Source organism: Mobula birostris, chromosome 2 (genome assembly GCF_030028105.1).
Source record: "Mobula birostris isolate sMobBir1 chromosome 2, sMobBir1.hap1, whole genome shotgun sequence".
Taxonomy (NCBI): Eukaryota; Metazoa; Chordata; class Chondrichthyes; order Myliobatiformes; family Myliobatidae; genus Mobula; species Mobula birostris.
Genome location: NC_092371.1, coordinates 215,678,781 through 215,750,869, shown reverse-complemented (window position 1 = coordinate 215,750,869; position 72,089 = coordinate 215,678,781).

Sequence of the window (72,089 nt, the reverse complement as noted above, 5' to 3'; positions counted from 1 at the left end):
CAGAGTACAAAGTAAATGGCAGCATACTTGGTAGTGTGGAGGAGCAGAGGGATCTGGGGGAACATGTCCACACATCCCTGAAAGTTGCCTCACAGGTAGATGGGGTAGTTAAGAAAGCTTATGGGGTGTTAGCTTTCATAAGTCGAGGGATAAAGTTTAAGAGTTGCGAGGTAATGATGCAGCTCTATACAACTCTGGTTAGACCACACTTGGAGAACTGTGTCCAGTTCTGGTCGCCTCACTATAGGAAGGATGTGGAAGCATTGGAAAGGGTACAGAGGAGATTTACCAGGATGCTGCCTGGTTTAGAGAGTATGCATTATGATCAGAGATTAAGGGAGCTAGGGCTTTACTCTTTGGAGAGAAGGAGGATGAGAGGAGACATGATAGAGGTGTACAAGATATTAAGAGGAATAGATAGAGTGGACAGCAGTTCCTCTTCCCCAGGGCACCACTACTGAGTACAAGAGGACATGGCTTTAAGGTAATGGGTGGGAAGTTCAAGGGGGATATTAGAGGAAGGTTTTTCACTCAGAGAGTGGTTGGTGCGTGGAATGCACTGCCTGAGTCAATGGTGGAGGCAGATACACTAGTGAAGTTTAAGAGACTACTAGACAGGTATATGAAGGAATTTAAGGTGGGGGATTATATGGGAGGCAGGGTTTGAAGGTTGGCACAACATTGTGGGCCGAAGGGCCTGTACTGTGCTGTACTATTCTATGTTCTATGTTCTATCATTTTCATGCGTATTATTGAAGTCACTAAAGTTCGAACAGTGCAAGGAATTTACATTCATTCAATGCTCAGATGAGCGAGGACTAACATAAATACGAAGAAATCTTAAACTAAATGCAATGCACATCTTTCTTATGAGTACTGAACTTTATAAGGCACCTACTTGACAGTCATTGGTCCCTTAATGCCAGAAATCATGAATAAATATCAAATACGGGAAAGTGACTTCATCACACTTTAAGCATCAATGTCTGAATTTCACCCCCATTACTGAAGTATGAAAACTTTGACATTCTAATATTTTATAATCATAAGCATGGAGCAAGAGCCACAATTGCAATTTTACATGGAATAATAAGGCTCGGCTTAGGGACCAAAGAAATGTTCATTAGGCTCAAAGATTTAGATAACATTTATACAGCATTCTCCCTGTGCATAGATAGGCACATTCAGAAATAACAGGAATGCTTAAGATAGATTTCAGGCATAACCTACTGAAGTTAAAATTAAGATATCTTCCCTCGTACTTAGATTCAACACCCACTCCTGAATATTTAGACTTCCTAATTTTTTTCTCCATTAAATTCATAATATAATTTTATTGGAGAACTCTCATTTCTCACTGTTGTTGCTATGACATTTCAATGGGCATTTCCTCTCTTGGAAGAAAGTGCAACATGATGGCATCCTGGATGTGCGAGAAATATAAAGCACTTTGGCATGAGGTTACAAGTGAATACTGTTGCAGGGTATATTGGATCAGATACTTACAGTATTAACTCATTTGTTTATATCCTTCCTTGGCTTTTACATGCTAAAGATAAATTTAAAAAAACACAAAAACATAGAAACACATTCACAGACACAGGGTCTGCAAAATTACTTTTATGGAGCAATCTAAATTGAATTGCCAGTTTGTAATGAATTATTTGTTGTTGTGCCAGTTTGTGGAAATGAAGGCCATTGTCCTATGTAAACAGACGCCCAAGCTGCACAGACCAGAAAATAGCAACTGCATGTCGCATATAATGCTCCTTTTCATGGCTACGTGCCCTTTGTGCATTGAGTGTCTGACCCCACAGAAATGCCCTTCTCACCACCATCAGCAAGACACTATAATGAAAGGACAGTTAATTTACCTTTTAATTGAGAGAGAGCTAATGGTACAGTAATTCCTTGAAGGTGAATCGCTAAATTCCATCATTAAGAATACAGCGTGCAACCTAGTCCTAGTCTAGGACAATTTTTTTGCCCTGGAAGAGAGGAAATCTGGACATCAACACTTTTTACGGGGCACCTAATTTACTGAGTTAAAAATTAAAGGCATCTGTTAGTATTGCGAGACCATGGATCTGCGTCTGGAAAGTCTTTGCTTTCCTGGGCAAGGTTGTATGGAAGACCAGCAGATGCCCATGCTGCAAGTCTCCCCTCTCCACGACACCAATGTTGTCCAAGGGAAGGGCATTAGGACCCATACAGCTTGGCACGAGGGTCGTCGCAGAGAAATGTGTGATTAAGTGCCTTGCTCAAGGACACAACACGTTCCCTCGGCTGGGGCTCGAACTGACGACCTTCAGGTTGCTAGTCCAGTGCCTTAACCACTTGGCCACATGCCCACACTGAGTTATTGAACAATATCATGCACAACCAGAGAAAATACACTCGACAAGTTGCAGAAAAAAATTATATTTAGGCATTGAATGGCATCAAGAGTAGATAGCTTTGTCATTTTCATCACAGAAACTACTTTGCTCTATTGGGAAATGCGGATTGGAATCTAATCCAACAAAATCACAAGGCTTTTGGAAGAATTCTGAGGGCCATTCAGTGCCTGTAGGGTTGAAATGCAGATGTAGTCCCAATGTAAGGTCTCAACCTGGAACTTCAACTATCCCTTCACCTTTGCAGATGCTGCCTGACCCATTAAGCTCCTTCAGCTGGTCTTTTGCTCCAGATTCCACCATTTGCAGTCAGTTATGTCATGATCATCAGTGACATCTGGGTATGTAACAAGAAATGGCAATTGAAAAAGATAAATTTTGTGTTCATTTATTTCTTTGTCACATAAATTTCATGAGAGTAAATTTTATTCCATATCTCTCTTTTAGGTAAGTGATTTGTGAATTTGGGAGGGCAAATTTCCATTACCTAAATAGTTGTAACATAGAGATTGCCTACTTTATTGTCCCTAATACCTTCACAGTTTCTTTTTCGGATTTTCACATTGGTAAAACCTGTTAAACGTTTAGTATTTGGCCAATATATGTGTTAAATATTTAGAATTTTTCACTTTTAATTATGAAAGCATTTTAAAAATGAACAGCTTTAGCAGAAATCAAAGCCACACACGTGTTCAGAAAAACAACAGGAATTCTGCAGATGCTGGAAATTCAAGCAACACACATCAAAGTTGCTGGTGAACGCAGCAGGCCAGAGAGCATCTCTAGGAAGAGGTACAGTCGACGTTTCAGGCCGAGACCCTTCATCACGACTAACTGAAGGGAGAGTGAGTAAGGGATTTGAAAGTTGGAGGGGGAGGGGGAGATCCAAAATGATAGGAGAAGACAGGAGGGGGAGGGATAGAGCCAAGAGCTGGACAGGTGATAGGCAAAAGGGGATACGAGAGGATCGTGGGACAGGAGGTCCGGGAAGAAAGGCAAGGGGGGGGGGACCCAGAGGATGGGCAAGAGGTATACTCAGAGGGACAGAGGGAGAAAAAGGAGAGTGAGAGAAAGAATGTGTGCATAAAAATAAGTAACAGATGGGGTACGAGGGGGAGGTGGGGCATTAGCGGAAGTTAGAGAAGTCGATGTTCATGCCATCAGGTTGGAGGCTACCCAGACGGAATATAAGGTGTTGTTCCTCCAACCTGAGTGTGGCTTCATCTTTACAGTAGAGGAGGCCGTGGATAAACATGTCAGAATGGGAATGGAATGTGGAATTAAAATGTGTGACCACTGGGAGATCCTGCTTTCTCTGGCGGACAGAGCGTAGATGTTCAGCAAAGCGGTCTCCCAGTCTGCGTCGGGTCTCGCCAATATATAAAAGGCCACATCGGGAGCACCGGACGCAGTATATCACCCCAGTCGACTCACAGGTGAAGTGTTGCCTCACCTGGAAGGACTGTTTGGGGCCCTGAATGGTGGTAAGGGAGGAAGTGTAAGGGCATGTGTAGCACTTGTTCCGCTTACACGGATAAGTGCCAGGAGGGAGATCAGTGGGGAGGGATGGAAGGGACGAATGGACAAGGGAGTTGTGTAGGGAGCGAACCCTGCGGAATGCGGGGGGGGGGAGGGAAAGATGTGCTTAGTGGTGGGATCCCGTTGGAGGTGGCGGAAGTTACGGAGAATAATATGTTGGACCCGGAGGCTGGTGGGGTGGTAGGTGAGGACCAGGGGAACCCTATTCCTAGTGGGGTGGCGGGAGGATGGAATGAGAGCAGATGTACGTGAAATGGGGGAGATGCGTTTAAGAGCAGAGTTGATAGTGAAGGAAGGGAAGCCCCTTTCTTTAAAAAAGGAAGACATCTCCCTCGTTCTAGAATGAAAAGCCTCATCCTGAGAGCAGATGCGGCGGAGACGGAGGAATTGCGAGAAGGGGATGGTGTTTTTGCAAGAGACAGGGTGAGAAGAGGAATAGTCCAGATAGCTGTGAGAGTCAGTAGGCTTATAGTAGACATCAGTGGATAAGCTGTCTCCAGAGACAGAGACAGAAAGATCTAGAAAGGGGAGGGAGGTGTCGGAAATGGACCAGGTAAACTTGAGGGCAGGGTGAAAGTTGGAGGCAAAGTTAATAAAGTCAATGAGTTCTGCATGCGTGCAGGAAGCAGCGCCAATGCAGTCGTCGATGTAGCGAAGGAAAAGTGGGGGACAGATACCAGAATAGGCACGGAACATAGATTGTTCCACAAAGCCAACAAAAAGGCAGGCATAGCTAGGACCCATACGGGTGCCCATAGCTACACCTTTAGTTTGGAGGAAGTGGGAGGAGCCAAAGGAGAAATTATTAAGAGTAAGGACTAATTCCGCTAGACGGAGCAGAGTGGTGGTAGAGGGGAACTGATTAGATCTGGAATCCAAAAAGAAGCGTAGAGCTTTGAGACCTTCCTGATGGGGGATGGGAGTATATAAGGACTGGACATCCATGGTGAAAATAAAGCGGTGGGGGCCAGGGAACTTAAAATCATCGAAAAGTTTAAGGGCGTGAGAAGTGTCACGAACATAGGTCAGAAGGGATTGAACAAAGGGTGATAAAACAGTGTTGAGGTATGCAGAAATGAGTTCGGTGGGGCAGGAGCAAGCTGAGACAATAGGTCGGCCAGGACAGGCAGGTTTGTGGATCTTGGGTAGGAGGTAGAAACGGGAAGTGCGTGGTGTGGGAACTATAGGGTTGGTAGCAGTGGATGGGAGATCCCCTGAGCGGATAAAGTCGGTGATGGTGTGGGAGACAATGGCCTGGTGCTCCTTAGTGGGGTCACGATCAAGGGGTAAATAAGAGGAGGTATCCGCGAGTTGTCGCTGTGCCTCGGCAAGGTAGAGGTCAGTACGCCAGACTACAACAGCACCCCCCTTATCGGCAGGTTTAATAACAAGTTTAGGATTAGTGTGGAGGGAGTGGAGAGCAGAGCGTTCCGAAGGAGTGAGGTTGGAATGGGGACAAGGTGCGGTGAAGTCGAGACGGTTGATGTCCTGTCGGCAGTTAGCGATAAAGAGATCCAGAGCAGGCAGAAGACCAGAGTGGGGTGTCCATGAAGAAGAGGAGGGTTGAAGACGGGAGAAGGGGTCATCGGTGGGGGTGAAGGAGTCCTTGCCGAAGAAGTAGGCTCAGAGACGGAGACGGCGGAAGAAAAGTTCCGCATCGTCGCGAACACGGAACTTGCTGAGGTGTGGGCGAAGGGCGACAAAGGTGAGGCCCTTACAGAGAACAGTTTTCCATGAAGAAGAGGAAATGTCTCCCTTGTGAGGAATCTATACCTACATGCCATGTTGCAGACTAAGGAGTTACTCATTCTAGACTGAGATGAGGAGGAATTCTTTCATTAGTAGTGCGATCAATCTTTAAAATGAGACCTATGCAGCCTGAATTCTTGAATATATTCATGGTCATAATACTGTATATTTTTGCTTTTAAAGAGAATCAGGCAAGAAAAAAGTCAGCTATGATTTTTCTAAAAGGTTGGGGATGACTTAAGGGGACACATGAGCTAATTCTGTTCCTATTTCTTATGTTCTTAAGGCTGACAAACGTTTTCATAGTAGTTGTAGTTGGAATTTACCCAGGCCTGTCCACATCACTTGATTATATCACACCATTTTCTTCATGTATGCACAAAGTAAGTGTGGGACAACTGGGTATCTCAACCATGAATGACAACCAAAAACTGTACTCAGCAAAATCTGTGCCTGTATTTCAGCACAGGACAATTTTAAGCAATAAACTTGTGGGCTGGCGCCATTTCAAAGGTATTTTGCTCACGAATGCAAACACTTGTAAATCAAACCGTAATCCATCTGCCAACTTTCCATGAAGTTAGTCTGAAATGTATTGCAAAATCTTCCTGGAAAAATGTTGTTCACATCACAGGTTATTGTTTGTAGACTATCTGCTCACCATGATTAAGGAAGGGGAAACAGGCATACATGCCAAATCTTTTTTAAAAACTGGTTGATTTTCACTGCTCCACAGTCTGCTCCTTCTGGCTCTTGGTCAGGCTTTTCAGGTTCCTTTGCCTCCTCATTGATGGTAGCAATGAGAAGAGGGCATGTCTTGTATAGTGAGGGTCCTTCATCATGGATGCTGCCTTCTTGAGGTCATGCCTATTGAAGACGTACTCGATATTTGGGAGGCTAGTTCCCATGATGGAGCTGGCTGAGCTTACAATCATCTGCAGCTTCTTCTGGTCCTGTGCATTGGCGCCTCCATAATAGATAGTGATACAACTTGTCCTCGTAAAGTGCATCACCTCACACCTGTCTGCATTAAATTCCATCTGCCATCTTTCAGCCCATTTTTACAGCTGGTCCAGATACCACTGCAAGTTTTGTAAGCTCTTTCTCGCTGTCCACTATGCCCCAAGTCGTGGTGTCATCTGGAAATACGTTGATCAAGTTTACCACATTAACATCCAGGTCACTGGTACAGATAACAAACAGCAATGGACCTAGCACCATTCCCTGTGACATTTCATTTTTCACAGGTCCCCAGTCAGAGAGGCAACCAAAAACTACCAATGTCTAATCTAATTTACTACCTCATCTTGAACAGCAAGCAAATGAACCTTCTTGCCCAGCCTCCCATGCAGGACCTTGTCAAAGGGCTTACTAAAATCCTTGTAGATAATATCCACCGCTTTACCTTCATCAACTTTCTTGCTATCTTCCTCAAAAAACTCTAAGATTTGTTAGAGTTTACCACATACAAAGCCACCAGTTCCTGTCTATCCAAATACCTATATATCCAGCTCCTTAGTGTAACGCCTGTGTAGCACCAGACTTATCGTGTGTGACTAGTCGTCACACTCTTGAGAAAATCAAATTACACTAGGTGTTGATAGGCCATCGAAAGGTTCTAGGTATCGGAAGGAGGCAGTGAATAGAAACCAAACACTTCTGGAAATAAGGTTTTATTTATAAGAAAAGAACAATATGTACAAAAAATTTATATGAGCAAGAAAAATTCAAAACTCAAACGTTCTGTTTGGGTTCCAAATCTTCAATATCAAACCACAACAAATTCCTTTTTAATTAGAATCAGTGAGATTCCTTTACTATTCTAATCTAACTAACAACGAGATCTAGGTGTTCTTGTACATCAGTCACTGAAAGCAAGCATGCAAGTACAGCAGGCAGTGAAGAAAGCTAATAGCATGCTGGCCTTCATAACAAGGGGGATTGAGTATAAGAGCAAAGAGGTCCTTCTGCAGCTTTACAGGGCCCTGGTGAGACCACACCTGGAGTACTATGTGCAGTTTTGGTCTCCAAATCTGAGGAAGGACATTCTTGCTATTGAGGGAGTGCAGCATAGGTTTACAAGGTTAATTCCCGGGATGGAGGGACTGTCATATGTCGAAAGATTGGAGCGACTGGGCTTGTATACTCTGGAATTTAGAAGGCTGAGAGGGGATCTTATTGAAACGTATAAGATTATTAAGGGATTGGACACGCTGGAGGCAGGAAGCATGTTCCCGCTGATGGGTGAGTCCAGAACCAGAGACCACAGTTTAAGAGTAAGGGGTAGGCCATTTAGAACGGAGTTGAGGAAAAACTTTTCCACCCAGAGAGTGGTGGATATATGGAATGCTCTGCCCCAGAAGGCTGTGGAGGCCAAGTCTCTGGATGCTTTCAAGAAAGAGATGGATAGAGCTCTTAAAGATAGTGGAATCAAAGGTTATGGGGATAAGGCAGGAACTGGATACTGATTGTGGCGGTGCTGGCTCGAAGGGCCGAATGGCCTACTTCTGCACCTATTGTCTATATATCTATACAGCTTAACTACTTTCATGACAATTCTCTAACATCACAACTTTTAAACAAAGTAAATCTCATTCAGTAACTTATAAAAGTCTTTGCAAAAATACTCAGTTCTTGCAGAGAATCAAATTCGGATTCTTTGAATAAAAGTAAATTTATACATCCAACCATATTAAATCCTCTGCGTCATTACACATTTCATTCTCACGCTAGTTCTTCACCTTGGGTGGCTCACCATCTTGTTTCTTGGTTCATTGGAATGAAATAGTTGATCATCCACAGGAAGTCAATTCACAAACTATACAAAAACTTGACCAAATCCCTTGGTATGATTTTGCAGAACTAATTCCCGACTACACGCTAGGGACTTTGGACACTGGTCTCTGCTGATATTGTCTCGTTAAAGCTGCTGCATGTTATAGCTGTAGCTTATATATCTTTTATCGTTATTGTCTCTCCTCCAGGGGTTTCACCCTGAGGTTTTCAAGTTAGTAGGGTAACGATACTCACTACTAATTCCACTCTTAGCAGTTCATGTCTTCAGCTTCTAATTGTTGCTGCGTTTCTCTCCTTGTCCGTCCTGAGTCCAGCCTGCCCCACCCTTCCATAGTTTTTTTTCAAATTCACCTTTTTTAAAATTGGTAAACCTTGTTTTCATCCCTCCGCAGGTAGATCTTTCTCGCATTACATCTTTGGGTTTAATTCACCTGGGTGACATTAGAATACCTTACAATAACTTTCCCACTACTGATATCAGGCCCACTAGCCTACAACCTCCTGGTTTATTTTTAGAGTCTTTCTTAAACAGCAGAGAATCATTAGCTATCCTCCAATCCTCTGGCACCTCACCTGTAGCTAAGGATATTTTAAATATCTCTCCTAGGGCCCCTGCAATTTCTGCATTTGACTCCCACGTGGTCTGAGAGAATACCTTGTCAGGCCCTGGCGATTTATCCACCCTAATTTTCCTCAAGACAGCAAACAGCTCTTCTTCTGTAATCTGTATATGGTGCACAACATCATTGCTGTCCGTCTCCCAAGTAAATATAGATGCAGTAAGTCAATTTAAGATCTCCGCCATCTCTTTCAGCTCCATGCATAGATTACCATTCTGATCTTCCAGAGGACCGGTTTTGTCCTTTACTCTCTTTTTGCTCTGAATATATCTGTTCAAGTTCCAGGGATTCTCCTCCTGCTTGATTGTTGGGACAACCTCAAACCTTCTTTTAGTCCCTCTGATTTCCTCTCTAGGTGTTCACTTGCATTTCTTATACTCCTCAAGTACCTCATTTGTTCCTTCCTGCCTATACCTTTGTCTGCACAATCTCTCAATCTCTCAAAACCCAAAGCTCCCCAAACCTGCTATCCTTTCCTTTCCTTCTGAAAGGGACATACAAACTCTGTACTCTCCAGATTTCACTTTTGAGGGCCTTCCACTTAACAGGTATTGGTACTGGCATGGACCACAATCTTCAGCTGCTCACCCTCCCGCTTAAGAATGCTATGGACTTGATCCAAGATGTCCCTGTGCCTGGCACCCAGAAGGCAACGTACCATCCTGAAATTTTGTTCTTGTCCCCACAACCTCCTTAACCAATAACCCCCCTATCACTACAGCTCTATTCTTCTACCCCCACCCCTTCACTTCTGAGCCACAAGCCAGACTTAGTGCCAGGGAAATGACCACTGTGGCTTTCCGCTGGGAGGTCATTCCCCCCAGTAGCATCCAAAGCATTATATCTGATATTGAGGGGAGCAGCCACAGGGGTACTCTGCACCGGCTGCCTATCCCCTTTCCCCTCCTGATGGTCGCTCTTGGGTGTAAATACACCACTCTATCGCCTGTTGATCAATCCTTCAGCCTCCCAAATGATCTGGAGTTCATCCAGCTCCAGCTCCAATTCCTTAACATAGTCTGTAAGAAGTTGCAGCTGCATGCGCCTCGCCGATATAGTCAACAGGGACAATGGAGGTCTCCCTGCCTTCCTACATCCCACAGGAGGAGCATTCCACCACAATGCCTGGCATCCCCATTGCTCTATCTGTGCAATAACTAAGAAATTAAATGTAATCTTCTCACCAAAGGCTCTATGAGCCAAAGCCTGAACTCCCCATTCTAACATTGCCCCAGTCACACAATGGCCGCTCCACTTAAACCTAACTTTTTTTTTATTGAACCTTGCCAAGTGCCTAATGATGCACAATCCAAAGTTTCCAAGAGAAATGTGGTGCCCAGAATGTCCTGACTACCCCCACTTGCTTCTTTAGAAGTCTCCAGGGAAATGATGGCGCATGGAATCCTTAATCCTTGAAATCTGCTTAGCTACATTCTGTCACAGCCAGGCAGCTCCAAAGCAGGCCATCTCGCTCGCTGAGTCTACACCGTCAATCAACCAACTTCTGTCCATTACATTGCCGGCACTCAGGGCAGCAACGAAGGTCCTCCATCTCTGGTGGTGATCAGGGCTTTCCTCATCATGTCAGTAGCTCGGTTTTCTCTGCGGGCAGTCATGCAAGTCCTGGGTGGAAACTCAGTAATACCATCATGCGCAGATGCAGAAGGATTCTTCATTGCTGTTTCTGTAACAGTTTTGTTTTTCCAGTCAGCCCTGAGCTGAACCCTTGAACCTGGAGGACAGATGGACCACTCTTAGTCTAGCCTCTACTCTTTGACCTATTTGCCAATAGACAATGGACAATGGACATCCACTGGTTGTCCAGTCCCTATATACTTCCATCACCCACCAGGAAGGTCTCAAAGCTCTACGCTTCTTTTTGAATTCCAGACCTAATCAGTTCCCCTCTACCACCACTCTGCTCCATCTAGCGGAATTAGTCCTTACTCTTAATAATTTCTCCTTTGGCTCCTCCCACTTCCTCCAAACTAAAGGTGTAGCTATGGGCACCCGTATGGGTCCCAGCTATGCCTGCCTTTTTGTTGGCTTTGTGGAACAATCTATGTCCCGTGCCTATTCTGGTATCTGTTCCCCACTTTTCCTTCGCTACATCGACGACTGCATTGGCGCTGCTTCCTGCACGCATGCTGAACTCGTTGAGTTTATTAACTTTGCCTCCAACTTTTATCCTGCCCTCAAGTTTACCTGGTCCATTTCCGACACCTCCCTCCCCTTTCTAGATCTTTCTGTCTCTGTCTCTGGAGACAGCTTATCTACTGATGTCTACTATAAGCCTACTGACTCCCACAGCTATCTGGACTATTCCTCTTCTCACCCTGTCTCTTGACAAAATGCCATCCGCTTCTCGCAATTCCTCCGTCTCTGCCGCATCTGCTCTCAGGATGAGGCTTTTCATTCCAGGACGAGGGAGATGTCTTCCTTCTTTAAAGAAAGGGGCTTCCCTTCCTCCATCATCAACTCTGCTCTCAAATGCATCTCCCCCATTTCACGCACATCTGCTGTCATTCCATCCTCCCGCCACCCCACTAGGAATAGGGTTCCCCTGGTCCTCACCTACTACCCCACCAGCCTCCGGGTCCAACATATTATTCTCCGTAACTTCCACCACCTCCAGCGGGATCCCACCACTAAGCACATCCTTCCCTCCCCCACCCCCACTGCTTTCCGCAGGGATCGCTCCCTACGCGACTCCCTTGTCCATTCGTCCCCCACATCCCTCCCCACTGAGCTCCCTCCTGGCGCTTATCCTTGTAAGCGGAACAAGTGCTACACATGCCCTTACACTTCCTCCCTTACCACCATTCAGGGCCCCAGACAGTCCTTCCAGGTGAGGCGACACTTCACCTGTGAGTCGGCTGGGGTGATATACTGCATCCGGTACTCCCGATGTGGCCTTCTATATATTGGCGAGACCCGACACAGACTGGGAGACCGCTCTGCTGAACACCTACGTTCTGTCCGCCAGAGAGGGCAGGATCTCCCAGTGGCCACACATTTTAATTCCACATCCCATTCCCATTCTGACATGTCTATCCACGGCCTCCTCTACTGTAAAGATGAAGCCACACTTAGGTTGGAGGAATAACACCTTATATTCCGTCTGGGTAGCCTCCAACCTGATGGCATGAACATCGACTTCTCTAACTTCCGCTAATGCCCCACCTCTCCCTCATACCCCATCCGTTATTTATTTTTATACACAGATTCTTTCTCTCTCTCTCCTTTTTCTCCCTCTGTCCCTCTGACTATACCCCTTGCCCATCCTCGGGGTTCCCTCCCCCTCCTTGTCTTTCTTCCCGGACCTCCTGTCCCACGATCCTCTCATATCCCCTTTGCCAATCACCCGTCCAGCTCTTGGCTCCATCCCTCCCCCTTCTGTCTTCTCCTATCATTTTGGATCTCCCCCTCCCCCTCCCACTTTCAAATCTCTTACTAACTTTTCCTTCAGTTAGTCCTGACGAAGGGTCTCGGCCTGAAACGTCGACTGTACCTCTTCCTAGAGATGCTGCCTGGCCTGCTGCGTTCACCAGCAACTTTGATGTGTGTTGCTTGAATTTCCAGCATCTGCAGAGTTCCTGTTGTTTGCTCTCCTAATGTCATTTTTATTCTCTCCACCTCACCAACGACCCCTAAATACTTCACTCTAGGGGCCATTTACATTGGCCAACTAACCTACTATCAGCATGTCTTTGAGATGTGGGAGGGAGTCAGGGCACTGAATAATCATGTAGCATCCGTGCAGACTGCACTGGAGGTCAGGGTTGAAGCCAGGCTGCGGGAGTTGTAGGCAGCAACTCTGATGGTTGTGCCCTCATGCTGCAGCTAATAGATTCACTGTTCGTGAACAACCAAGAAAGGAATGTTTTAAAAGAATTTAATCTAGAAATTGGATTTGAGTGGGCGCAGCAGTGAAATGGTATATTTAAATCTCCATAAGGGACAGTAGGATAAGTTGGCCAGTAAGGTTAAGTTGCTCTGTATTTGAGCAAATATACTGATACAGATTGAGAATTGGTCTTCAGGCAGAAAACAAAGCAGAAAATAAATAAATAAAATATATTGCATTTGGAGTTTGAGGATATTTGTTACGTCACCAAAGATTTGATAAAGGCATACAAAATTATGAGGGTATGAATAGGATAAATGCAAGCAGACTTTTTCCACTGAGGTTGGGTGAGACTAAAACTAGAGGTCATGGGTTAAGGGTGAAAGGTGAAGAGTTTAAGGGAAACTGAGGGGTGGGGGACCTTCATCACTTAGAGGGTGGTGAGAGTGTGGAACAAGCTGCCAACTGAAGTGGGTTAATGCAGATTTGATTTCAACATTTAAGAGGAATTTGGATTGGTACATGAATGGGAGGGGTATGGAGGGCAATGGTTTGGGTGCAGGTCAATGGGACCAGGCAGATAAATAATTTGGCACAGAATAGATGAGTGAAAGGGCTTGTTTCTATGCTGTAGAGTTCTATGACTCTAATTTGAATCAATAAAGAACACTTCAGATCAATAGAGGCTTTTGGGATTATACATGTAGCCCCCTGGCAAGCCTTAGGGTCGCTCGGCTCGCTGTCGTCTAGGGAAACAGCCCTCGGCCCCACCAAACTTGGTAATAAAGTTTGTGTGGATGCTGTGTAATGTACCCCACCCCGCCAAATAACAGACAATACACTAGATACGATTAAATGAATTACAGTTTATAGATATTACTGGAACTATATAATTAATAGAGATAAAATATAAAAGGAAGATAAAAGGCGCTACACTTATCAAAGTTCAATCTCTTCGTGCACAAACAGTTGGAGCTTGGGATCTTCCTTCTTCACCCTGCGATCCCCTCGGACCACCTCAACCTGCTGCCTGGGACCAACAACGGTGGTCGACCAGACGCTCCACACGAGTCCGTCTCCGTCTCCTCTCCTCGCCGAACACCCTGGACCTCGGACTCCTGCTCGGGGTCCGACCCCGTTAACTGGTTCACAGCACCTTGTCCATCCTCTCTCTCTCTCTCTCGCGCCTTCTCCCCCAAAACCCGCACATCACAATAACTTACAGACACACTAGAAAGAATAACATCTATCCCAATTGGTTTGTTCGTTCTCTTATCAATAACATAATCCAAACAAGCTGCTAGCGAGAGAACTTTCTCAGCGGTTAACATCACAAGGAAGCCATTTTAATTAGCCTATGCAGTAACATAGAAGAAGAAACCCCTTACATAGGTGTAGATGAAGCCACAGCTTGTGAGAAGCTAGCCATCAGTAGATTACACCACAGACAACAGGTTGCTGCACAAAATGCACACCAGCCACAGCCCTGCAGACCTTTGTGCCGTGCTGCCTTCATCTTATGAGAGACGGCACACCACACGATCAAGTTTATCTATGCCTGCTCATGCTGTTTCTGTGCCTGATGAGAGAGCCTACACACTGGATAGAAGCTTCCTTCACTGTGCTATCAGAATTTGGAACAGCCTTCCAGATGCTGTGGTTGGAAACATCTGTGATGATGGGGTCCAAGCCTTCAAAAGTTGAGTGCACAAACACCTATCATCTCTGGGAGGGAAGTCACATGCTTCTTCATTAGCTATCATGAAGGGGACCAGGACGGCAATGCTTGGCTGTTGGTAGGTAGGGTTAATACCTGACTTTCAAGAGCACTTGTGAGTTATGTTCTGGTCGGACTTAGTCCTTACACTGCTGGAGAACAGTGCGGAAAGAACAGGTGCTGTTTTCTCCTGGTAGGGATTAGTTTTTAGTTCCAAGTGCTTCTGCCACGTTTTGTCACCCTGCAACCTTATCCTTCAATCTCTTTGAATTATGGAGGACAGCATGTGTATAAATGTCTCTCTCCAGCAGACTTCATCATGATCATCATGACTCCAGTATTTCTACTATTCAAGATTTCTTAATTGTACACATGATTATTTTTTATGTTCTATTGCTGAGCAACAGTGAACCATCTGATTGGCCTATCAGAGTTCTCTTTGGGAACCAGTTGACTTGATCAGCATTTCTGATCTGGCTATTGTTCACGATTGCACTTAATAAAAAAAAACAACTTCAGCAGTATAAGGTTACAAATAAGATTGTTAAGGTAATAACAAAGTGACATGTCCAACTGGAACATTAGTGAAGTAAGAAATCGCGAAGAATATTAATAAAGCATTGAGTGTTGTGTCGTTCTGCCTGACAGGGACTCCCCAGAGACTGTCAATGGCTGGTTCAAAGATTTCACTGTCCATTCATAATCTTAATACAAGAAGAATCTAAGAAAACATCTTGCTAAAGGGTCTCAGGCCAAAACATTCACTATTTGTTTCCCTCCATAGATGCTGTCGGACCTGCAGAATTCCACAGGCATTTTGTGTGTGTTGTCCAAGGAGAAGCCTGGTGAGCTTGTCTATAGCTCATGCTTGTATGGTTGGTAAGCACATGCTTCCTCCTTAACCTTACAAGTACTGTTAGTTAGTTTCAAATTCAGCTTTCCAAATGAAATGAAAGGATGATTCATTACAGTGGGATAGCAGACCAAGTGAATCTTTTCTGAAAAGCAAGTCTATCTTATCCCAGCACAGCACACTCAGTAGCCTATCTCTACACCTGCTTGTTAATGTCATTATCTAATCAGCCAATCATGCAGCAGCAAATCAATGCATAAGAGCATGCAGATATGGTCAAGAGGTTCAGTTTTTGTTCAGACCAAGTATCAGAATGGGGAAGAAATAAGTGACTTTGACCATGGAATAATTGTTGGCACTGGATGGGGTGGTTTCAATATCTCACAAGCAGTTGATCTCCTGAGATTCTCACACACAACAGTCTCTAGAGTTTACAGAGAATGGTACAACAAGTAACATCGAATTAGCAGCAGTTCTGTGAGCAAAACTGCCTTGGTAATGAAAGGATTCAGAGGACTGGTTCAAGCTGACAGGAAGGTGACAGTAACTCAAGTATCTACACATTACAACAGTGGTGTGCAGAAGAGCATCTCTGAAGGCACAAAAGGTCAAATCTTGAAGTAGATTGGCAACAGCAGCAGAAGACCATGAACATACAGTCAGTAGCCACTTTATTAGGTACAGGAGGTATGGAATAAAGTGGCAACTGAGATCATGTCCTTGCAGCTGCATGCTTTGAGGCCGCATCATTTACTTGTTCATGCTTCCTGAAGTGAGCCTACTTGCTTAGCTTGGCTGCTCTTATCTGCAACTGTATTTTAATTGCAGACATATTTTTAACCTTTACGCTCCCCTGACTCTACGTGATCACAGATGTATCTGTATTCACCCTCAGGGAAGAGCGAGCAGTTTTCAGTTTTAGTGAAGGTGCAGCTGTAAATGGAGGAAGGAGAACGTGACAACAGCTCAAAAGGATAATATCTGATGGAACGCACGTCTTTCTCTGATAGGAATCTACCTGCACATAACTAATACAGAGATGAGTGGAAGACCTCCACATGAAACGCACGTACTTCACCCAGCAGTGGTGGGAAGCTGTACCATCTGCAAGATGGTCAGCATCAGCAGGCTGCTTGTGGATTGCAATAACATTCACTGTAATAGTTTGAAAGCAGTTAGAATAACATGTCATTATTAATACAGCTTCACAAACACCTCCTTACACACATACATCAGGTCTTCAATACCTTTGGACCATAAGTTATAGGAGCAAAATTAGGCCATTCAGCCCATCGAGTTTGCTCTGATTCCATCACAGCTGATTTATTATGCCATTCTCCTGTCTTCCCTCCATAACCTTTAACACCCTGACTAATCAAGAGCCCATCAAACTCTGCTTTGGAAATGACTAGGCTTCCTCAGTCACCTGCGACGATGAATTCCACAGATTTACCACCCTTTGACTGAAGAAATTCATCCTTATCTCTATTCTAGATGGATGTCCCTTTATCCTGAAGCTGTTCTAGAGCTGTCCTCTGGTTCTAGAATCCTTTACTATAGGAAACATCTTCCCCACATCCACTCTATCTCGGCTTTTCAATATTCGATAGGTTTCAATGAGATTGCCTATTGTGCTTCTATAGCTCCAGTGAATACAGGCCCAGAGCCATCTAAAACTCATCATACTTTAACTTTTTCATTCCCAGAATCATTCTCATGAACCTCTCCTTTTCTTAGATAAGGGGCACATGCCTGCTCACAATACTCCTAGTGTACTCTGACTAATGTCTGATAAAGCCTCGCTACTTCATCCTTGCTTTTGTATTCTAGTCCTCCTGAAACGAATGTTAACATTGTATGTCGCCAATTGTTTGGTGACAATAAAGTATGAAGTATGAAATATTTGCCTTCCTTACCACAGACTCAACCTGCAAGTTAACCCTTAGGGAATCTTGCACAAGGACCCCCAAGTCCCTTTGCCTCTCAGTTTTTTGAATTTTCTCCCAGTTAAGAAAATAGTCTATGCCTTTATTCCTTCTGTCAAAGTGCATGACCATACACTTCCTTAAACTATATTCCATCTACCACTTCTTTGCCTATTCTTCCAATTTCTTCTGCAGACTCCCTGCTTCCTCAACATTAACTGTCCCTCCAGCTATCTTGATATTGTTTGTAAGCTTGGCCACAAAGCCAACAGTTCTGTCATCCTAATCACTGGCATAAAATGAAAAAAGCAGTCCCAACACCAGTCCCTGTAGAACAGCTGATTAGTCACTGGCAGCCAACCAGAAACTTACTTTTCTTGCTTAAACTCATCACCCCTACTGGGATATAGGCCATCGAAAGCAGCTTGACAGAGTCCTCTGCCATAGAGTCAGAGAATACTGCAACCATAGTCAAGCTGTTGGCACATGGCCAAGTGGTTAAGGCGTTCGTCTAGTGATTTGAAGGTCGCTAGTTCGAGTCTTGGCTGAGGCAGTGTGTGTGTCCTTGAGCAAGGCACTTAACCACAGATTGCTCTGTGACGACACCGGTGCTAAGCTGTATGGGTCCTAATGCTCTTCACTTGGTCAACATCGGTGTCGTGGAGATGGGAGACTTGCAGCATGGACAACTGCCGGTCTTCCATATAACCTCGCCCAGGCCTGCGCCCTGGAAACCTTCCAAGGCGCAAATCCATGGTCTCATGAGACTAACGGATGCCTATTATTATTAGTCAAGCTGTATAACATTCCTTTCTTTTGCTTCCCCCCCCACCCCCCGCCTTCTTGGGAAGTGACATTTGCAACTGTAAAGCTACCTCCTATATATAATAAAGTGGACACACAGTATATTCGTGGACTTCTACTGCTGTAGTTTCAAGCTTTGTCTTGCTGTCTATTCATCTACACCACTGTTGTAACACATGGTTATTTGTCACTCTTCCTGTCAGCTTGAACCAGTCTGGTCACTCTCCCCTGACCTCTCTCATTAGCAAGGTCTTTTCGCCCATGGAACTGCCTCTCACTAAATATTTTGTTCATCACACCATTCCCTGTAATCTCTAGCGACTGCTGAGCATGAAGATCCCAGGAGGTCTGCGGTTTCTGAAATACTCAAATCACCCCATCCAGCACAAATAATCATTCAACGGTCAGTCACATTGATCACATTTCTTCTCCATTCTGATGTTTGGTCTGAACAACTGAACTTCCTGACAGTATCTTTTGCATTGAGTTGCTGCCATCTGACTAGACATTTGCATTAATGAACAGGTGTACCTAATAAATTAGCCACTGAGTGAAATACCTTTTTAATAAAGGAAACATAAAATAAACTGCCCAATCAGTAACACCCCCCCACACAACTTAAGGAAAGTGATGTCCAGATGAGAATGCTGCCACTGGCACATTCCAGGCTGCAAAGATCATCTGAGGATCAATGCAATCAATGCAAAGACATTGTGGGGAATGACTAAAGTTTAACATCCTTCTGCCTCTAGATATTGAGTGACTAAGTACAGAGTAGAAGCCCTACACGGCCATGGTACTAGTTACACAGAATGTGCAAACTCTGCTGAGGTATAGAATCATACACCATCATGAATGTATATACTGAATGACACAAATCTAAAGAGAACCCAGCACTTCTAAAAACATTTGAATGCACAACGAACAAAGTTTAGCATTGAAATTCAGAAAAAAAAATCTCCTTTCTTACCATTGACTTCATAAATCTATTTTCAACTTTGAGTCTGAATCAGGTTTATTGTCATTGACATATGTTGTGAAATGAGTTTTGTGGCAGCAGTTATGTGCAATACATAAATAAATGAGGGAGGAGAAAATGATGACGCGACGCATCACTCCGGTGAATGATGTCTGTTATCTGTCAAGTAGGGTGCCGTGCACAATCCTGATTTGATGGGGACAGACGTGAGAGCACGGAGGAGTATCTGGTGAAACTTCTGAAATAACAGGAATTCTGCAGATGCTGGAAATTCAAGCAACACACATCAAAGTTGCTGGTGAACGCAGCAGGCCAGGCAGCATCTCTAGGAAGAGGTACAGTCGACATTTCAGGCCGAGACCCTTCGTCAGGACTAACTGAAGGAAGCAATTCAGTTTCACCTTCAGTTAGTCCTGACGAAGGGTCTCGGCCCGAAACTTCGACTGTACCTCTTCCTAGAGATGCTGCCTAAACTTCTGAAATGCCTGTTTCGCTGCTGCTGCTACTGTGTGATCCAGAATCTCCGGAGGGGAAGGCCCCGAGTCCTCGGCTTTGCTTGTTGCTCGGCAGCCGGGGCGGGGTCGAAGCACTCGGCAGAGATGGTGCTCGGTGCTCGGTGTCGGAGGGCTGGTCGGAGGCTTGAAGTTTTCGGACGGACTCAGAGTCAGCTGCGGTCGGGTGCTTCCAATGCATCTGCAAGTTTGCGGTGCTTCCGTCTGCGTGAGATGATGGGGCTATCGGGACTTGAGACATTTTTTTACCGTGCCCATGGTCTGTTATTTATCAAATTATGGTATTGCTTTGCACTTTGTAACTATATGTTATAATTATGTGGTCTTTGTCAGTTTTAGTCTTGGTTTGTCCTGTGTTTCTGTGATATCATACTGGAGGAACATTGCATCATTTTTTAATACATGCATTACTAAATGACAATAAACAAGGACTGAGTGTCCTCGTAAGCTAAATCTAAAAATAAAATACGGGAAATTACACGAGGGCATGCAAACAAGTAGTGTGAAAAGAGAACAAAGTAGTGACGTGGTATGCATTCAGAATGCTAATGGTAGAGGGAAAGAAGCCATTTCCAAAACATTGAATCAGAATCAGAATCAGGTTTATTATCACCAGCATGTGTCATGAAATTTGTTAACTTAGCAGCAGCAGTTCAATACCATATGTAATATAGAATAAACAAACAAATAAATAAATAATTTACAGTATATGCAAATTGAATAGATTAAAATCATGTAAAACAGAAATAATATATCTTAAAAAAGTGAGGTAGTGTTCATGGGTTCAATGTCCATTTAGGAACCGGATGGCAGAGGGGAAGAAGCTGTTCCTGCATTGCTGAGTGTGTGTCTTCAGGATCTTGTATCTCCTCCCTTTTTGAGGCGATGAGAAGAGGGCAAGCCCTGAGTGGTGAAGGTCCTTAATGATGGGTGCCACCTTTCTGAGGCATCATCTTTTGAAGATGTCCTCAGTGATGGGGAGTCTAGCGCCTATGAGAGTTGCATTTACCACCGTCTGCAGCTTTTTCTGATCCTCTGCATTGGTACCCCCACACCAAATGGTGATGTAGCCAGTCGGAAGGCTCTCCACGGTACATCTGTAGGAATTTGATAGAGCCTCTGGTGATATACCATTTCTCCTCAAACTCCTAATGAAATATCGCCACTGGCAAGCCTTCTTTGCAATTGCACCAGTACGGTGGGCCCAATCAACGATCCGGTTGCAGGGCGAGGTACAGAAGTCCAGGTTTGTGAAGCCTGTCGATTAGTACAGAAGGGAAGAAGGTGGTGAATGCTGAGCTGTAATTACTAAACAGCCGCCTGACATAAGTATTACTGCTGGGCAGGTGATCCAAGGCCGAGTGGAGAGCCAGCGAGCGGGCATTTTTTGCCTCCTAACTGAAAGCTAGGAGCAGCTTTGCAAGAGACCAAGCTGTCACTTCCGTATCTGGAGCCTATGTTGGGCAGTTCCTGTTGCCCAAATATCTGTTCATAATCCATTTTGCCTGAGGTGGTACAACACCTCTGGGCTATGCTCACAATGGGGAGAACACTGGGGTTGGTTGAGGGTGACTTTGGAAATCGCACTGAAACTTCTCACTATTGGTGCCTCCTTGATGTTCCTGCAAATGCTGCTGTCAATTCCCAGCTGGGAGCTGTGAAGAATCCATGATAACTGACCTTGGATACCGCAAATACCAACTCTTTACACCTCCTACACTGCTAGTGTTTATAAAGTTATTTTGCAGTCATTCTGAAGCCATGACAATGGAAGATTAACTTTTGAGTTGTTTCTCTACACAGACAAAAATTATATGTTGGCAACAAATCAATAACTGAGGAACTCCCTGGAGCTGTCTCAGCATTTCTTCTGTGATTTTACTGGCAGTGTGCATAAATGCGGGCAAAAAGGGTTTCTATCACTCTTCTGTGAAGTTATTAGAGCAGACATAAGCAAACTGCACTTCTACTGCCATTTGTATAATCATGGAACATTAAGCCATGTTGCATTAATAGAAACTTGTGGACATTTACATCAAAAGCTAATGTAACTACACTTAAAATCTGGTTGACTTGGACATGAAATATTCTATTGTTTTCATCCCGACAGTTTTTATTCCTCAATTATTAGTCATCTAACTTCTGTACTTGTTATAACACCAATTTTCACTTCCCTTATTGTCCAAACTGAAGAAATAAGTCTTACTTCAGAATTGTTTGATGTCAAAATTGTGTGAGTAATGTTGGACGTATGAAGTATTTGAACCAGTTGTCTGTTATTCAATAAATCACACATTTTTTTATGCTTCCATGTACTTCTGAGTAAACCAACTGCTGGCAAATTCTTCCAATAGCCTCTAATCAAAACAGTGTTCAATTGCTGTCATTTCACTGAACAGACTAAATGAGGCAAAGTAATGGAAAAATTACATATTGCTGAGAGATCCATTAGCCTTTGCCTCATTTGGTCTCTTCAGTCAGCGATATGCAACGTCTCCATTAAAGGTGAACAAAGTATTAAAGCAACAAGAGAGAAAAACATGTAACCTCCTTTATCCAAGGACGACTAGAAATTTTAATCTCTAGCATAACTCTTTAATCTTCAACTGAGTATTTGGATTCTGATGCTCAATTAAACTCAACACCTCTGAAAAATAAATTTATTTAAAATTCCTAAGACATTTGGCATCATAGCAATTTCTGAAATACTAGAAATACTGAAAATCAGAAATTTTCTCCCTGTTCTGTCAGCCTCCCATCGTGCCATTTGTAAATACTTCATAAAAATGACTATTGAGCAACACACAATGGATTAAACAATGGCTCAATTTCCTCAGTATGCAGGACGTTACTTGTTACAAGGAGAAACCTAACATCATAATTGGCTGTAAGGCTTCACTCCCTGATGAGCCGAATGTTTTCATGCACGGTTTAAAAGGGAAAATAAAACAATACTCTGTGAGTCCCTGCAGCATCTGGTAACCCTGTGATATCTGTCTCAGAGGCCGACATCAGAACTGCTTTCATCCCTTCAGTATTAATCAATAAGCTTCAAAACATGGTCCTCTGTATCTCCTTCTGCAACTAGAACCTTGACTTCATCACCAGGAGACCACAGTCTGTGACGTTTGGAAAATATCTCCTCCTCATTGACAATCAACACAGGTACACTTCAAGGATTCGTGCTTAGCAAGCTGCTCTACCCTCTACACCCACAGCTGTGTGGCCAGGCGCAGCACGAATGCTGGCTACAGATTTGCTGATGACACAGCTGCTATCGACAGAATCTCAGGTGGTGACGAGGAGGCGTACAGGAGTGAGATAGATCAGCTGGTTGAGTGGTGTTGCAACAATAACCTTGCACTCAACATCAGTAAAACCAAGGAACTGATTGTAGGAATTTCAGGGAGAGGGAAGTCAGGAGAATATACACTAGCCTTCACTGAGAGGTCAGCAGTGGAAAGTCTGAGCAACTTCAAGTTCCTGGGTGTCAACATCACGCAGGGTCTGTCCTGAGCATTTCACATTGATGAAATCATGAAGAAGGCATATCAGTGACCCTAATCTAGTAGAAGTGATTTTGTCGGTCGCCAAAGATAGTTGCAAATTTTGATAGACTGGTTGCATCACAATCTGGTATAGAGCTTCAAATGCACAGGATTGTAAGAGGTTGCAGAGGGTTATAGACTCAGCAATTTCCAAAACAGGCAAGACCCTTCCGGTTATCAAGAGGTGATATCCCAAGAAGGCAGCATCCATTATTAAAGACCCTCACCATGCAGGACATGCCCTCTTTGTCTATAACCGCTGGGGAGTAGTAGGTAAGGAGCCCAATGTTTCAGGATCAGCTTCTCCTCCTCTGACACCAGATTTCCAAACAGTTCATGAACCCATGAAAGTTAGCTCATTATTTATCTTTTCCACTATTTTGTGATCTATACTAATTTTAATGTATTGCTGCAACAAGACAACAGATTTCATTGCATACGGTGTTTGGGGATAATGAAGTATGTATCTACCATGGGGATATGCCCTAAAACTCTGAGTTACTTAATCATAGCCTGTAAATGCTGTGGTCTTGAAAGCTTCAGGTCACAGATCAACAGGTCTTTGAACCACAATAGTCAATTCCCAGAGGCCTTGATCTGTACTGAGGGCTGTCAGCGACAACAATTTTATAATGTAACAATTGCCAAGGATGAATTCTAACTCGTTAGTTATGTCACAAGGGAGATACTTTAAATCATGCAGATCACATTATATTCAGTGTGATATTTTCCTTGTTGAACTTTGTTATTAATGAAGGCCATGAATTAAATATTGCCATTAATTGAATAATACATGTTTTGCACATTAATGATATCAAAATATGATGGGTAAATGACAAATCACAACAGAGACAGAAATATGCATAAACTGCAAAATTAAGCATAATACACTATAAAAGATACAAAAATTTTTTTCTAATAGTTTCTAGGCTTGATTTTAATTTTAAGTAGCTGGCTTACTTACATTTTTGTTTGTGTTATCTTGATCTGTGAAAACTGGCAAATGACCAGACTTCCCAAGATATCTTACAGCATATAAATTGCTTTGGGATATCCTGAGCTATATAAATGCAAGAGATCCTTTTCACTTACATAGATGGAAGAGGTTGCAATAGCATACAAGAAGCTCATCACTATTAAGAACTAACAATCTGTTTAACCACGCCGCCTAACATCCATCCCCAACACTAGCAGCGTACCATGCAGATCACAGTCAGGGCTCATTGTAGCAACCTCCAAACCCACTATTTCTGTCACCTTGAATTCAAAATCTGTAGAGAATACAGATTTGAGAACATGTCATTGTTTGACTCTGTTGTGTTAAAACCACACAGGTTTGTATCCAGCAACTTTGCTCAAACTCATTGCAACACAGAATGGCACTTTCCCAGTCAAAGGAGGTGAACAACAGCTGATACTTGAAATAATGAATAAACTGTTATGCATTGAATTGTGCACATTGCAGCAGACAAGCTCTGGTGGCTTCAACTATGGATCTGACCTGCATTTGTTTTTTGCTTCTTCAGCGACTATTGCTTTTCCACAACTGCAGCACAGTCTCATGTCGGATAACTCCACAGAACTGGAATGTGAGTTCACTCATCTCCTAGAGGGTCTTTCTGACTGCCAGCCCCACTCTCACCATTCACTAAGTAAATCGATACCATTGTGCCTATTGACAGGCCAATCTATGGATTACTTGGAGAAGGCAGCAACTCTCAAGAGATTTGGAAAAATATATTGGCATATTATTGCCACATGTACCAAGATGCAGTGGAAAGCTTGTCTTGCATATTGTTAGCACCAATCAAATTATTGCCCAGCACATTAAGGTAGAACAAGGTAAAGGCAGTAAAGCAGAGCATCTCAGAAACAGTCTTCCATTGTGCTGTTACTGCAAGTCCTGAGCAAGTGCTTCTCCTCAGTTTTGTAATTTATAAGTAATGGGCTCCTTTTCATACGCCACATTTTATTGCCTTCTAAGATTAGAGTTTATGTGGAGAGAGTTATGTTTCATTTTCCCTCTGCCAAAAGATGAACAATGAGCCAAAATTCAATGACATGGGAAGGAATTTCTCATTCATGGTAGCACAGCAGGACTGCAGGAAGCTCTGGAATAGTGGGTCATTTTCTGCTGTGTGCTTCTCTGCAGGAGCACGCGGATTGGAAACTGAAGATGTCAAATATCTTGATAGTTGCTGTAAAAACCAAGTCATAGCTTAAATGCTTCTGGCCAGAAATCAGGGGTAGGATTCCTTTCATCCAAGCTCCCCTATTCATTGATGATGCAGAAGGCCCACAGTAACCAAACAACGCATAGGCTGGCAGTTTCATTGTGGGAGAGAACCTTAGAAACTGGCAAATCAATTGCTCCTTTTGATACTTGTGCAATGATGCGCTATTAAACAATATAGCATCTACTGATACTTCAAGGCAATCAAAACCAGCTACTGACAGTGGAATATTCTGATACTGTACCTCTGTATCTGGGCAGTGGAAGGCAATAAATAAGTGTCACTCTTAATTGATCTTCATTAAAGCCCTCATGATGAGACCAGGAAAGGCATTAAGTGGCATTTCATTACAAAACTGTGGATGTATGGTTACCATATTAAGCGACTTATGGACGTCCAATAAAACAGAGCCCATTTATAACTCAGGGAAAGCATACAATAACAAAAACAAGTGTCAGTCAACTATTCAGTGCACAGCCAAACTGGAAAAGATTCCACACTCAGTGATCAGTTATTCAAATAACACTGTTCAATTAATTTCTGGGAGTTAGCAATTGATATATCAAATTAATCAAGGGTTGCAAAATTAATTGAAAGGCATGATATTTCTCTTTATTTTCCTCAAATACTTCCCAAATTTAGAGTAAATATCTGATTTAGTAGACAGTAAAATAAATTGTTCTTTCTTGGAGTTTTTGCTTGAACTTGGATTTTCAGAAAGCCTTTGACAAGGAGCCACACACGAAGCTGCTTTACCAGCTATGAGCTCATGGCATTGCAGGAAAGATTCTAGCATGGATAAAGCAGTGGCTGCTCGGTAGGAGGCAAAGAGTGGGAATAAAAGGAGCCTTTTCTGGTTGGCTGCCAGTGACTAGTGGTGTTCTGCCATTAGGTCTGTTTTGGGATTTTTTTTACATTATGTCAAAGATTTGGATGATGGAATTGATGGCTTTGTTGCAATATTTACAGATGATACAAAGATAGGTGTAGGGGCTGGCAGTTTTGAGGAAGTAGAGAGGCTACAGAAGAACTTAGACAGATTAGGAGAATGGGCAATGAAATGGCACATGGAATATAGTGTCAGGAAGTGTATAGTCATGCAGTTTGGTCGAAAAAATGGAAGGGTTGACTATTTTCTAAATAGAGAGAAAATACAAAAAAACTAAGGCACAAGGGGACTTGGGAGTCCTTGTGTAGAATTCCCTAAAGTTTAATTTGCAGGTTGAGTCTGAGGTGAGGAAGGCAAATGCAATGTCAGCATTCATTTCAAGAGGACTAGAATAAAAGCAAGCATGTAATGTTGAAACTTTATAAAGCACTGGTGAGACCTCACTTAGAGTACTGTGAGCAGCTTGGGCCCCATATCTTAGAAAGGATGTGCTGAATCTAGAAAGGATTCAAAGGAGTTTCACAAAATGATTCCAGGATTGTCATATGAAGAGCATTTGATAACTCCGAGCCTGTATTCACTAGAATTCAGAAGAATGAGGGGTGACTCATTGAATCCTATCGAATGGTGAAAGGCCCTGACAGAGTGGATGTGGAAAGGATGTTTCCTATAGTGAGAGTGCCTAAGACCAGAGGACACAGCCTCAGAATAGAGGGTGTCATTTTAGAATGAGATGAAGAGTAATTTCTTTAGCCAGAGGGTGATGAATCTGGGGAATTCTTTGCCACAGGCAGCTGTGGAGGCCCCGTCCTTATGTATATTTAAGGCAGAGATTGATAGATTCTTGATTTGTCAGGGCATGAAGGGATACGGGGGCAAAGTAGAAGGTTGGGGCTGAGAGGAAAAATGGATCAGCCATGATGTCATGACAGAGCAGACTCATTGGGTCAAATGGCCTAATTCTGCTCTTATATCTTATGGTCTTAATAGTTATTGTGGCCAATTTGCCATAATCCACTCTCTGAGTAAGTTTAACTCAAGTCAGGCCATTGGAATTTGGAGTTCAATTCCAGCGCAGTCTTTTTATGGAAGGCATCTTTTTATGTCCTTCCTCAGGTGTTCCAGTTTCCTCTAACAGCTCAATGACATACGGGGTAGATTAATTGGTTATCATAAATCGTCCCATGGTTAGGGAAAAGTCAAATCGGAGGTTGCTGGGGTAGCATGGCTCAAAGGGCCAGAAGGGCCTACTCAACACTGTATCTCTGAATAAATAAGTCCTTTTTCACACTCTTTCAGACACTTTCAGCAAACACACTTCCTGCACAAGATGTCCAATGATTAGAACCCTTCCAAAGAAGTAATGTGTTTCATCATAACCAAACGTATATATAGGGTAGGCAGTTTTAGCTGGGTAGGAAAGCCAATTTACCTACTCACCTTCCAACAATGATTTACCCATACAAAAGGAATGTTGATCAATGAGTGCTTACTGTGGGTCAGTAAATCATAAAAGTTAGAAAGAGGCAATCTAAAAATTTAGAACTTAGTAATTTAGTAATGTAACATCTATAAATGGAACAGAGGTAAGAACAGACCAGTTTGACTGCTTTTTAAAATTCACCTTTCAATTCCATCAATCAGTTTGGGAAGCCAATTCTGACAAGTTTTACTCAGCAGGCTTGAACTCCAGCCCAGTTAAAATCGTGCTGTGGTCCACACCACATCACCACATCACCACACCCTAATCTGAATATAATCTCCAGCATCTGCAGAATTCCTCGTGTTCGCATAATCATGAAGCAACTCATCTTCTTCCAATGGCTTAGTTGGTGACTGATGTAAGCTTCACCATAAAAATATCAGTCTGTGAATTTCTGGTGGGATCAGAATGGTAAGTGAACTGAATTAATCATTTGCCCAAATCCAGACAAATTGGTTTAAAAGCAGGCCTTGGATGTTCCTAGATGTTTTATGTGACCTTCAGCTAACCTGGATAGGTTGTTGAGGTAACCAGAAGAGGTTTTCACAGTTTACCAATCAGAAGGGATACAATAATAACAATAATTATCTTGTGATTGATCTTGCGATCTGTGTACACTGCTTCCTGGTGAGAGGACTGCAGCAGCAGTCTTAAAGCGACAGGTCTCAACAGCAGCCTAATAATTGTAACTACACTTCATACCCGGAAATGCTAGTCAGTAAACAAAAATCAGACCAAGCAGTACAAGCCAGAATGAAATTTTAAAAAGAGAAAATGGCAATGAGGTTAATAAAGGTATCGTATCCTCTCCCATAGTGATCCTGTTCTTACCTCTGTGACAGCCCCTCATTAATTTAATGCTAACTAGTGAAGAAGAGAAATGGAGTTACTGCACTGTTACTTTCTGTGTCTGAACATGAAGAATATGGTTGGATTTTTTAATAGCCAGATTGTTAGTTTTAATCAAAGTTTAACAGACTTCCAAAAAATGTTATCTTACAGACCCAGTAACACTTAAAAAAAAATTAATGCAGAGAATGAATTCATTATCTGCAAACAAATATGTGGAATGAGAGAAAGACCAAATCTGTGGCTTGATACACTGGTAACAAGTGAATGGCATTGTATGGTGTTGGGGGTGGGGGTGGGAAGCAGAGAGCATGGTTCTTTCGTGATTTAAACATAAAAGGTAATAAGACCATAGGACCTCAGACGTAGGAGCAAAATGAGGCCATTTGAACCATTGAGTCTGCTCTGCCGTTCCATCATGACTGATTTATTATCCCTCTCAACCCCATTCTCCTGCTTTCTCCCTATAATATTTGATGCCCTAACAAATCAAGAACCTATCAATCTCTGCCTTAAATATACCAAAAGACTTGAGCTGCACAGCTGACTATGACAATACATTCCACAGATTCATCACCCCCTGCTTTCCTCATCTCTGTTCAAAATGGAAATCCCTCAATTCTGAGACTGTGACCTCTAGTCATACACTCACCCATTTTTAAAAAACATGCTGTCAACATCCACTCTATCTAGACCTTTCAATATTCCATAGGCTTTAAAAAGATACCCCCTCATTCTTTTAATCTCCAGTGAGTACAGGCCCAGAGCCATCAGACGCTCTTCATATGTTAACTTTTTCAATCCTAGGATCATTCTCATGAATCTCCTCTGGACTCTCTCCAATGCCAACAGATCCTTTTTTAGATAAGGGGCCCAAAACTGCTCACAATACTCTAAATGTGTTCTGACCATTGCATTAAAAAGCCTCAGCATTACATCCATGCATTTATATTCTAGTACTTTGGAAATGAATGCTAACATTGCATTTGCCTATGTTACACTACTCAACCTGCAAGTTAACTTTCAGGGAATCCTGCACACAGATTCCCAAGTCTCTTTGCACCTCTGATTTCTGAATTTGCTCCCCATTCAGAAAATAGTCTATGTCTTTATTCTTTCAATCAAAGTGCATAAACATACACTTCTCTAAACCGCATTCCATCTGCCACTTCTTTGCCCATTCTCCAACCTGTCCAAGTCCTTCTGCAAAATCCTCAACACTACCTGACCCTCCACTTACCTTTGTAGCATTTGTAAGCTTAACCGCAAAGCCATCAGTTCATTAACATTAAATGTAGTGACCTAACACCGATCCCTGCGGAACACCACTAGTTGCTATCAGCCAGGAAAAAAAGGCCCCCCTTATTCCACTCTTTGCCTCCTGTCAATCAACCTATCCTCTAGCCATGCTAGTATCTTTCCTATGATACTATGGGTTCTTAACTTGTTAAGCAGCCTCATGTGTGGCACCTTGTCAAAGACCTTCTGAAAATCCAAGTGAACAATATTAATTGACTCTCCTGCTTGGTACTTCCTCAAATAATTCTAAAAGATTTGTCAGGCAAGAAAATCAGGCAAGGAACCTATGCTGACTTTGGCCCATTTTACCATCTAATATCTTGTCAGCCACTGAAGTCAGACTAACTGGCCTATAATTTCCTGTCCTTTCCCTCCCTCCCTGCTGAAAGAGTGATGTGACATTTATGATTTCCCTGTCTTCTGAAATCATTCTGGAATCTAGTGATTCTTGAAAGATTATTATTAATGCCTCTACAATCTCTTTAACTACCTCTTTCAGAACCCTGGGGTGTAGACCATCTGGTCCAGATGACCTACCTACCTTCAGACTTTTCAGCTTCTCAAGCACCTTCTCCTTACTAATAGTGACTGTACTCACTTCTGCCCTCTGACACTCATGAATTTCTGGCATAGTCCTCGTGTATTGCACAGTGAAGACAGATGCAAAATATTTATGCTTTGTTATTTCTTTGTTCCCCATTAATACCTCTTTAGTGTCATTTTACAATGGCCTGATATCTACTCTTGCCTCTCTTTTAGTCTTTATAATCTAAATATCTTTTACCATCCTCTTTTATATGATTGGGTAGCTTACCTTGATATTTCATTTTTTTCTCTTTTCATTGCTTTCTTAGTTGCCTTTTGTTGGTTTTTAAAAGATTCCCACTAATTCTTACTATCTTATATGCTGCCTTTGACTTCCCTCATCAGCCAAGATTGCCTCATCCTCCCTTTAGAATATTTCTTCATTGGGATGCGTCTATCTTGTGCCTTCTGAATTACTCCCAGAAGCTCCAGCCATTGCTGTTCTGCTATCCTCCCTGCTAGTGTCCCCTTCCAGTCAACTTTGGCCAGCATCTCCCTCATGCCTCAATAATTCTCTTTATTTCACCATAATACTGATACATCTGACTTTAGCTTCCTCTTCTCAACCTGCAGAGTGAATTCGTTCATGTTATGATCACTGTCCCCTAAGGTTCCTTTACTTTAAGCTCCTTATTAAATCTGGTTCATTACCCACATCCAATCCAGAATCCTCTTTTCCCTAGTGGGCTCAACCACATACTACACTAAAAAGCCATCTCAAAAGCATTCTACAATTCCTTCTCTTAGGATTCAGCACCAATCTGATTTTCCCAATCTACCTGCGTAGTGAAATCCCCCATGACTATTATAACGTTACCCGTATTGCATGGTTTTTCTATTTCCCATTGTAACTTGTACCCCACATCCTGGCTACTGTTAGGAGGCCTGTATATATCTCCCTTCAGGATCTTTATACTCTTGTACTTTCTTAACTCTATCTATAAGGATTCTACATCTTCTGATCCTATTTAACTCCCTTCTAACTATTGAATTTCAATTTTTACCAACAAAACCACCTCACACCCTCTATCCACCTGCCTGTCCTTTTGATGCAATGTATATTCCTGCTCCCTGCTGATCTTTATTCAAACACTCTGTGATGTCCACTGCACCACCACATCATCTACCTTATTACGTAGACTGAGTACGTTCAAATGTAACATCTTCAGTGCTGTATTCACCACACATATTTTCAATTTTGTCTCCATGTTGCCTGCAGTTAAATTCATAATCCATTTCTAAACGTTTTTATCTGATTTTTTATTCTGGGAAATTAAGTAACATCTCCTGCATTACCCTTCCTTTTTACTCTATCCATACTTTTCAAACTCTTGAACCTCCTTCTCTTTAGTTTAAAACCCTAACCACAGTCCTAGTTTTGCAATTGACCAAGACCCTGGTCCCAGTATAGTTTAGGTGGAGCCTGACCCATTGGAATAGCTCCCTCCTTCCCCGATGCTGGTCCTAGTAATGGTGCCAATAATGTCCCACAAATTCAAACCTGCACCACACCAAACTTTGAGCCAATCATTTAGCTTCCTGAGCTTACTCACCATGTACCAACCTCACATAGGTCAAGTAAAAATCCAGACGTGATTTCAAAACAAGTAAACTTTCAGTACCATTCAAATAAAGCAAGTGTTGGCCTTTTCTGTAAATGCTTTAGTTTATTTGGACTGGGGAGGTGCCTATCCTGCCGGTTTAGACCATAAGACCATAAGACAAAGGAGCAGAAGTAGGCCATTCGGCCCATCGAGTCTGCTCCGCCATTTTATCATGAGCTGATCCATTTTATCCTATTTAGTCCCACTGCCCCGCCTTCTCACCATAACCTTTGATGCCCTGGCTACTCAGATACTTATCAATCTCTGCCTTAAATACACCCAATGACTTGGCCTCCACTGCTGCCCGTGGCAACAAATTCCATAGATTCACCACCCTCTGACTAAAAAAATTTTTTTCGCATTTCTGTTCTGAAAGGGCGCCCTTCAATCCTGAAGTCATGCCCTCTCGTACTAGACTCCCCCATCATGGGAAACAACTTTGCCACATCCACTCTGTCCATGCCTTTCAACATTCGAAATGTTTCTATGAGGTCTCCCCTCATTCTTCTAAACTCCAAGGAATAGAGTCCAAGAGCGGACAAATGTTCCTCATATTTTAACCCTCTCATTCCCGGAATCATTCTACTGAATATTCCATGTACCCTCTCCAACGTCAGCACATCCTTTCTTAAATAAGGAGACCAAAACTGCCCACAGTACTCCAAGTGAGGTCTCACCCGCGCCTTATAGAGCCTCAACATCATATCCCTGCTCCTATACTCTATTCCTCTAGAAATGAATGCCAACATTGCATTCGCCTTCTTCACTACCAACTCAAACTGGAGGTTAACTTTAAGGGAATCCTGTACGAGGACTCCCAAGTCCCGTTGCATCTCAGAACTTTGAATTCTTTCCCCATTTAAATAATAGTCTGCCCGTTTATTTTTTCTGCCAAAGTGCATAACCATACACTTTCCAACATTGTACTTCATTTGCCACTTCTCTGCCCATTCTTCCAATCTATCCAAGTCTCTCTGCAGACTCTCCGTTTCCTCAGCACTACCGGCCCCTCCACCTATCTTCGTATCGTCAGCAAACTTAGCCACAAAGCCATCTATTCCATAATCCAAATCGTTGATGTACAATGTAAAAAGAAGCGGCCCCAACACGGACACCTGTGGAACACCACTGGTAACCGGCAGCCAACCAGAATAGGATCCTTTTATTCCCACTCTCTGTTTCCTGCCAATCAGCCAACGCTCTATCCACGTATGTAACTTTCCGGTAATTCCATGGGCTCTTATCTTGTTAAGCAGCCTCATGTGCGGCACCTTGTCAAAGGCCTTCTGAAAATCCAAATATACAACATCCACTGCATCTCCCTTGTCTAGCCTACTGGTAATTTCCTCAAAAAATTGTAATAGGTTTGTCAGGCAGGATTTTCCTTTAAGGAATCCATGCTGAGTTCTGCCTAACTTGCCATATGCCTCCAGGTACTCTGTAACCTCATCCTTGACAATCGACTCCAACAACTTCCCAACCACTGACGTCAAGCTAACAGATCTATAATTTCCTTTTTGCTTCCTTGCCCCCTTCTTAAATAGCGGAGTGGCACTTGCAATCTTCCAGTCTTCCGGAACCATGCCAGAATCTATCGACTTTTGAAAGATCATCGCTAATGCCTCCGCAATCTCCACAGCTACTTCCTTCAGAACACGAGGGTGCATTCCATCTGGTCCAGGAGATTTATCGACTTTTAGCCTATTTAGCTTCCTGAGTACTTTCTCTGTCATAATTGTGACTGCACGCACTTCTCTTCCCTGCCACCCTTGAGAGTCCGGTATCCTGCTGTCTTCCTCAGTGAAGACTGATGCAAAATACTTGTTCAGTTCCTCTGCCATCTCCTCAACTCCCCTTACAATTTCTCCAGTATCATTTTCTATTGGTCCTATATCTACTCTCACCTGTTTTTTAATCTTTATATACTTGAAAAAGCTTTTAGTAACCTCTTTGATATTATTTGCTAGTTTCCTTTCATAGTAAATCTTTTCTCTCTTAATGACCTTCTTGGTTTCCTTTTGTAAGGTTTTAAAGACTTCCCAATCCTCTGTCTTCCCACTAATTTTTGCTTCCTTGTATGCCCTCTCCTTAGCTTTAACTTTGGCTTTGACTTCTCTTGTCAACCATGGTTGCATCCTTTTTCCACTCGAAAATTTCTTCTTTTTTGGAATATACCTGTCTTGCACATTCCTCATTTCTCGCATAAACTCCAGCCACTGCTGTTCTGCCGTCTTTCCTGCCAGTGTTTCTTTCCAGTCAACTTTGGCCAGTTCCTTTCTCATGCCACTGTAGTTTCCTTTACTCCACTGAAACACCGACACATCAGATTTCGGCTTCTCTTTTTCTAATTTCGCAGTGAACTCAATCATGTTATGATCACTGCCTCCTAAGATTTCCTTCACCTCAATCTCTCTAATCACCTCCGGTTCATTACACAATACCCAATCCAGTACAGCCAATCCCCTAGTGGGCTCAACAACAAGCTGTTCTAAAAAGCCATCTCGCAGACATTCTACAAATTCTCTCTCTTGAGATCCAGTGCCGACCTGATTTTTCCAATCTACTCGCATGTTAAAATCCCCCACAATTATCATAACACTGCCCTTCTGACAAGCCTTTTCTATTTCCAGTTGTAATTTGTAGTCCACATCCCTGCAGCTGTTTGGAGGCCTGTAAATAACTGCCATCAGGGTCCTTTTACCCCTGCTATTCCTTAGCTCAACCCATAAAGATTCTGCGCCTTCCAATCCTATATCAACTCTTTCTAATGATTTCTTACCAATAAAGCCACACCTCCCCCTCTGCCTACCTTCCTATCCTTCCGATACACCGTCTATCCTTGGACGTTCAGCTCCCAGAGACATGCATCCTTTAGCCACATCTCAGTGATGGCCACAATATCATACCTGCCAATCTGTAGCTGTACAACAAGATCATCCACCTTATTTCTTATGCTGCGTGCATTTAAGTACAACACCTTAAGACCAGTATTTGATACTTTTTGCTTTGATTTCACTGCAATTTTATTGCACTGCAACTCATCCCAATGGCTACACATTTGCCCCATCACCTGCCTGTCTTTCCTGACATCTTTACTGCTCACTATCTTAGATTTATTTCTGTTTTCCCCTTCCTCCGCTCTATCATTCCGGTTCCCATCCCCCTGTCAAATTAGTTTAAACCCTCCCTAACAGCTCTATTAAACTTTCCCGCCAGGGTATTGGTCCCCTTCGGGTTCAGGTGTAACCTGTCCTTTTTGAACAGGTCATACTTCCCCCAGAAGAGATCCCAATTATCCAAGAATCTGAAGCCCTGTCCCCTACACCAGTCTCTCAGCCACACATTCACCTGCCTGATCCTACTATTCTTGCCCTCGCTAGCACGTGGCACAGGTAACAATCCGGAGATTACTACCCTGGAGGTCCTGCTTCTCAGCTTCCTTCCTAACTCCTGGAAATCTCTCTTCAGGACCTCCTCCTTTGTCCTATCTATGTCATTGGTACCAATATGTACCAAGACAACTGGCTGCTCACCCTCCCCCTTTAGAATATTCAGGCCCGATCCGAGATATCCCGTACCCTGGCACCTGGGAGGCAACACACCATGCGGGTATCTCTGTCAGGCTCACAGAATCTCCCGTCTGTTCCCCTGACTATGGAATCCCCCACGACTACCGCATTTCTCTTCACCCTCCTTCTCTCCTGCACAACAGTGCCAGGCTCAGTGCCAGAGACCCGGTCACCGTGGGCATCCCTCGTCAGGTCATCCCCCTCAACAGCATCCAGAACAAGATATTTGTTGTTGAGGGGGACAGCCACAGGGGTGCTCTCCACTATCTGGGCATTTCCCTTCCCTCTCTTGACAGTGACCCAATGTTCTGACTCCTGTAGCCTAGGGATGACTACCTCCCTGTAGCTCCTGTCTATCACCTCTTCACTTTCCCTGATAAGCAGTAGGTCATCAAGCTGCAGCTCCAGATCCCTAACACGGTCTCTGAGGAGCTGCAACTCGGTGCACCTGGTGCAGATGTGGCCATCAGGGAGGCTGGAAGTCTCCCAGGATTCCCACATCTGACACCCTGAACAGAGCACTAACCCTGCAGGCATGCTATCTAATTCTACATGAATGAAACAGGAAAAATGAGTCTACTCACTCACTTACCTCGCCAAACAGACAAACTTTTTAAACCGTTAGCTGTGAGAGCCCTGCTGTTCCTGTCTGTCCGGGCCGATTCGCGAAAGGGGTGGGTGGAGGGGAGAGAAGAAAGAGTTGGCGCTTCGCTCTCGCCTCTTCCCGTTTATCGCCGAAGCCCGTTGAAGCCAAAGTCCTACACTCTGCTACCGCTCACTCCGCTGCCCGCTGTATAGGGTGCGTGTGTCTCTGGTGCTGTCTTGGGGTAAGCCAATGAAGATAATTTCCACTTGTTGTTAGTTACCTGGGATATGTAATAAATCTCCTTTATAATCCAACAGGCCACAAATGAGATTCAGGACCTACTGGCACCCAGGGATTACTTTGAACTCTCAGTTCATGGAGGCCTGCCAGTCCAAATCAACTTAAGCCTCTAGTCTATAAGCATCAATAATCCTAATGCTTTACTTTTTGGATGAGGACTGATTCATAATTTTAACATGTAGCACTGTAAATTGAGACTAATCCTGTCCATGAACTTCCAACACATATTAAAACAAGGACTACTTAAGTAATCAATATTAACAGTTTGAAATAAATTAGTAAATAAACAGGAATGAAAATGTAGATGAACCAACCCCACTAAGCTAAGATTCTCTAGGAAATAGAATTGATTATTTTGCTCTGGTTAATAATTGGCGGGAGGAGAGAGAGCAGCACACCGCGTGTGCGCAGCCCTCCGGAGAAAAATGATATTGTTTCCGTTAAATAGGGGCCATGGACAATTCTGATTTGATGGAGACGGACGTGAAAGCACAGAGGAACATCTGAAGAAATTTCTGAAACGCTCGTTCGCTGCTGTCATTACTGCGCGGTCGGGAATCTTCTAGAGGGGAAGGCCTCAAAATCCCCAGCTTTGCCTGCTGTTGGCGACCGAGATTGAGGTCGAATCGTTCGGACAGAGATGGCACTCAGTACTTGGTGTCGGAGAGCTGATTCGGAGGCTCGAATTTTTCGGATGACTCAGAGACCAATTGTGGTTGGGCATGGCAGGGAGGGTTTTTCTTCCTTCTCCCGTCTGCGTGAGATGTGGGACATTTGAGAGACCTTGAACTTTTTACTGTGCTCATGGATTTCTTCATCAAGTTATGGTATTGTTGCACTGTTGTAACTATATGTTATAATTATGTGGTTTTGTCAGTTTTTCAGTCTTGGTCTGTTCTGTGTTTTGTGATATCACACCAGAGGAAATATTGTATAATTTCTTAATGCATGCATTACTAAATGACAATAAAAGAGGACTACGTGTCTTCATAATCTAATTGTATCAAAACCAAAAGATACAATAATATTTTATTTCACAGGTGCTTGGTTTATCCGGGTGAAGCTAAAACAAAGTTTTGTTTTCTACTTTTGAATTTAATGCTGTAAAAATGCAAATTAGAATTCTCAAGCATTCTGTCAGCGGGACATATACTTCCTCTCAGTAGAATGCCCGATACATTTGATTTTTAAAAAGTCATGGGGTAATAGTGGAGCTGACAAAAATATTTAAATGTTCTTTTTGTGAGACTGGGAGGAGCAAACTTGTGCTCTCCTAGCCACAGTTTGAATGACTTGCCTCTGCTGCACTGAGCGACAACAACTATCTTTTGCCTCTTCAACCTGCAACCACATCGATGAAGGAAGAGCAGTAGATGTAGTGTATATGGATTTCAGCAAGGCATTTGATAAGGTACCCCATGCAAGGCTTATTGAAAAAGTAAGGAGGCATAGGATCCAAGGGGACATCGCTTTGTGGATCCAGAACTGGCTTGCCCACAGAAAGCAAAGAGTGGTTGTAGACAGGTCATATTCTGCATGGAAGTCGGTCACCAGTGGAGTGCCTCAGGGATTAGTTCTGGAACCCTTACTCTTCATGACTTTTATAAATGACCTGGATGAGGAAGTGAAGGGATGGGTTAGTAAGTTTGCTGATGACGCAAAGGTTGGGGATGTTGTGGGTAGTGTGGAGGGCTGTCAGAGGTTACAGCGGGACATTGATAGGATGCAAAACTGGGCTGAGAAGTGGCAGATTGACTTCAACCCAGATAAGTGTGAAGTGGTTCATTTTGGTAGGTCAAATATGATGGCAGAATATAGTATTAATGGTAAGACTCTTGGCAGTGTGGAGGATCAGAGGGATCTTGGGGTCCAAGTCCATAGGACGCTCAAAGCAGCTGCTCAGGTTGACTCTGTGGTTAAGAAGGCGTATGATGAATTGGCCTTCATCAATCGTGGAATTGAATTTAGGAGCCAAGAGGTAATGTTGCAGCTATATAGGACCTTGGTCAGACCCCACTTGGAGTACTGTGCTCAGTTCTGGTCACCTCACTACAGGAAGGATGCGAAAGCCATAGAAAGGGTGTAGAGGAGATTTACAAGGATGTTGCCTAAATTGGGGAGCATGCCTTATGACAATAGGTTGAGTGAGCTCAGCCTTATCTCCTTGGAGCGACAGAGGATGAGAGGTGATCTGATAGAGGTGTATAAGATGATGAGAGGCATTGATTGTGTGGATAGTCAGGGTTTTTTTCCCCAGGGTTGAAATGGTTGCCACAAGAGGCCACAGGTTTAAGGTGCTGGGGAGTAGGTACAGAGGAGATGTCAGGGGTAAGTTTTTTACTCAGAGAGTGGTGAGTGCATGGAATGGGCTGCCGGCAACAGTGGTGGAGGCGGATACAATAGGGTCTTTTAAGAGACTTTTGGATAGGTACATGGATCTTAGAAAATTAGAGGGCAATAGATAAGCCTAGTAACTTCTAAGGTAGGGACTTGTTCGACACAACGTTGTGGGCCGAAGGTCCTGTATTGTGCTGTAGGTTTTCTATGTTTCTATGTTTCTATCCCCCAGCTCCAACTTTCACCACATATCTTACCTGAGTGCAGCCCAGTCAGAGGTCAGCTCCTCTTTACTGCCCATTTTGCGTGGATAACTATTTGGCAGAATGAGTAAAGGGTTTGTGAGTCAAGACTACAAATTTGTCAGATCTAGTAGTTTGATGTTGTTCTGATTGCTTGTAATCCCTCCCAGTTAAAGCTGCCGACATGAAGTAAGATATAACTTCAAAGAAATGAGGAAGTGCTTGCCACTCTGCACAGTTCTATATTTATTATGAACTCTCTTCTGTGAATAATCATAAAACTCCTTTTGCAGTAACTGAAATCTGCCCATTAGAAATTACACAGATCAATTACTGACGATACTGGGCGAGAATCTCATGCAAACAGAAAAAGTTAATCTTGCAGTTCATGGATATCTTGATGTTAATGTATATAGGTTTCCAATTCTAGATAGAAACTTATATACATTAAGCAAGGTGGTTGTTGGGATTTGTACAGCATAATGTCATTGCAAGGTTGGACCAGAACAAGCCCTACCATTATTTAAAAGGAACAGTTCGGAGGGCTGACGAATCAAAACCTCGACTTGTTAAAGAAATCTCAAAACACTTACATCTCAATAAAACAAATCTCAAAATGTATAGATTATTGAAACCTTTTGAAAGGATTTCTTTTACAATGACTTATAATTTTTAAAAGTATTTCAATAAAAAGTTAATTTAATAGACCATAAGACAATAAGACAAAGAAGCAGAAGTTGGCCATTCGGCCCATCAAGTCTGCTCCGCCATTTTATCATGAGCTGATCCATTCTCCCATTTAGTCCCACTCCCCCACCTTCTCACCATAACCTTTGATGCCCTGGCTACTCAGATACCTATCAATCTCTGCCTTAAATACACCCAATGACTTGGCCTCCACTGCTGCCTGTGGCAACAAATTCCATAGATTCACCACCCTCTGACTAAAAAAATTTCTTTGCATTTCTGTTCTGAATGGGCGCCCTTCAATCCTTAAGTCATGCCCTCTTGTACTAGACTCCCCCATCATGGGAAACAACTTTGCCACATCCACTCTGTCCATGCCTTTCAACTTTCGAAATGTTTCTATGAGGTCTTCCCTCATTCTTCTAAGCTCCAAGGAATACAGTCCAAGAGCGGACAAACGTTCCTCATATGTTAACACTCTCATTCCCGGAATCATTCTAGTGAATATTCCCTGTACCCTCTCCAACGTCAGCACATCCTTTCTTAAATAAGGAGACCAAAACTGCCCACAATACTCCAAGTGAGGTCTCACTAGTGCCTTATAGAGCCTCAACATCACATCCCTGCTCCTATACTCTATTCCTCTAGAAATGAATGCCAACATTGCATTCACCTTCTTCATCACCGACTCAACCTGAAGGTTAACCTTAAGGGTATTCTGTACGAGGACTCCCAAGTTCCGTTGCATCTCAGAACTTTGAATTCTTTCCCCATTTAAATAATAGTCTGCCCGTTTATTTCTTCTGCCAATGTGCATAACCATATAGTTTCCAACATTGTATTTCATTTGCCACTTCTTTGCCCATTCTTCCAATCTATCCAAGTCTCTCTGCAGACTCTCCATTTCCTCAGCACTACTGGCCCCTCCACCTACCTTCGTATCGTTAGCAAACTTAGCCACAAAGCCATCTATTCCATAATCTAAATAGTTGATGTACAATGTAAAAAGAAGCGGCCCCAACACGGACCCCTGTGGAACACCACTGGTAACTGGCAGCCAACCAGAATAGGATCCCTTTATTCCCACTCTCTGTTTCCTGCCAATCAGCCAATGCTCTATCCACGTATGTAACTTTCCGGTAATTCCATGGGCTCTTATCTTGTTAAGTAGCCTCATGTGTGGCACCTTGTCAAAGGCCTTCTGAAAATCCAAATATACAACATCTACTGCATCCACCTTGTCTAGCCTACTGGTAATTTCCTCAAAAAATTGCAATAGGTTTGTCAGGCAGGATTTTCCTTTAAGGAATCCATGCTGACTTCTGCCTATCTTGTCATATGCCTCCAGGTACTCTGTAACCTCATCCTTGACAATTGACTCCAACAACTTCCCAACCACCGATGTCAAGCTAACAGGTCTATAATTTCCTTTTTGCTTCTTTGCCCCCTTCTTAAATAGCGGAGTGACATTTACAATCTTCCAGTCCTCCGGAACTATGCCAGGATCTATCGAGTTTTGAAAGATCATCGCTAATGCCTCCGCAATCTCCACAGCTACTTCCTTCAGAACACGCGGGTGCATTCCATCTGGTCCGGGAGATTCATCTACCTTTAGACTATTCAGCTTCCTGAGTACTTTCTCTGTCGTAATTGTGACTGCGCATACTTCTCTTCCTTGCCACCCTTGAGTGTCCGGTATACTGCTGATGTCTTCCTCAATGAAGACTGATGCAAAATACTTGGTCAGTTCCTCTGCCATCTCCTTATCTCCCATTACAATTTCTCCAGCATCATTTTCTATCAGTCCTATATCTACTCTCACCTGTCTTTTACTCTTTATATACTTGAAAAAGCTTTTAGTATCCTCTTTGATATTATTTGCTAGCTTCCTTTCAAAGTTAATCTTTTCCCTCTTAATGAGCTTCTTCATTTCCTTTTGTAAGGTTTTAAAAACTTCCCAATCCTCTGTCTTCCCACTAATTTTTGCTTCCTTGTATGCCCTCTCCTTTGCTTTAACTTTGGCTTTGACTTCTCTTGTCAACCACGGTTGCATCCTTTTTCCATTTGAAAATTTCTTCTTTTTTGGAATATACTTGTCTTGCACGTTCCTCACTTCTCACATAAACTCCAGCCACTGCTGCTCTGCTGTCTTTCCCGCCAGTGTCCCTTTCCAGTCAACTTCGGCCAGTTCCTCTCCCATGCCACTGTAATTTCCTTTACTCCACTGAAATACCGACACATGAAATTTCGGCTTCTCTTTTTCAAATTTCACAGCGAACTCAATCATGTTATGATCACTGCCTCCTAAGGGTTCCTTCACCTCAATCTCTCTAATCACCTTCGGTTCATTACACAATACCCAATCCAGTACAGCCGATCCCCTAGTGGGCTCAACAGCAAGCTATTCTAAAAAGCCATCTCGCAGACATTCTACAAATTCCCTCTCTTGAGATCCAGTGCCGACCTAGTTTTCCCAATCCACTCGCATGTTAAAATCCTCCACAATTATCATAACACTGCCCTTCTGACAAGCCTTTTCTATTTCCTGTTGTAATTTGTAGTCCACATCCCTGCAGCTGTTTGGAGGCCTATAAATAACTGCCATCAGGGTCCTTTTACCCCTGTGATTTCTTAGCTCAACCCATAAAGATTCTGCACCTTCTGATCCTATGTCACCTCTTTCTAATGATTTAATATCATTTCTTACCAATAAAGCCACACCTCCCCCTCTGCCTACCTTTCTATCCTTCCGATACACCGTGTATCCTCGGACGTTCAGCTCCCAGAGACATGCATCCTTCAGCCAGGTTTCTGTGATGGCCACTATATCATACCTGCCAATCTGTAGCTGTACGACAAGATCATCCACCTTATTCCTTATGCTGCATGCATTTAAGTATAACACCTTAAGACCAGTATTTGGTACTTTTCACTTTGATTTCACTGCAACCTTATTGCACTGCAACTCATCCCAATGGCTACAAATTTGCCCCATCACCTGCCTGTCTTTCCTGACATCTTTACTGCTCACTATCTTAGATTTATTTCTGTTTTCTCCTTCCTCTGCTCTGTCATTCCAGTTCCATGCAAATTATCCTGTACTTCCTGAAGGAATTGTTCTTCCCCTTCCCAGACATGTACACTTGCAATTGGGCAGTGATTGGCTCTTGACAATTGTGCAAGTTTCTGACCCAGGGATTAATAAGTGATAAATAATAAAATACCTTATTCCTGCCAATATGTCTGCAATTTCAGTTGAGAGGTTACAGTAATTTTATTGTAACAATATTGTCACACTCTTTACCACTCTCTGCTATGATCTGAGCTCAAGACCATCCATGAATTAATCTGTAATAATCAGTAGATGCATGGCTACTGGTGACTGTCCAAGATATCTTTCCATGACTGCTTCCAAGACATGTAAGCTGCAGTTGCTACCCTCCCACATGCCCCCACAACCCCTTTGATATGTTAACAATTACTCTAAACTTTGGTTCTCAATTCAAATTAAGCTAACACCTTCAACAACTAGCTCCTCTCCAACTACCTCCCAGAAAAAAAGCATCATTCTTTATCAAAAACCTTCGTCATCCAGGCCATTCTGTCTTCTCTTTACTACCACCGGACAGGAGATAGGTTCTTCACCACCAATCAGGAAGAGTTATTATCCTACAACTATCAGGCTCCTTCACCAGTGTGGATATCTCACCTCAACTCTGAACTGATTCTACAGCTTGAAGACTCACAAGGAATCTCTCAGCATTATTTATTAATGCTATTATTATTTATTTGCATTTTATCTTGTTTTGCATGTTGATTGGCAGTTTTTGTTTATGTGTAGTTTTTGTAAATGGTATTGAATTTCTTTATTTTCCTGTAATATGCCTGTGTAAGAAAATGAATCTCAAGGTGGTACAGGGTCAACCGCCTTGAATCTGGCAATCAGCAATCTATTTCCACTGCTATTTCAGACATAATTTTCACCAGCTTAATTTCAAATTTCCCATGTCGCCACACCAGCCACTATTTTGGTGATGCTATTAGCAGAATCAGCTGTAGGCACGGTCTTTAAAGGAAGCAAGTCATTCCTCTGTGTTATTCTGCATTTATTTTTATAACCTGTGTTTTTCTAGCCCCAATCATGACTTCATTGAATAAAGGAAGTGCTTCTCATGGTGTAAAGCACAAACACCATATGTTATCTACACAAGATAAGGTGGAAGTTCTGAAAAAACTCAATAGTGGCGTGTCTGTGAAAAGCACATGTGACTTGTATAACATTGGCTTTTCCGCTGTTTATGACATAAAGAAACAAAAAGAAAAGTTGCTCCCATTCTTTGCTGACAGTGAATAAAAACACAGATGTGTGCAAAGAAAACAATGAAAAATTAAAGATGTTCACAATTAGATAAAAGTTCTCAGAAGGTATCTTAAACTGCGCATCAGCGAAGGTATAGAACTGTCAGGAGAGATGGTGAAGGAACAAGACAAATGACTCTATGAAGAATTAGAACTGGATTATGAGTGTGATTAGAGTGAAGTGTGGCTTCAGTCTTTCAAGCAGCGACATGGCATAAAATTTCATGCGGAGTGCGGTGAAAAATGGTCAGCAGACAAGGAAGCAACTGCTGAGTTTGTGGATGAGTTCGCTAAGTTAGCTTCTGATGAAGATTGAAGTCCCGAGCAGGTCTATAATGCAGACAAAACTGTCTTACATTGACACTGAACTCCAAATCAAACACTCACTACAGAGGATGCAGAATCACCAAAGGTGATAAAGCATCAAAAGATCATCTCACTCTGTTGAGCTGCTCTAGCGCTGCAGGAATTCACATGTGTGAGCTGTTAGTCATAGGCACTGTACTTCAATAAATTTCAGTTGCCTTTACATTTGTGTTTCTTTTTTCATTATTATCACAGGGTCATCGGGGGCTGTGAGAGTTTGCGATGGTTCCTCCTTATTCTGCCTCTCAAAGCCAGCATAGAAGGCATTGAGCTCATCTGGAAGCTAAGCTCTGTGGTCGCTTGATTGAAGTTTATAAGAGGTGATAGTATTCAACCCCTGCCACCGCTGTCAAGCATCCTTCATTGATTCAGGTTTAGTTCGGAAATCCCACTTTGCCTGGTAGATGGCCTTCTGGAGATCATACCTCAGCCTCTTGTAACCTTCTTGGACACCGGACTTGAATGCCTCTGATCTGGCCCTCAGCAGTTTACAGATCTTATGATTCATCCAGGGCTTCTGCATGGGGAAGACTCTGAATGATTTTGTGAGAACACACACGTCTGCAAGCGCTTAACTGAAGTCTATGACCACCATTGTGCGTTCATTCAGATCCACAGATGAGTCCTTGAACATGGCCCAGTCCGTCGACTCAAAGCAATCCTACAGCAACTCCTCTGCCTCCTGCAACCACCTCTTTGTTGTCCTAATCTCTGGAGCTTTGATCTTTAATTGAGCCCTGTATGCAGGTAGGAGAAGGATAGCCAAGTGATCTAATTTACCGAAACATGGTCTGGGCATTGAACTGAAGGCTTTCCTAATCTTAGTATAACAGTGGTATAGTTTGTTAGGACCTCTGGCGCTATGCATCATATGCTAATGGTAATTGGGCATGGTTTTCTTCAAACAAGCCCGGTTGAAATGTCCAACTATGACTTGAAATGTGCTGGGATAGCCTTTTTCTTGTTTGGAGATGACATCATGCAGTATCTCAAATGCTTGATTATAGTCGGCCGCTGGTGGTGTGTGAACTGCAGTCAGGATAATGGAGGAAATCTCCCTTGCTAAATAGAATGGATGGTATTTGACCATTAGGTACTCAAGGTTGGAAGAACATGAGTTGGACAAATCTGCCACATCAGAACACAACCGAGAGTTTATCATGAAACACACTCTTCCACTTCTTACCTTTTCCAAATCTGCAGTTCTATCCATTCTGTAAATCGAGAAGCCTTTGGGTCTGATCACTGTATCTGGTGAGCTGGGAGAAAGCCATGTCTTGCTCAGACATAGAACACAACAATCTCCCATTTCCTTCCGAGACAGCAATCTTGCCCTCAAACAGTTGTCAATGTCATCTGCTATCCACTTCCCCCAAAAGTAAGCCCACTTAGTCTGGACTTGGAAAAGAGTAAGGGAAATAGAAATATGCCTGCAAAGTGGAGAGATTTGGTGTATATCGTACAAATTCCGCATTTCACTTCTGCCATGCAGAACATTCTTTAAATTTATTGTATTTGCAGCACATTTAGCATCTATATGATTTAGCAAACTTTCCCAGTTTTTAATGGATGTAATGACAATTTTGACATTTTTCAATCTTCTATTGATCTGAGATCTTTTAGCAGTTATTGAAGTAAATAGTGCTAATTCTTCCTGTGTGTATCTACTGCATTCTTGTCCTGCAGTTGCTAAATCAGTTGAGTTCACTTTATACATAAAGGGGAGTCCCTTTTCCTGCAGGCCTAGCCCCCAGATAGATCACTGAGGCTCTGTTCTTGTTCTCACACATAGTTTAACAATGTTATAACATTCATGTTGTGGCAATTCCTCATGATGCTAGATAGAAGGGAGCAAATTGTATTTTTCAAATAAACTTCCACACAAATCTGTTTAATTTACTGCCTTAGAGTGAAATGCAGAAGAAGTTCATAATCTCTCGAAACAAGATATCTGCGGACAAGATAATAATCAAGGATGTCAAAATTTATTTTGATTCGGTGACTCCCTGTTTTCCAGAAAGAAAAGAAATGAAGTGCTAAGGGGAGAGACTGGATCACCTGGTGATTGTTCAAAAGGGCTAATTAGGACAATTAATCTTTATAGTTTTAGCAATAATTTTGAGGTGAAATTGTATAAGGCACAAAACTGGACCAAGCACATCATAGTTAACAATCCAAGTTAATATGCCTAACCTCTTCCTTAATGACAGCTTAAGTTCCTCAGCACATAAACTGAAGCTCAAAAGCCACTGTAGAACAGTACATTAGTTGCTAAATTACTCATTGTGGCTGGTACCTGGCAATATAGCATTACCAGAATTGATGAGATGACAACAGCTGGTCATTCAGAGTTGTTTGGGTACCAGGAACAGAGGCAGAAACATGTCACCCAACAATTTCCTTCTAGAGAGAGCCTTCAGAAACACTAACATTCTACTTAATTCTCCCTTCTGAAGCAGCTTTGAATGATCAGATTTTCCAAGGTATAATCTCTGAGATTTGTGACATTTCTTGGCAAAACCTTCTGCCAAGGAATTACTCCTGGAGAACTGAGGTTTCAGCGAAGTGCAAGCGGCACCTTGGACAATGGACTTGCGACATCGCTAAGTTCCGCAGTGAGGACTACCATAGATTTCACCCAGCAACACACGATAGGTAGGAGGAAAGGAATGATTGATAAATGCTCATAATCCTTCATTAGGATGCTTTTTCAGTATCTGCAGCCTCTTATGTCTCCACTGATTTCATTCTTGTGTCCATGAAAGCTGCCACAAATACCCAGAGCACTCACCACGGGCCCGAAACGTCGACTGTACCTCTTCCTGTAGATGCTGCCTGGCCTGCTGCGTTCACCAGCATTTTTTGTGTGTGTTGCTTGAATTTCCAACATCTGCAGATTTCCTCGTGTCTGCACTCACTCAATTTCCAGTTTGGAGAAGAACTTCTTCCTTTGTGAATGCCCTATGTCTGGGAAGCACGTTTAGCTCCTCTAACTTCAAATCCAGACTACCCACCTTTTACTGAAGTCAGCAGGGCTGTGTTACGTACCCCGTAACTGGGTTGCCAAACCAGCAGAAGTGGATCACTCAGTTGGAGTTTGGATTACTAGAACTAAGAAAGTTTTATTAAAGAAACAAGCAACACAGTACTCTAACCAAAAGGATAATAAATGCAACAGTTCAGCAATGATAAACACACATGTGCACAGAATTAAGATAACAGGATCAATCAAGCTCTATCGTTGTCTAGGAGCAAATGACCAGTTTCAAAGTGACACAAAGTTCAGTTCAATTTAGTTCAGTTCGCAGTAATCGTTGCCATGGGAGATGGACAGTGTGGGGGAAGGAGAGAGAGCAAAAACAAATGAATATTCAAGGCTTCCACACACAGACCTTCGCAATCAGCTTTCGAGCGAGTCCTTTGTGATGTCATCTGAGGTCACCGACCGTGACCCCTCCGTTTCCAGATACGACCGTTTCTCTGCGCAGAACCTGGCACCCAGGCAAGGGTGGACACACACCAGGTTCCCGCCGATCGTGCCTTTCCACCCTGAGCGTCTAAGACTTGATCCCGCGATCAGCCGTCCAAAAGCTTCCTACCGACTTGTGAGAGGCGCACCGCTTCCAGGGTCTCGTTACCTTGGGTGTCGTGTGTGTCCTGCCTTAGCGAACCTGTCCCTTTTTATACCCCTGCTGGGGTATCGCCTGTCCATCACTTCAAACAGTTCAGGGTTCAAAGGGGGAGCTGCTCTTGACAGCTCTCCTTCCCCTTCATTACACATCTCCAAATGCTGCTCCATTGCTTTCCTTATCTCTCTCTCTCCTGAAGACAGGTGGCAGACCAACTGCTGATCGCACAGGACAGCTAACATCTTATCTATGTGTATTCTTGTCACACTTCCCCCCTTTAAGGATTTTTACCGGGGGGTAAAAATTACAAACATGAATACATTATTTGATACACACACAAATATACATCTTTATCAGCTATTTGGCTAATACAGCGAGTTTGAAGTTGTCAACACCTGACAGACAGTCAGCCATCACATTTTCTGTTTCTTTTATATGTGTTATTAATAATGCCTTAGACCAGGCTCCAACTTAGCAAACTTCATAGTGGCCAAAAACACTGATGAATTGTGATCAATGTAACCTCTCATTTGGTTTTTGTCCCGGACCATAATAACAAGGGTCGTCCCATTCCGACTTAGTTTTCTCTCGCAACGGCTTAGTAGGAGGGGGAGGGGTAGTGACCGCAGAGTTATTGCAAAACTTCCTACAGTACCCCACCATCTCCAAGAGCCTTCTGAGGGCCCTCTTGTCTGTTGGGGTTGGGAGGTCAGCGATAGCCTGCACTGTAGCTTGCATCGCTGTCAGCTGCCCCCGTGTCACCACAATTCCCAGATAAGTGACCTTCGGGTGGCCGAACTCATTTTTTTCAAGGTCCACTATCAAGCTGGCTTCAGACAGCCGTATTAAATTGCCAATACACACCGCTGTGTTCGTCAGCCCTTTCGTCACTGAATTACTCATTCTATATGGTGTTGCTTACTAGGCTAACCTATTGAAACAGACACCACCCAACGTCCCAGTTCTTTGCATCACCTCGGGACAATCAAACACACGGGTGCGAGTTGTTTAATTACTTCTCCTAAAGAGTCGCTTTGTTCGGGGCTTAAGGGAGAGACCTTATCAGCAGACCTGGCCAAAACAATAGCCTTCTCCCATCTGATCGATACCATACTAATCTTTTCAAAATGGTTTCTAGCTTCATTGATTTTCGTGCTAACACCTACTAGGTTTGTTAGCATATCAAAAGCCTGTGACCGTCCCAGTTCGCTTCGGCCATAATCAATAACATCCTTCCCCCGGGGCAGCCAGTAAACCTCTTTCATGATTCCACCAACTGTTTCCTCCAGCACCGCAAAATGTCCACCGGGGGGTACCTCGTGGGCCAGGTTAAGATTCTACATCCTCATAACTCCTTTGCACCACCCCCCATTCCTCATCTGCGGGTATGGTACTGGATTTCCCTTTCTTCCTTAGCACTTCCTCCTCTACACAATAGCCTACTAGTTCCCTTGTTAATTCTGTGTCAGAGAGAGCTGTCTCTGCCAAAACCATCAGCCCCTCGTCTCGCTCCTGCGTCTGCACAAATTCTTTCCTGGCTAATGCTACGTCTGTCCCAGCTCCCTCACTACCTCTTGCCTCACTACAATCCTTCTTTTCACTTTCTACCCCCTTCTCGTACAAGGCTGGCAGAAACGTCTCAGCTAAATTGACTACCGCGGTCCCGTGATGAACCTGTGAGTCCATGGGCGGGGCCTGAATGCTGGCAGGCTGACCTGTCAATCTCACGACTGGAAACACAATTCCCCTGGCAAGGTCATTACCGAGCAAGACTTCCACGCCTTTCATCGGTAATTCGGACCTCACCCCGATCGTGACTATTCCAGAGACCCAGTTGCTTTGTAAGTGTACCTGGTGCAAAGGGACTGTCTCTGTCCCTTCCCCAATACCTTTGACCTTGACCTCCCCAGTCTGGGTCTCTGAGCTAAACTCTAATACACTCTTCAGTATTAGTGACTGACACGCTCCCGCGTCTCTCCAGATCCGCACTGGAACTGGTTTTAACCCCTCCTTCACTGACACCAATCCGGCCGAGATAAACTTCTCGCGCCCTTCCTGAACTTTGGCAGACCTGTCCTTCCCTAGCGGTTCGTTTACCAGCTCGATACAGCCAGTCAAAATCGCTGTTTTCCCTTTTCCCATCTCCTTCTTTGGGGCAAAGCACCTGGACACAAGGTGTCCGACTTTCCCGCAATTATAACAGACGACCCCAGGAGACTTCCTACCAGACTGCTCCCGGTCTACCTTATCCTTCTCACTAGTCCCCGGCTTACTTTCTGACTTTTCTGGCGGACTCTCCCTGCCGTCCTGACTACCCTTCTGGTAGCCTTTACTCGGGGCAAACTTCATTTTATGCGTCAATGCATACTCATCCGCTAACTTAGCAGTTGCGGCTAACGTGGCTGCCTCTTTCTCATCTAGGTAGGGTCTCGTACCCTCAGGGACACAACCTTTAAACTGCTCAATCAGGATCAGCTGCAGCAGTCTGTCATAATCCCCCTCTACCCCCTTTGAGGCGCACCAGCGCTCACAATATGTCTGCATCTCACAGGCAAACTCTAAATACGTGCGGTCCCACTGCTTCCTTGCATTCCGGAACCTCTGCCAGTATGCCTCCGGGACCAACTCATAAATCCTGAGGATGGCCTCTTTCACCACCTCATACCTCTGGGCATCTTCCGTGAACAAAGCTGAGTAAGCTTCTTGGGCCTTCCCTTTCAGTACACTCTGAAGCAAAACAGCCCACTTATCCCTTGGCCAGTCCTGACTTATAGCCACTTTTTCGAAATGGAGAAAGTACTGATCCACGTCGGTATCGTCAAATGGGGGAACCAGCCTAACCTCCTGGGTCGCCCGGAACCCTCCACCTTGGTTCGGCCCGAGCCCCGGCTCTGCCCTTAGCTTTAACTTCTCCAGCTCGAATTCCCTTTCCCTCTGTTTCTCCTCTCGCTCCCACTGTCTCTCTCTCTCCCTCTCTCTCTCCTGCCTTCCTAACTCTTTCTCTTGCCTTTCTAACTCTCTCTCTTTCTCCCACCTTTCTAACTCTCTCTCTTTCTCCCGCCTTTCTAACTCTCTCTCTTTCTCCCGCCTTTCTAACTGCTTCTCTTCGTGTTCTAACTGTTGTACTCGGAAGTTGTGCTCGAGTCTCAGTTTTTCAAGCTGTACCTGTACCGCGTCTCCGGCAGGTTTTTCAATAGACACCACCCCCAGCTCGCCTTGGGGAAACACACCTTTAGATGCATAGTGCTCTATGATAGCTCTGTGTATCTCCTCTCTCCTCATTGTTGACTTCCCCTTAGCAAGATTCAACCGTTTGGCCACAGCTACCAATTCCGATTTCCTGGCATCCCCTAATGCCTCCAAGGTCGGCGCCTTTATAAATTCCTCAGCCTCCATTTCTGCTGTTTGTCTTTTCTTTCTTTCGGGAATTTTGACCCAATCAATTTACTCCGTCCCAAATTTAGCATTCAAAATCGCGGACGAGAACCCCACTTATGTTACGTACCCCGTAACTGGGTTGCCAAATCAGCAGAAATGGATCACTCAGTTGGAGTCTGGATTACTAGAACTAAGAAAGTTTTATTAAAGAAAAAAGCAACACAGTACTCTAATCAAAAGGATAATAAATGCAACAGTTCAGCAATGATAAACACACATGTGCACAGAATTAAGATAACAGGATCAATCAAGCTCTATCGTTGTCTAGGGGCAAGTGACCAGTTTCAAAGTGACACAAAATTCAGTTCAATTTAGTTCAGTTCGCAGTAATCATTGCCGTGGGAGATGGACAGTGTGGAGGAAGGAGAGAGAGCAAAAACGAATGAATATTCAAGGCTTCCACACACAGACCTTCGCAGTCAGCTTTCGGGTGAGTCCTTTGTGATGTCATCTGAGGTCACCGACCGTGACCCCTCCGTTTCCAGATACGACCGTTTCTCTGCGGTGAACCTGGCACCCAGGCAAGGGTGGACACACACCAGGTTCCCGCCGATCGTGCCTTTCCACCCTGAGCGTCTAAGGCTTGATCCCGCGATCAGCCGTCCAAAAGCTTCCCACCGACTTGTGAGAGGCGCACCGCTTCCAGGGTCTCGTTACCTCGGGTGTCGTGTGTGTCCTGCCTTAGCGAACCTGTCCCTTTTTATAGCCCTGCTGGGGTATCGCCTGTCCATCACTTCAAACAGTTCAGGGTTCAAAGGGGGAGCCGCTCTTGACAGCTCTCCTTCCCCTTCATTACACATCTCCAAATGCTGCTCCATTGTTTTCCTTATCTCTCTCTCTCCTGAAGACAGGTGGCAGACCAACTGCTGATCACATAGGATAGCTAACATCTTATCTATGTATATTCTTGTCACAGCTGTAAGAGTAGATTTATTAAATGCACTTGCTCCTCTAACCACCACATTTGGGTATAGATGCAAAGGAATTCATGCAGATGATAGTGAAACACACTGTCTTCTCAAGATTTCAAAAAGACCTTTGACCAGTGGCCAATCTGGACATTGGAAGTTTTGAGAGGAGGAGATGTCAGTCAGGTCCACTGTGCAAGAACAAAAGGCAGCAGTGGGTTGCTACAGCAAAAAGGAGCTTTGACCAGTGGCCAGTCAGCGTTTGGGATTGATTAACAAGAGCAAGGCAGGGGCAAGCACAGTGGCTGTCATCTGAGTGGACAGAGTCAGAGCGGTGATCTTGAGGCTTTAGCTCTTCAAAGCTTCTGCGAAGCGAGGCTTTAGTCAGAGGAAGCAAAAGAATATAAAAGCTCAAGGTTAAGTTGCCTTCCCTTCTTTATATCTTCTCAGTTTGGACAGTAGAGATGTCAACAAGTAGGGATGTTAAGGAGTTGGAGCTGGAGCTGAATGAACTCTGAATAATTTGGGAGGCTGAATGAATAATAGATAGGAAATATGGAGAGGCAGTCAGACCTAAGGTGAAGGACATAGGAAATTAGGTGGCAACCAGGAAGGGGAAAGGGGTGAAGGATCCAGAGCACCGTACCCCTGTGGCCAACCCCCTCAACAACAGAGGAAAGTCAAAGTTGACTGGTATCTGGCACTGAGTCTGCCTCTGTGACTGTGAAGGGAAGCAGGTGAAGAGGCATGCTGGATCATTGGTTTCCTCTTCCAGAGAAGGTGGAATCTGTACTGAAGGGATGGTTTGCACCTGAACTAGAGGGGGAGAAATATCCTAGTGAGAAAGTTTGTTAAAGCTGCACAGTGAGGTTTAAACTAGAGCTGCAGGGGATGGGAACCAGAGTGTCAGAACAGTTAGTGGAGAGGTTATGGAGGCAGCTGTTGGTAAGACTTCAGAGACGATTAGGAATCAGAAGGTGCAACTAATGTCCTGAGTTGCGTATATTCCAATGCAAGAAGAGTCGTAGGAAAGGTGGATGATGGTGCTGAAGATGAGGTAGCTGGTTTACAAACGGGCAATGTTGTAAAAGACTATTGACAGGTGAAAAATGCAGTCAACAGGGTGAGTTGCAATGTAAAAGGTGGACAAAATTGCTAAGTGTCAATACAGGACTGAATGCGCGCAGTATACAGAAAAAGGTAGAAGAACTTGCAGCACAGATGTAGACTGGCAGGTATGATGTTGCAGGCTTCACTGAATCATGGCTGAAAGAAGATTATAGCTGGAATCTTAATGTCCAAAGATACACATTGTATTGGAAAGACAGGCAAAAGGCAGAGGGGGTGGCATTGCTCTGTTGGTAAAAAATGAAATCAATCAAGTCAAGTTAAGTCAGGTTTATTGCCATTTAAAGATATACATGTATATAATGTATATAACCATGTATTGTACGTATAAATGAAACAACATTTCTTCAAACCACGGTGTAAAGCACAGTAGTACACTTAACAGATGATAATTTACGAAGGTACAGATAAAATCTACAGAGAAATCACACATAAATAACAAAATAAAGTGCATTAATATTAAATATTGTAAGGCACGGAACAGATTAACCAATGACACTTCAAATACGATGCGGTTGGGAGTTCAGAAGCCTAATGGCCTGAGGGAAGAAACTGTTTCTCATTCTAACCAGTCTTGTATTTATGCATCGTAGTCTCCTGCTGGTGGTAGACAGTCAAAAAGGATGCTGGATGGAGGGGTGGGATCCTTAATAATACAAAGGACCTTGTGTATGCAGCGCTCCTGATAAATGTCCCTGTTGGATGGTAGGGAGACCCCTATGATCCTCTCAGCTGTTTTCACTGTCCTTGTAGGGACTTCTGGTTCGATGCTCGACTGCTCTCATACCCTTAGTGATATCTAAATACTAATGAAATATCATTAGCAATGCCTTCTCAATTTCTTCAGCCACCTCTTTCAGAACATGGGGGTAGACCATCTGGTCCAGGGGACTTATCTACCTTCAGACTTTTCAGATTCCCAAGAACTTTCTCCCTAGTAATGGCAACTTCACACACTTCTGCCCTCTGGCACACTTGAACTTTTGATATACTGTTAACGCCTTCCACAATAAAGACTGATGCAAAATACTTATTCAGTTTGCCCACCACTTCCTTGTCCCTCATTACTGCCTCTCCAGTATCATTTTCCAGTGGTCCAATATCTACTCTTGCCTCTCTTTTGCGCTTTATGTAGCTGAAGAAACTTTTGGTATCCTTTTTAATATTATTGGCTAGCTTACCTTCATGTTTCATCTTTTCCTTCCGAATGACTTTTTTTATTTGCCTTCTGTTGGTTAACCTCCCACTAATTTTTGCTCTATTATTTGCCCTCTCTTTGGCTTTTACATTGGCCTTGACTTCTATTATAAGCCACAATTGTATCAACCTGTCTTTAGAATACTTCTTTCTCTTTGGCATGTTTAGTTCCTGCACCTTCCGAATTGCGGCCAGAAGTTCCAGCCACTGCTGCTCTGCCGGCATCCCTGCCAAAGTTCTTTTTCAAGTTTTGGCCAGCTTTCCTACCATGCCTCTGTAATTCCCTTTACTCCACCGTAACACTGATACATCTGACTTTAGCTTCTCCTTCTCAAAGTGCAACGTGGATTCAGTCATAAAATGATCACACACCGCTTAGAGTTCCTTTACCTTAAGCTCTCTAAACAATTCTGGTTCAATGGACACCACCCAATCCAGAATAGCTGATCCTCTATTGGACTCAACCATGAGCTGCTATAAAACGCCATCTCTTAAACATTCTAGAAATACCCCCTCTAGGAATCCAGCACCAACCTGATTTTCGCAGTCTACCTGCATATTGAAATCCCCCATGACTATTGTAAAATTGCTCTTTTGGCATGAATTTTCTATCTCCCATTGTAATTTGTAAACCACATTTTTAGCACAATTTGGGGGTCTGTATATAACTCCCATCAGGGTCTTTTTACCCTTGCAGTTCCTTGGCTCTACCCAAAACAATTTAATATCTTCCGACCCTATGTTACCTCTTTCTAATGATCTGATTTCATTTTTTTTACCAACAGTACCCCTCTGCCTACCTGCCTGTCCATTCAATAAAATGTGTATCCTTGGAGATTAAGCTCCCAGCTATAATCTTCCTTCAGCCATGATTCAGTGATGCTCACAATGTCATGCCTGCCAGTCTGTAATTTTGCTACAAGATCATTTACTTTAGTTCATCTACTGCGTGCATTCAAATATAACACCTTCAGCCCTGTATTTATTACCGTTTATCATTTTGTTCCCCTTTTACATTGCAACTCATCCCATTGATTGTAATTTTGACCTATCATCAGCCTCTGCTTCCTAACATTCTCACTACACACTGCATCTGTTTGTAAACTAACTACTTCATCTTTAGCCCTATCAATCCGGTTCCCATCCCCCTGCCAAATGAGTTGAAACCTTCCTGAACAGCTCTAGCAAACCTGCCTGCAAGGATATTGGTCCCCCTTGGGTTCAGGTGTAACCCATCTCTTTGGTACAGTTTCTACCTTCCTCAGAAGAGACTCCAATGATCCAGAGATCTGAACCCCTGCCCCCTGCTCCAGTTTCTCAACCACTCATCCAGCTGCCAAATCATCCTATTCTTGCCCTCACTGGCACGTGGCACAGATAGCAAACCAGAGATCACTATCCTGGAGGTCCTGATTTTCAGCTTGCTACCTGGCTCCCTAAAATCTCTCCTCACCTCCTCTCCTTTCCTATGGAAAACATCGGTGCCAATACGTACCAAGACTGCTCACCCACCCCATTGAGAATATCGTGGACCTGATCTGAGTCTTCCCTGACCCTGGCGCCTGGGAGGCAACATACCACCTGAATGTCCCAATCACGCCTACAAACTCATCTCTGTTCCTCTGGCTATGGGGTCTCCTATCACCACTGCAGTCCTCTTCTCCTCTCTGTTCTTCTGAGCCACAGCACCAGACTCAGTGCCAGAGACCCAGTCACTGCAGCTTCCCACTGGTAGGTGGCCCTCCCCAGCGGTATTCAAGGTGGTACACATTATTGAGGGGAATGGCCACAGGGGTACTCTGTGCTGGCTGCTCATTTCCCTTCCTTCTCCTGACAGTCACCCAGTTACCTGCCTCCTGCAACCCAGGGGTGACCACCTCCATGTCTCTCCTATCTATCACCTCCTCAGTCTCCCATATGAGCCAAAAATTAACAACCTGCAGTTCCAATTCCTTAACACTTTCTCTGAAGAGCTGCAGCTTGGTGAAGCTGATGCAGATATGATTATCCAGGAGGCTGGAGGTGCCCCAGATTTCCCACATCTCACACGCAGTAGAAAACACTGCCCCCGGAACCATTCTCACTGCACTACTATGCCCTAACAGATGAGGAGTGAAGAATTGAGAAGAAAAAGAGAAACTTACCAGATTCTTACCTTACCCAAGCCTGATGAACCAGAACCACTCCAAGCACTAGCCCACTCAGAACAATGGCCACTCCAAGAACGGCCGGACTGCTCACTCTTGCATTATTTTTATTCGCCCTTTCTAATGAAACCCGTTCAGCGATTGGTTTCAGTCTAACTCTAAGAAACTGCAACGAAATTCTGCCTTTTTAGTCTTGAGCGTGGACCTGATTGAAAAGATAGCTCTCTTCTCACACACCGGCTCAGCAATTGGTCACTGTCCAAATTCTACTGATGCCAGAACTACATTCAGTAATGCCCACTATTTCTGGAACTGAGTACCAATATATAATGAAGCACAAGAGTACTGTTTTTGAGCAAATACACATGAATTTTGATTTCGGCAAACACGAGGAAATCTGCAGATGCAGGAATTTCAAGCAACACACATAAAAAGTTGCTGGTGAACGCCACAGTTAGTCCTGATGAAGGGTCTCGGCCCGAAACGTCGACTGTACCTCTTCCTAGAGATGCTGCCTTGCCTGCTGCGTTCACCAGCAACTTTGATGTGTGTTGTTTGAATTTTGATTTTGTGTCATTTTTTTGCTTTTCAAACAGCATTGGAAAGATCATTAATCTGTTATGGGAGCCCACAGATTTAGGGACCAGGGTTTGATTCTGACATTCGGTGTTATCTGTGTGCTGTTTTTTATGTTCTTCCTGTGATTTCATGGTTTTCCCTCAAGTACTCCAGTTTCCTCTAACTCCCTAAGGTATGCTTCTTTGTTAAATGGTCACACTGTAACTGGGTAGCAGGGGAACATAGCGATTAGAGCAATTGCTTAACAGCACCAGATTTAAGATTGGGTTTTGGCTCCCACCACTGCCTATGAGGAGCTTGTATGTTCTACCCACAACTGTGTGTGTTTCCTCTTGGTGCTCTGGTTTCCTCCCACATTACAACGGTTAGGATTAGTGAGTTGCAGTCATGCTATCTTGGTGCTGGAAGCATGTCAACACTTGTAGGCTGCCCAGCATAACCTTCACTGATTTGATTTGATGCAACTAATAATAACACAGCATAAGGAATAGGAGCAGGAGTAGGCCATCTGGCCCATCGAACCTGCTCCACCATTCAATAAGATCATGGCTGATCTGACCATGGTCTCATCTCCCCCTACCTGCCTTTTCCCCAACCCTTAATTCCCCTACTATGCAAAAATCTATCCAACCTTGTCTTAGATATATATACTGCTTCATTGGGCAGAGAATTCCATAGATTCAGCACTCTCTAGGAAAAGCAGTTCCTCCTCATCTCTGTCCTAAATCTACTCCCTAGGCAATGTCCCCTAGTTCTAGTCTCACCTACCAATGGAAACAACTTTTCTGCCTTTACCTTATCTATTCCTTTCATAATATTATATGGTTCTATGAGATCTCCTCTCATTCTTCTTGAGTGATGCATTTCACTGAGAGGAGAGAGGAGAAGCTGGTGGCATGACGCAGCGCGCGTGGCCGTTCCGTTCCGAATGATATCGATTATATGTAACTCAGGGGGCCAGGCACAATCCGGATTTGATGGAGACAGCCGTGAGAAGTGCAGAGGAACTTCTGAAATGCCTGCTTCGCTGCCACTGCTCCGGCGATCAAGAATCACCAGAGGGGAAGGCCCCAAATCCTCGGCTCTGTCTATTGCCTGTTGTTGGGGCTGGGGTCGAAGCGCTCAGCAGAGATGGTGCTCGGTGTCGGAGAGCTTGTCGGAGGCTCGGAGTTCTCGGATGGACTCGGAGTCGGACTGTGGTCGGATGCTTCCAGGATGCTGCATCGGCAAGTTGGTGGCGCTGGAGGTTCACCGTCTGCGTGAAATGATGGGTCTTTCGAGAGACTTTGAGACTATTACCGTGCCATGGTCTGTTCTTATCAAATTACTGTATTGCTTTACACTGTTGTAACTATATGTTATAATTATGTGGTTTTTGTTAGTTTTTAAGTCGGTTTGTCATGTGTTTCCATGGTATCATTCTGGTAAAACATTGCATCATTTCTTAATGCAATGCATTACTAAATGACAATAAAAGGGGACTGCATGTCCTCGTAATCTAATCACTGGATGTTTCATGTACATGTGGCAAATAATGCTAATCTTTATATATTTATAATCTTTAGCTTTATAAATCACATGAAGAATCAAAGGAGATGATGTGCTTGTGAAAGTAAGAATAAATTGAAGGGGTGGAGAGTTTAAAGAAGCATCATAGTAGTGGTTAGCATTACGCTTTACAGTACAGGTGACCCAGGTTCAATTCCCGCTGCTGCCTGTAAGGAGTTTATACGTTCTCCCTGTGATAATGTGGGTTTCCTCCAGGTGCTCCGGTTTCCTCCCACAGTCCGTAGACATACCGGTTGGTAAGTTGATTGGTCATTGTGAATTGTCTCGTGATTAGGCTAGAATTAAATCAGGGATTGCTGGTAGGTGCAGCTTGAAGGGCTAGAAGGGCCTACTTCATGCTGTACCTCAATAAATAATAAAAAGGGATAAGGGACCGATGGGGTAGCTTTGAGAACTGGTTTGAATTTAAAAGGTGGTATGACTTCCCTCAGTGTCAATATAGGAAAACCTGCAGGGACTAATTTCTCATCCAGGAACAAAAAGAGAAGAGATATAAGAGACTGCAGATGTTGGAATCTGGGCAACGAATAATCTGCTGGAAAAACTCAGGAGATGAGCAGCGTCTGTGGGGGAAGGAGGGAGGGAGCGGTAGAAGAGAAAGAAACTGTCAATGGTTCGATTTGAAACCTTATGCAGGGTTTCAAGCCAAAATGTCGGTAATTTGTTTTCCCGCACAGATGTTGTTCATCCAGCTGTGTTTCTCTTGCAGATTGGTTTATTGCATCGGTAAAACTAGGCTGATTTGTGAGTGAATGCTGTTTTTCAGACCAAGGGGATTAGAAGGCTGACCACAGATAATTTATACATCTGGGGAATTTAAATCTAGAAAACCAAAATCCCATCAAGCCACAAATTTCATAAGGAGTGCTTAGTCACCAAAAATCTGTAGAAAATTGCCCTAGGTTACGTTTTCAACTTTCAGCAGTACATCAATGCCGAGACCATGCAACATACACAAGAATGTTTCGCACAGGGGGAATTCACTTCCAGAATTAGTATTTGAGGCAGAAGCTATATCAATATTCAAAATGATCTAGATTGGCAGATGAATAAAGGTAGTAGAAATAAAAATAAGCTACTGGGAAAAAGTGAGTAATTAAATTTCTTTCCCCGTTGTGAATCCTTGGGACGTAGGAGTCTCTAGCAAGGCTGCTCTTGAGGTGGTATCCAATTCTGAGTGACAGTTCCCTGCCCTATTTCTGTACCAATGGCAGCATGGCAGTGTATCAGTTGGTGCAGCACTTTACAGTGCCAGCAATTAGCGATCAGAGTTCAGATCCCACTGCTGTGGGTAAGGAGTTCGTACTTCTTCCTGTAACTGCGTGGGTTTCCTTCCACATTCCAAAGATATATGATTTGGGTTAGTAATTTGTGGGCATGCTATGCTGGCACCAAATTCTCGTGGGCAGCCAACATTGTCAATGTGTTGGCCATTGACCCAAAGGTGGCACATTTCACTGTTTTGATGTACTTGTGACAAATAAAGATAATCTTTAATCTTTACTCCTGATAAGGTCCTTTTCAAAGATTCAAAGATTCAATAAACTTTATTGTCATTCTAACCGTACATCAGCTCTGCAGGGCAGAATGAGACAGCGTTTCCCAAGAGCAGTGCAATCATAACATAACAAACGCAACACTAAATAATAAACATAGCAATAAATAGTAAAACACAACAGCTACGTGTCAGTTAAAATCAAGTTATAAGTGTCCAGTGCAAGTTAAAAGTGTCCAAAGCAGAGCAACTATTTAGCAGTCTGACTGCCTGTGGGAGGAAGCTGTTTAGTAGCCTTGTGGTTTTAGTTTTGATGCTCCTGTAACGTTTGCCTGATGGCAGAAGAACAAACAGTACATGGAGAGGGTGTGAGGGTCTTTAATGATGTACCGTGTCTTCTGGAGGCATCGACTCTGAAAGAGGTTTTGGACAGAAGGTAGGGAGACCCCAATAACCTTCTCTGCTCCCCTAACCACCCTCTGCAAGGCTTTTTTGTCGACAGCACTGCAGCTGGAGTACCAGGTTGTGATGCAAAAGGTCAGCACACTCTCAACCACGCCTCTGTAGAATGCAGTTAAGATGTTAGTGGGGAGTGATGCTTGTTTAAGCTTCCTCAGAAAGTGCAACCTCTGCTGGGCCCGTTTCACAATCCCCGTGGTGTTGCTGGACCAGGTGAGATTGTCTGAGATCTGCATCCCAAGGAACTTGATGTTTTCCACTCTCTCCCATTTCCCTCTCCTGCTGTTGCTGAGATCTCTATAGACTATTCTTTGGTGCACTCCTCTGTTTTCGTGGATGGTTTCAAAGAAAAAGCATTTCAGGGTGTATATGTATACATTTCTCTGACATTAAATATACCCTTGAAACCTTTGAGTATTTCTATCTTCCTGCATGCATGTGTGTTTAGTTGTCCAGAATCTCCTCGTCTCTGCTGAGCATTTCCTTCCTGAATGTGGTCATTTGGTTCTAACTTCTGCCTATTCTTTTGCAGATGAAAACAGCAATCCATTTGTCACAGCCAGCTCGTCGAAGATACAGTGTACTACTGGAATTGCACTCCACACAGCAAGGATCAACTTCACCAGGTAATGGAAATAGGGATTTGAAAATGTGAAAGATTTGTTGAGTTATTATTTCTGTGGAGCACAGTTGTGAGTGCGGATACATAAATCACTGGCTGTTTCCAAGGTAGCAGGCATTAATAAGCATAAGAGGTGGTCTGAATTACATATTGTGCAGAAATTCAATGAACAACATCCATTTCGACTCTTGAAATGGTCGGCACTTTCAGATAAATGTTTTATTGTCACGTACTGTGGACGGCATGACACCCTGTAGCTGGGAAAGTGCAATCACTTTAGTGTGGTTGATTACTGTCTCTGCCCCAACCCGGCTTTCTACTGTTCTCCCTCTCTGCTTCACTAAATCCATAAGAATGGAAACTAAGTCAGAAGCATGTCTCAATGGGAGATTTTCTGCACAAAACAGATGTTTACTGATTGATGGAGCTCTTTGCTTCTTGGGGGGGGGGAAGGAGAAAGTGCATGAAAATGAAATAACTTTACTTCTCTTACACTTACAAGTGAAGCTGTGCCTATGGTATCCTGGATTTCCTCCGTCGTAGACTCCAGTCAGTTCAGATTGGCAAAAACATCTCTTCCACAATCTCCATCAGCACAAGATCACTGCAGGGATGTGTACTTAGCCCTCTGCTCTACTCGCTTTACATCTATGACTGTGTGGCTAAGCACAGCTCCAACACCATATTCAAGTTTGCTGATGACACCACTGTTGTGAGCTGTATCAAAGGGGGTGATGAATCAGCATACAGGAGGGAGATTGAAAACTTGGCTGAGTGGGGTCATAACAAGAACCTTTCATTGAATATCAGTAAGACCAAGGAACTGATAGTAGACTTCAAGAGAGGGAAACCAGAGGTCCATGAGCCCGTAATCATCGGAAGATCAGAGGTGGAGAGGATCAATAACTAAATTCCTGTGTGTAACTATCTCAGAGGACATATCCTGGACCCATCATATAAATGTAACTGCAAAGAAAGCACAACAGCGCCTCCACTTCCTCAGGAGTTAGCGGAGGTTTGGCATGTCATCAAAAACCATGGCAAACTTCTATAGATGTGTGGTGGAAAGTGTGCTGACTGGCTGCTTTGCAGCCAGCTATGGGAACACCAATGCCTCTGAGTGGAAAATCCTGCAAAAACGAGTGGTGGATTTGGCCCAGTATAGCACGGGTAAACCCTCCCAAACATTGAGCACATCCACACGTAACGTTGCCGTAGAAAAGCAGCGTCCATCATCAAAGATCTTCAGCACCTAGGCCATGCTCTTTTCTCACTGCTGCCATCATGTAGAAGGTACAAGTATCTCAGGACCCATTCTACCAGGTTCAAGGCAGTTACTACCCTTCAACCACCAGGCTCTTGAACAAAAGAGGGATAACTACACTCATTTAAGGACTCTGTTATATTGTTATTTCATGCTTGTTATTTATTGTTCTTTATTTATTATCTGTATTTGCATAGTTGTTAATAGTTTACAGATCCTGTTTACAGTTACTGTTCTATAGATTTGCTAAGTATGCCCACAGAAAAAGAATCTTAAGGTTATGTGTGGTGACGTGTATGTACTCTGATACTTTGATGGTAGAATTGGGCAACAGAATATATTCTGGAAGCAAGCTCACCTCAACCACATCTTGTAAGAAAAATGCACACACAGTATTCACTGATCGTGGACTTTGTGATATGAATGTCCACAGCTGATGTTCCATGTGGAGAATTGATGCTGAAAGACCTTAGTGCTTGTAGTCTGCTACTGAAAGCCTTTCTTCCCTCTTCTAGCAACATATCCTGTTCTTGTGTAGCAGATGTGTTGAGACATTGGGTTGTGCCTAGAAGTAGAAAAGGTCATTTAGCACTTATTGAAACTATAGAATTACTGAAACTTATAGACTAGTGAAACTCTAACCCATCTACAGAAAACAGCCAAAATGCATATTTATGGCCCTCAAAACATGGAGGACCCATCACAAACTCCCACAGCCCTGATCATCCTGGAACTTCAGACTCCGAGGCTGGCGTGAGCCCATGGAAAGCGTGCAGCCGAGATGGGGTATCTGGCCAAGTACGAAAGACCTGTGCTGATCAACTGGCTGGAGTGTTCACCGAGATCTTTAACCTTTCGCTTTGGCAGACTGAGATACCCACCTGCTTTAAACAAGCTTCAATTGTACCGGTGCCTAAGAAGAACATGGTAACCTGCCTCAATGACTATTGACCAGTTGCACTTGCATCCACAGTAATGAAGTGTTTTGAGAGGTTGGTGAAGAAACATATCAATTCCTGCCTGGGAAGCAGCTTGAATCTGCTCCAATTTGCCTACCAGAACAACAGGTCCACAATAGATGCCATTTCATTGGCTCTTCACTCAGCCTTAGAACGTATGTACAGCAATGATGCATACATCAGGATGCTCCTTATTGACTACAGCTCGCCACTCAATACTATAATCCCCTCAAAACTAATCAATAAGCTTCAAGAACTTGGCTTCAAGATATCTTGGTCAATTGGATCCTTGATTTCCTCCCTTGAACACCCCAGTCAGTATGGATTGGCAACAACATCTCCTCCATGATCTCCATCAGCACAGGTGCACCACAGGGCTGTGTGCTTAGCCCCCTGCTCTACTCACTTTGCACTTATGACTGTGTGGCTAAGCATAGCTCCAATGCTATATTTAAGTTTGCTGATGACTCCACTGTCAGAGGCTGAATCAAAGGTGGTGACGAATCAGCATTTAGGAGGAAGGCTGAAAATCTGGCTGAGCGGTGCCACAGCAACAACCTTTCATTCAATGTCAGCAAGACCAGGAGGCTGACTATTGTCTTCAGGAGAAGGAAGCCAGAGGCACATCAGCCAGACCTCATTGGCGGATCAGTGGAGGAGAGGGTCAGCAACTTGAAATTCTTAGGTGTTAGTATTTCAGAGGACCTGTGCTACGACCACCACATAAGTGCAATTACAAAGAAAGCACAGCATCGCCTCTACTTCTTTAAGAGTTTGCGAAGATTTAGCATGACATCTAAAACTTAGACGAACGTCCATAATTGTGTAGTGGAGAGTGTATTAACTGGCTACATCACAGCCTGGTACGGAATCACCAATGCCCTTAAAGGGAAAATCCTACAAAAAGTAGTGGATATGGCCTAGTCCATCATGGGCATAGCCCTCCCCACCATTGAGCACATCTGCATGGACTGTTGTCACAGGAAAGCAGCAACAGGGATGCCCACCATCTAGGCCATGTTCTCTTCTCACTGCTGCCATCAGGAAGAAGGTACAGGAGCCTCTGGGCTCACACCAACAGGTTCAGGAACAGTTATTACCCCTCAACCATCAAGCTCCAGAACCAGATGGGATAGATTCACAGAACTTCACTTGCCTCATCACTGAACTGTTCCCACAACCTATGGACTCACTTTCAAGGACTCTTCATCTCATGTTCTAAATATTTATTACTTCTCTATTATTATTTATTTTTTCCTTCATTTTGTACTTACACAGTTTGTTATCTTTAGTGCTCTGTTTGTCCGCTCTGTTTGTGCTTCTTTCATTGATTCTATTATGGTTATTGGATTTATGGAGTATGCCTGCAAGGAAATGAATCTCAGGGTTGTATATGGTGATGTATGTGTACTTTAAGGTGAAGCACAATAAGTTATTTGAAATATTACAGAAAACTCTGGAACTAGATTTGAAAGACCTCTGCCTAATCAGAAATCTGTACTAAGAAAAAACTGCCGCTGTAAGAACAGATGGAGAAGTGAGTCAGTTTATGAAAATCAAGAGCGGCATTAGACAAGGGTGTGTTTTCTCCTCTGATTTATTCAATGTGTACAGTGAAACAATATTACAAAAAATAAGAGACATCTGGGGAATCAAAGTTGGCAGCAAAAACATCAATAATTTCAGATATGCAGATGACACTGTGTTAATTGCAAATACGGATGAAGAACTACAAAACTTAATTGATATAATTGTTGAAGAAAGTGCAATAATGGGTCTATCTATCAATTGCAAAAAGACAGAATGTATGGTGATATCCAAAAAGAAGGAGAATCCTATCTGCTGGCTGAGAATAAACAGGGAAGACATAAAACAAGTACAGAGCTTTTGCTACTAGCAAGCTGGGTGACATCAGGTGGCAGGTATGACATGGAGATCAAAAGAAGAATAGGGATGGCAAAAGACACCTTTACGAGAATGAAGAGTATACTGACCAATACTAAACCAGGCATGACAACCCACCTCAGAGTACTGAAATGTTACGTTTATCCAGTTATGTTATATGGCTCAGAATGTTGGACAATATCTAGTAACATGAGGAAACGAATTGTAGCAGCAGAGATGTGGTTTTTGAGGAGGATGTAAAGAATATCATGGATGAAACGAATATCTAATGAGGATGTCATGATCAGAGCAAGCTCAAAAAGAGATATAATGTATGAGATCATGAAAAGGCAATGTAACTTCACTGGACATGTGATTAGGAAAGAGGAGTTAGAATGCACGATAATTATGGGAAAGATTGAAGGGAGGAAAGCAAGAACAAATGATGAAGGAGACAGCAGCCAGAGAAATGGAAATGAATACCAATAAATTGATCCACTTGACCCAAAACAGGAGTGTGTGGGCCATGGCAGTCAAAGCTCAAACTGAGCATGGCACTTGATGATGATGATGATATGTACTTTAATAATAAACTTACTTTGAACTTTGAACTTTGAGCTTAAGTCCTTCCAGAGACAAAGTAGTCCATTTGATTTTTATTCCATCCGATATCTTTAACACAGATGTACTATTTTTGTCAATGCATTATTTGCCTTCACCTGAGGGGACAGAGGAATGTGACAAATGACACAATATTTCTGCATGTAAGTTCTAAGAAAAGATATTTTCCAATAACACTATCTGATCACCTCCCTTTTGTATTTTTTCAGTTTACGATCATCAAATTCTCCTTTCTTAATATCCCTGGAAACATTGACCACATACTTCACTAAGGAGGACATAAATAATCTTCCAGAAATAGTAGGGGACAGAGGGTCCAGTGAGATGGAGGAACTGAGCGAAATACGTGTTAGTAGGGAAGTGGTGTTAGGTAAATTGAAGGGATTGAAGGCAGATAAATCCCCAGGGCCAGATGGTCTGCATCCTAGAGTGCTTAAGGAAGTAGCCCAAGAAATAGTGGATGCATTAGTGATAATTTTTCAAAACTCGTTAGATTCTGGACTAGTTCCTGAGGATTGGAGGGTGGCTAATGTAACCCCACTTTTTAAAAAAGGAGGGAGAGAGAAACCGGGGAAATATAGACCGGTTAGCCTAACGTCGGTGGTGGGGAAACTGCTGGAGTCAGTTATCAAGGATGTGATAACAGCACATTTGAAAAGCGGTGAAATGATCGGACAAAGTCAGCATGGATTTGTGGAAGGAAAATCATGTCTGATGAATCTCATAGAATTTTTTGAGGATGTAACTAGTAGAGTGGATAGGGGAGAACCAGTGGATGTGGTATATTTGGATTTTCAAAAGGCTTTTGACAAGGTCCCACACAGGAGATTAGTGTGCAAACTTAAAGCACACGGTATTGGGGGTAAGGTATTGGTGTGGGTGGAGAATTGGTTAGCAGACAGGAAGCAAAGAGTGGGAATAAACAGGACCTTTTCAGAATGGCAGGCAGTGACTAGTGGGGTACCGCAAGGCTCAGTGCTGGGACCCCAGTTGTTTACAATATATATTAATGACTTGGATGAGGGAATTAAATGCAGCATCTCCAAGTTTGCGGATGACATGAAGCTGGGTGGCAGTGTTAGCTGTGAGGAGGATGCTAAGAGGATGCAGGGTGACTTGGATAGGTTAGGTGAGTGGGCAAATTCATGGCAGATGCAATTTAATGTGGATAAATGTGAAGTTATCCACTTTGGTGGCAAAAATAGGAAAACAGATTATTATCTGAATGGTGGCCGATTAGGAAAAGGGGAGGTGCAACGAGACCTGGGTGTCATTATACACCAGTCATTGAAAGTGGGCATGCAGGTACAGCAGGCGGTGAAAAAGGCGAATGGTATGCTGGCATTTATAGCGAGAGGATTCGAGTACAGGAGCAGGGAGGTACTACTGCAGTTGTACAAGGCCTTGGTGAGACCACACCTGGAGTATTGTGTGCAGTTTTGGTCCCCTAATCTGAGGAAAGACATCCTTGCCATGGAGGGAGTACAAAGAAGGTTCACCAGATTGATTCCTGGGATGGCAGGACTTTCATATGAAGAAAGACTGGATGAACTGGGCTTGTACTCGTTGGAATTTAGAAGATTGAGGGGGGATCTGATTGAAACGTATAAAATCCTAAAGGGATTGGACAGGCTAGATGCAGGAAGATTGTACCCAATGTTGGGGAAGTCCAGAACGAGGGGCCACAGTTTGAGGATAGAGGGGAAGCCTTTTAGGACCGAGATTAGGAAAAGCTTCTTCACACAGAGAGTGGTGAATCTGTGGAATTCTCTGCCACAGGAAACAGTTGAGGCCAGTTCATTGGCTATATTGAAGAGGGAGTTAGATATGGCCCTTGTGGCTACGGGGGTCAGGGGGTATGGAGGGAAGGCTGGGGTGGGGTTCTGAGTTGGATGATCAGCCATGATCATAATAAATGGCGGTGCAGGCTCGAAGGGCCGAATGGCCTACTCCTGCACCTATTTTCTATGTTTCTATGTTTCTATACATATTTGAACAGCCATATCAGCAGTGCCTTCAGTAGTCAAGGCCCTAAGATCTGGAATCTACAGTACTTCCCAAACCCCTGTTTCATTCTGTATATCTTTGCTCTTTTCAGAAGCTAAACTTTACCTTTTAAAGGAAGTTTTCAGTGATTTGCTCTAAAATCTCATTCTGTATCCTTTGTGTGAAATTTTGTTTGAGGGTGCTCATGAAAATTTAGCTTCATTAAAAATTTAATATACAGTAAGCACAAGACATAGTTGCTTTTGTTGACATTTTGAAGTTGATTTTTAATCAAGTGCTTTTGAGCTGACAAATCACGGTGCTCAGCTTTCATAATAATTCCCACTCTGAAATTATTCAAGTAATTGTCAGAATACAAGGTATGTATTAAACCTTGCAGGCATATGTAAAGCAATGGCTATTTGCTGATAACCATTAATAGCTTTGTGCTTTTAACATAAAATGTAATTTACCATGCCCTGATTATTTCAATCACTTAAGCTATAACTGAAAAGATCTAAACCTAGATTCAATTAATAGAATGTTGTATAACCAACAAGTATCTTTTGATGGTTTATATCTGCATAATTTATTTGTTCAAGGCAATTGTTACTTATCTAATGTATAAATTGTTGAAAAGGCAATTAATTGCAGTCATTCTTGTAATCTGTCTAGGACTTTCTGTTTTAAAATGTATTCACAGCACATGTCTATACACAAAAAGGGTAGGAAGATATTGATTCTGCTGATTCTGAGTAAATCTTCCAGGCATTAAACATTGTCCAAGGTGGAGCTTGGAAATAATTTATTTTATTTTATTTAGAGGTACAGCTCTGTACTTCCTGTACCCAATAAAGTGGCTATGGAGTATATGTTCATAGTCTTCTGCTGCTGTAGCCCACCTACTTCAAGGGTGTAATATGCTGTGCATTCAGAGATGCTGTTCTGCACACCACTGTTGCAATGTATGGTTATTTGAGTTATTGATGGCTTCCTGCCAGCTTGAACCAGTCTGGCCATTCTCCTGCGATCGCTCTCATTAACGAAGTGTCTTGCCCATAGAACTGCCACTCACTGGATCTTTTTTTGTTTATCACACCTTTTCCCTATAAACTTTAGAGACTGTTGTGCATGAAAATTCCAGGAGATCAGCAGCTTCTGAGGTACTCAAACCACCCCGTCTGGCACCAACAATCATTCCACAATCAGAGTCATTTGTTTCCTATTCTGCTCTTCAATCTGTGTAACAACTGAACCTCTTAACCATGTCTACATGTTTTTATGCATTGAGTTGCTACCACATGATTGGCTGATTAGATATTTGCCTTAATGCGCTGGTATAGCTAGTGAAGTGATGTCGGAGTGGATGCTCTATATTAACCAAGTGTGCTCCCACTGAGCAAGCTGTCTGGTACTTTGCCCCCTCCCCCCACTGTCTGGGCAGCTCCCTGTCTAAATGATGAACAGAACCACAAACACAATAAGAACTATGGAAAAGAGTAAACAGCCAACATTTTGGCTGAGGCCCTTCATCAGGGCTGGGAAAAGCTTTGTCCCAAAGTGTCAACTGTTTACACTTTCCCGTAGATACTGCCTGGCTTGCTGAGTTCCTTCAGCATTTTGTGTGTGTTGATGAGATAATGGCTTATGAGATTTATGAGATAATATGTTCTAACAGTATGAAGTAAGGCTTATTGTTTAAATTACATTATTTTTATATTGGATCAAAGTAAGGCTGAACAGCAAATGAAATATTGTGAAGTAGATGTTACTCGTTAAAGGCCTTGGCTAATCTCAAAATGCTTAAAGCAAGAAAAGAAAACTCTTTCATAGTTGTTTGGTTTGAAATGAATTATAGCCAAGGTATTCAGTCTTCTTATTCTGACTTCTGCCCCCAAGCTTTCTAGTCTTGATGAAGAGTCTTGTCATGAAATGTTGACAGTTTATTTCCTTCCATAAATACTGCCTGACTTTCTGACTTCCAGCATCTTGTGAGTTTTGCTCAGTATTTCCAACATATGCAGAATCTCGTGTGATTATGTTCTACTTTTAGAACATAGAACATAGAATAGTACAGCACAGTACAGGCCCTTTGGCCCACAATGTTGTGCCGACCCTCAAACCCTGCCTCCCATATAAGCCCCCACCTTAAATTCCTCCGTATACTTGACTAGTGGTCTCTTAAATTTCGCTGGTGTATCTGCCTCCACCACTGACTCAGGCAGTGCATTCCACGCACCAACCACTCTCTGAGTAAAAAACCTTCCTCTAATATCCCTCTTGAACTTCCCACCCCTTACCTTAAAGCCATGTCCTCTTGTATTGAGCAGTGGTGCCCTGGGGAAGAGGCGCTGGCTATCCATTCTATCTATTCCTCTTATTATCTTGTACACCTCTATCATGTCTCCTCTCATCCTCCTTCTCTCCAAAGAGTAAAGCCCTAGCTCCCTTAATCTCTGACCATAATGCATACTCTCTAAACCAGGCAGCATCCTGGTAAATCTCCTCTGTACCCTTTACAATGCTTCCACATCCTTCCTATAGTGAGGCAACCAGAACTGGATACAGTACTCCAAGTGTGGCCTAACCAGAGTTTTATAGAGCTGCATCATTACATCGCGACTCTTAAACTCTATCCCTCGATTTATGAAAGCTAACACCCCATAAGCTTTCTTAACTACCCTATCCACCTGTGAGGCAAGTTTCAGGGATCTATGGACATGTACCCCCAGATCCCTCTGCTCCTCCACACTAACAAGTATGCTGCCATTTACTTTGTACTCTGCCTTGGAGTTTGTCCTTCCAAAGTGTACCACCTCACATTTCTCTGAGTTGAACTCCATCTGCCACTTCTCAGCCCACTTCTGTATCCTATCAATGTCTCTCTGCAATCTTTGACAATCCTCTGCACTATCTACACACCACCAACCTTTGTGTTGTCTGCAAACTTGCCAATTCACCCTTCTACCCCCACATCCAGGTCATTAATAAAAATCACGAAAAGTGGAGGTCCCAGAACAGATCCTTGTGGGACACCACTAGTCACAATCCTCCAGTCTGAATGTACTGCCTCCACCACGACCCTCTGCCTTCTGCAGGCAAGCCAATTCTGAATCCACCTGGCCAAACTTCACTGGATCCAATGCCTTCTGACTTTCTGAATAAGCCTACTGTGTGGAACCTTGTCAAATGCCTTACTAAAATCCATATAGATCACATCCACTGCAGTACCCTCATCTATATGCCTGGTCACCTCCTCAAAGAACTCTATCAGGCTTGTTAGACATGATCTGCCCTTCACAAAGTCATGCTGACTGTCCCTGATCAGACCATGATTCTCTAAATGCCCAGAGATCCTATCTCTAAGAATCTTTTCCAACAGCTTTCCCAGCACAGACGTAAGGCTCACTGGTCTATAATTACCCTGACTATCCCTACTACCTTTTTTGAACAAGGGGACAACATTCGTCTCCCTCCAATCCTCCGGTACCATTCCCGTGGACAATGAGGACATAAAGATCCTACCCAGA